This window comes from Phoca vitulina, unplaced genomic scaffold (assembly GCF_004348235.1).
Source record: "Phoca vitulina isolate PV1807 unplaced genomic scaffold, GSC_HSeal_1.0 scaffold3, whole genome shotgun sequence".
In the NCBI taxonomy this organism is placed as follows: Eukaryota; Metazoa; Chordata; class Mammalia; order Carnivora; family Phocidae; genus Phoca; species Phoca vitulina.
In genome coordinates this window covers 41,199,446-41,271,534 of record NW_022589706.1, presented here as the reverse complement: position 1 = coordinate 41,271,534, position 72,089 = coordinate 41,199,446, and positions in this window count along the sequence as shown.

The following is a 72,089-nucleotide window of genomic DNA, read 5'->3' as shown; positions in this document are numbered from 1 at the left end:
CCCCCAGCGTTCCCTCAGTGGCTTGCCTCCCTGGTGTAGCCACTGATGCCCTTTGCTCTCCTTAACCAAGTGCCCTTCCCCAAACTCTGAATGGTATTTCCCTCCCTCCCTCCCAAACTTGTCTCTTATTGGCTGAAGACCCCTGGGGTAGGAGCTTCCTCATCATCCTGCTCCCCACAGCTACAACTGGAGCCAGGCACCTATACCCTAGACATCCTCCCAAAGCCTCCACCATGTCCTAAGGTGCTGACACTGGCAGGATGAGAAGAGGCCTGCCTGCTTCCCTGCTGTGCCAGTGCTTACTAGTTGTGACACCCTGGCCTCCTATCTTACTGGCTTCCAGCTGCCAGGGCTGCCCATGCACCCTGTTCCTCTTTTCCCAACCTGCAACCTGTCCCCACTAATAAATTCCTGTCCACAGGACACCAATTGAAAAAAAAAGAAAACTATACATACATATATATTAGTATATATAATTTTACATATCTATATAAAAAGAGCAAATTTTACATTTCTACACAAGAAGTTTTCTGCTAAAATGTGCATGGCTTATAATAAGATTAAATTGTAAAGACTTCTATTACTAGTTAAGATGTAGAAATTAAATTTCTAAGAGACCATCACTCCCCGCAGAAACAATATGAACAAGCCAGATAAACAACAAAGTCTTCAGGGTGTTGTTTGGTTTTGGTTTGGGTGGAGGTGGTGGTAGTGTTTTTTTTGTTTGTTTACTTTCCTTTCTTTATTTTCTTACCATACTAAGAAAACTAAATTAATGTGTAGCAGGCAGCCTTTAAGGTAGTCACTGATGATGCCCTTGTTACTGATTTTCTCTGAGTGCACATCAGGTCCTCTCTGAGTGCAAAACAGTAGCCCATGAATGCTGTGCTTGGGTTAACGGAGCTAATAAGGGTCCCCTTAGCCACTCCAGACCTTCCCTGGGTACACTGGAGCAGCACTCAAAGTCTGCAGACAGAGTGAAAAGACAGATGGAGATTTTCCAATGCCCAGAAATCTAGGGACAGGGCAGAAGAAAAATCAAACCAGTGATCAAACAAAAAACATCCCCGGAGAGAAAAGTCTGGAAGCCAGGCTGTAAAGCAAAGAGAGACCACTCATGTTTGGGAAAACTGGAGGTACTTTTATAAAATACAAAGGGATTGCTAGAATCTCTCCAGTGCTTAGGGTGCAAGCACTGCTGAAGGAAAGTCTAGACTGTGTCTTCAAAATATTTGAAAATAATAGTGAACTAACTAAATTTGTAACCAAGCCCCCACACAACTCAACCACAGACTATAATAACTCAATCTGCACTTACAACAAACACTAATGGCCTTATAGAATGTAGGGTTTGTGCTGTTCTTGAGGTAAGTATTATCTACTTTAGTCTCTATTTTTGCACACAATGATTGCCATATAACCATAAGTTATGAGAAATTTGAAAGAGCAGATATATGTGATCCATAACCAAAGGTAAAAAAAAAAAAAAAGCGAGCCCACAGGTGGCCAAATATTGAAATTAGACAAAGACATTATTTTTTGTAATAGATACCTTAAAGGATCTAATAGAAAGAGTAAACCACATATACAAAGAGTTGGTGACTTTCCAGCAGAAAATGGAAAGTAAAAAAAAGAAAGAAAGAAAAATGCTAAAAATTAAAAGTATATATAATATTAATCTTAAAGCTGACTTGATACAAAGAAAAAATAATGAACAGAAATGAAACAGACCAAAAGGAGTTCTTTAAATTGAAACACAAAGAAAAACAAATACATAAAAAGTTGAAGCAACACATCTGAGATCTGTGGTATAATATCAAATGGCCTAACATGAAAGATTCTGTGGCTTATCTGGCTTGAAGTTGGATTTCAAGAAGGAAGGGAAAACAATAGAGTAGAGAATTTGTATGGCGGGATAATGACCAAAAAAAAAATTCCTAAAATTAATAAAAGGCTTCAATCCCAAAGCCTAACAGATTCAGTGAAATGCAAAGGAAAATATAAAGAAAACACCAAGGCACATAAACCTGCTGAAAAACCTGAGAAAGAAGGATAATCTTAAGAGCATCCAGAGGAAAATGCATATTTCATATACAGGAAAATACCAGTAGGAATTTTGAATGACTTCTCAGCTGAAACAACAGAGCTCAGAAGATAATGGAATGTTACCCTGAAAGTCCTGCAAAAAGATTAGGCTGTTAAAATATCGCTTTTTTATAATTAGATTGTTAAATCACTGCTTTATTTTCTGATAATTTTTCTTAATTAAAATAATAGGTATTTTACAGTGCAGGGTAATCTTAAGTTTGGGCCTGGTAGAAAGAAGAAATTCATGGAAAATGTGTATGATAATCATGATAATATCTATGTTGTCCTTGAACCTGTGAACTGAGAGTAGGCACTTAAGAGTATCCTGAAGAATTGGGAGGGGTCAGAAAAAAAAATCAAAAACCCCAGGTAAAAAAAGTAAAAGACAAAAATTAATTAATTTTGGGATCCTCCATCCCAACCAGGCGATGGCATCAGTGATTGGTCATAAAGACTCAAGTGCTACCGTAGCTGTGTGGGCTTATGGGTATTCTGCTTTACAGAACTATGATGAGTTAATTCAAGTGCCCTTTACCTTCTGAATTAGGTCATTTATTAAACAAAACAAAGAGAATATTTTCCCAGTGTCTGTGGAAGTCTTTTCAATAACCAACATGACTCTAATCAAAACATTTAGTAGTTGAATCTTACAAGACTCCAGCTCCATTTGGACATTTTGTTTTCTATTTGATTTAGTATTCTAGCATCATTTAATGTAAACATTTTTGAATCTTCTATTTCTTATCTTTACTGAGAAAAATAGTAACTAGCACAGATTGCCTCTATCACTCCCCTCTTCAATGGAGTGTATTGTGCAGTTGTCCTGACCCTTTTCCACCATTGTATGTTCACGAATGAGGGAGACCACGTCTCTTTTTAGAGGACAAAATTATCTTCAGACTTTGATGCAATTTGATAAAACCTTTTGAGTAGAAGAGATGAGTTTTTGCATGTGGAAGGGATGAAATCTTTGGGGGCAAGGAATGTGAAATATTTTTGTCACCGTACAGATGTTGGTAGGCAGTCTCCAAACCTGGCTGCCATATATTTCTTCCCTTTATGCTCATGCCACTCCCTAAGCAACAGGTAGAATTTATTTCACTGTTACTCATTTTTTCCATCCTCCTCATGCTCTGTCTCTGCATGACACTTCCTTCTTTAGTTTCTTATTTTAGTCACTATGGATTATTCACACTAATATTGATTATTTAAAACACTGTATTAAAATATTACCTGTCTTTGTTACTGAGGTGTTTGGAGCTTCTTTAAATTTTGTACCTTTGGTGAGTACATCTCATTTGCCTTGCCCTAGTCCTGCATGGGTGAGAGGGTAGAGAATAGTCAAAAGACATCAAACCTACTAGGATATAAGCTCTATAAAGACAGTTTCAAATATGTTTTGTATATTACCTTATCTGTGATGCCAAAAATACAGGCTAATACATGGAAAATATTGGATAAATCTTTGTTGAATAGAGGAGTCTTAAGAACATGAACTATTTTTCTAATTGGAACGAACAATTGTTGAAATTCTTTAAGAAAGGAGGCGATATGATCTGACCACAAATGAGGGCATTATTTCACAAAACCTTGGCATTTTTCTTTTCTGGAAAATGGATGAGAGGGGAGTGGCCCTCTTATTCCTCTGGGACCACTGGTGTTCTTGCAACTTCTCTGTGATAGTCCCTTTTCTTCCTCTCTTCCCTGAACTAAGGTTTCCCTGCAGGTCAACTTAAATGATCCTTTACCTTAAGTTATCCTGATTCTTCCATCTTGTAAATCTCTGGAAGGTGCTACTTGCTGACATTTGAAAATTAAACACATCACTAGGCTATTAACACACCTTTCTCTAGTGTCATTTTTACAAGACTGCATTTTAAAGAGACTTTGTAAAAGCAATGCATGTGCCTAATTATTAGTAACAAATGCTGTGTATTTAGCAAATTGAAAATGCAATAATTTCTTAGACTTCTAAATGTTAATGAATTAATGAAAAAATCCAAAGTTGAATTCCTTATTGCTCTTTCTATACATTTTATAGAATTCTATTATAGAGTACCAATCAATTGAGAAAGTAATTCGAGTCAGAAATGCTAGCTTATTCATAGGAACATTATTAAATCAATTAACTTACTAATGGCATCTGCCAGTTCATTTTAGGAAAGCCTCAGTAGCAATAAAATTAAAGTACAGTCATAAATTTTTCTTTGTTCCAGGTGTTGCAGGAAGAAAAATACTAAAAATGTTTTCAACTTTGCCTTTAACATTAATCAGATTGGGATAAGAAGCTCAGAAACAAGTTATGCTATCAAATGGGAAATCTATTCTGAAACATTTCCCATTAAGTGAAAATTATTTTTATGTAACCTTTTTTAATTGCTGACAGTGCAATTACCTTTCACACATTTACTCTCTGTTTAGGGTCAAAATGAAGTAAATCCACACTGCTACATTTTACATCATGTTTCTTCTGACTGATTTTTCCTGCATCCGTTTCTCTTCAGTACTGTAAACAGTTCTAGTTACTGTCTCCTAGGAAGATGTAACATAATAGACAATCTTTGAGAACAGTGAGATAAGAACAAATAACCAAACATTCAGATGTATTACCTTAAGGTGTAATCAGTCTGCCCTACGCTAGACAGAAAATGTGAAAGATTTAAGAAAAAGCTAACACGTAGCTAACACTTTTTCTTAGGAAAAGCTGGCATTTTTTTCTGATGAATCAGAGCCTATATTAAGATCACTAGAAAAAAAATATGCATTTCTGTTATAGTTCATGGGAAAATACAGGTTACCTGTGCATTTAAAAACCTAAGGTAAAAGGTGAAAGATTTATGCGATCTGAAGAGAAACCAGAGTATAAAAACCTAAGGTATAGCTTATCATGGACCATTAGAAATAAGGTAATTTCAAGTGTTCACAAAATAACAAGAGAAAAGAAAGAATAAAACCAATTGGTACATGATAAGAAAAATCAAGTTTCATGAAAGAATGTTATTTTCGGATTATATTCAGATAGTCTTAAGTGTAGAAAGAAATCAAAGGTACAGCCTTTTTTCAAGAAAGAGAATTAGCCAAGTTTTTTAAAAATTGTCTTTCTATCCATTTTAGTGAAAGTGTTGTCAGCAACACTGAAGCAAAATTAAGACTAAACATGAACATATCTCAATTCAAAAAATAACTTGCATATATAATTTTTTACCATCCTGGCAATAGCAATAAGCTTAAAAAAAATGTAAAATTTGTGCTTCATACTGAAAGAAAGAAAAAAAAAGGCGATCTCTTTTCAGTTCTCCTGTTGATTATGTAGATGGCACTACAAGTTAATAATATGTCAAAGGTGAAAATTTCACATTTCAAATTGTTATAAAATCTTCTTTTCAATGGGCTTCTATTTCAAAAGGTGTTTTTAATGTTTATAGGATCATAAGAAAAACCACCGGGTCAATTTCATCTGTTATATGTTTAATGATTTATTTCCTTTTCCCAGAGTCTTGTTGTCTAATACGTGGGCTGCTACATCTTAGTGATACGTATTTTGTGCTAACTAGACTTGTAGAATGACCCTGATTCAAATGCCATTCCAGATGATGTTATATGATTGATTAAATTGGTGGCACCGAAATGTTTGAAACAGTGCTAAATTATAAAATATCCTGGTCCTCTAACTTTAATATTCTAGATGATCATGCTTGGGAGGTTTTGAATGTCATTGCTTGAGATATTCCGAATTATTTGAAATGCTTCGGATGAGAGGTATAATAGCTTTGCAGCACTCATGTTCCCATGGCAATCTGTGAGAAAACCAAGCCTTACTCTTTCTGTTAAAGCTAATTTAATCCTTTGAATTAAAGAGCTACGTCCAACCTTATAGCAACAGAGATGTCAGGAAACATGAACTTTGGAACTCTGTATCAGGATATGATTTTAAGCAGAAAAATTTGATAAAATACAATTTGTGTAATTTATTTGATCTCCCATAACCATTCTGTGACAAGGGCATACAAAAATGTCAAGAATAGAAATTTCAATGTTTATTGTCTGCCACAAGCCCAGTGAAGACTATAAACCAAAATGATGAAATACTTTCCTAAGAAATCCAACCACATTTTTCCCAAGTCCCAGAGGTTGCATAATGCATTTCTTTGTTAAAACTCAAATGCTCAAATTAAATATATGTTACTCAGAAAGCAGTGGTCTTTCTCAAAATTCTGAAAATTGATAATAGCCTCTAATCTGGTATATACTATTACCACTATTAGATAAGCTTAAATCCCCTCTAAGACAAATCTCAGGGTATTTCTAGTCATGCTTTGTTTTTGTTTTTGTTTTTGTTTTTTTAATTCACTCATACAGGCAACTTTCACTAAGAACCAAGAAAACCTCAAGCTTTGTGCTAGATTCTGGGAAAGATGAAAAGGTGTAACACCATATTGTCCATGACTCTGAGGATTCAGTAACTAGATGGAGAGAGACAGATGTGCAAACAGCACTGGTCCTATTGTATATAAAATCAAATATTGAAACACTATGTGGTACAAAGTAGAGATAAGAGCTAGATGCTTTGTGAATGCCAAGAAAAGAGTGGTTAATTCTGTTAGATGGAGAAATAGAGGCCCTAAAGTTAGAAGAATATTTGAGCTGGAACTTGGGAGATGAACAGGATTTTATGAATCAGAAAAGGGACAACCATCATTGTCAGCTGGATCTATATACACAGACATAAAAGAACGAGCCTTCCTGTTTTATAAAAGATCATCAGTGATGATAAAGTAGAGGCTATATTTGAAGGAAACTGTTGAGAGGGAAAACTGAAAAAGCAAGCAGGACTAAAAAGGAAAGAACACATATACTAAGTTAAAGGGTTTGCTATTTATTTAATTAATGGTGACTGAATAGAGGTTTTAAGCAGAAAAATTGTATGAAAAAAATCTGTGTTTTTAACAAATTCTCAAAATACTATAGAAAGAAATCTGACATGAGAAGAGATGGTTTGCAAAGAGGGCAGATAAAAGGTGGCCCAAACAATATATAAGATCCTGAATATTAGTGCAATAAAGATAAAGAGAAGAACATGATTCAAATGTCTGTTGGGAAACTGAATGGAGTATGATCCTAGAAACAAAGAAGGAATATACAATATAGGAATTTTAGAAAGTGGGGGAGAGGAAGGATAGTAAGATTAGTTTGGGACAATTTAAGCTGGAAATGTCTTAGAGAAATATAAAAGTTATCCAGTAGACCAGAAGTCAGCTAATATTTTCCATAAAGGACAAATAATAAATATTTTTGGTTTTGTAGGCCATATATATCTCTGCTATTCTATCATGAAAACAGTCATTAGTAATAAGTATATGAAAAGGTATGATTGTGTTCCAATAAAATTTATTTATAAAAACAGGCCCTTTGGCCATTGTTCACTGAACCCTATTGTAAACTGTTGAAAATACCTAACTTTTGCAAAAATGCCATTGTCATAGTTGGGTTCCTGGAAACAGATGCTAAGAAGGGGAAATCTATGGGGGGTTTATTGAGGAAGGCACTATAGAATGACAAAGTAAGTAAGGAATGAAAGCTTGAGCAGAAGTAGAACTTGAACTTGTGGTGTGCTGATAAACAGAAAAAAATAATTTAGCATTTGCTTTTCAGCTGCCATTATAAATTCACTGAATGCAGAATTGGGTATAATTCACACAACTGGCTCTCAGAAGCCATTTGGAGCTGGTTCCAGTACACCATTGAATTGAACTATAATGCAGTTGCAACAGAGGCCTCAGCAGATCCTAGAGTCTGGAGCTCAGACTCTCTCCACACCAAATTGAAGCAAGAGGGCTAGGTCTTTATACCACTACAGTCATTTGAATGTGAGCTGCCTGAGGAAAGGGCAAAAGAACTCCCTTTAGCTAAGAACAATTCCTGGAGAGGAGTTAGCTATGAAGCTCAAGGATGGAGTGCCTTAACCATGAAGATTATTATCTGTAATGAGCATCGTAGTACCCAAAGATTGCCAGATAATATGAGTATGTTTGTGTAAAATTATATTTTATTCAAATATTTCACAATATTTACCTCCCCAAAATAGTAGCAAATATACTAGCAATTGTATCTGTCATAAATCTACCATTTCACAAAATATATTCCAAAAATTGCCATTGATTATTTTGTTAGCCAAATGATCGACTTTATTAGGTAAAACAGTTAGGACATGAATAGATTAAGCAATTTCTATACAATTCGGTACTGTCGATGATAATACCAAAGTTAATTATCACAATTATAGCTTCCATCCTTTGCTTAATTCAGTATGTTTCTTCTCATTAAGAATCAACTTTAACCATAATAAGGGGCAGGAGCTCTGCAGACAGAACCACATTTGAAACAGTGTCCACATCTTACTTTCTAGCCTTGACAAAGTATCTTAACTTCTCTGAGACCTGTTTTCCAAATCTATACACTGAAAATAACATCTGCTTTGTTAATGTTTGATTTGATATGATATGTAATCCATGCATTTTAAACCTTGCCCATCATCATTTTCCATGTGCTCAGTTCATGAATTATATCCCTTCCTCTATCTACTGCCTTATTTTTGTGCCTTCTTTCATAGCCAACCTTCTAGAAACCGGTGTCTCACCAATGATTTTCAAACTTTAATATGCTGGGCAATCTCCTGGATATCTTGTTAAAATGCAGATTCTGATGCAGTAGCTGTGAGGAGCTGCCTGAGATTCCACATTTCTAAAAATCTGTTAAGGGAAGCTGATGCCATTGGTCCACAGACCACTGTTTGAATAGTAAGAATTACTCCTAAGGAGGTAAATGCCACCTCATCCCCAGGACTCCACAGCAGCTAATGAAACCATGACCAGTCGGTTTTACTGCAATTTAGGAGATTTTATCTTATCCCTATGAAACCATATAGTCATGTATTTCCTTATTTCTTTTCTCTTATCCCTTAAAGTGCTTAATCTCTTCATCCTTTAGCACTAAATTTAGACTCAACACCTTTGAGATATATTCCACTCATAGGAACATGGAGAATGTTGTAATATTAAAAGGGGAAACAAAAAGAATCATATCTTTTTTAAACCAGAAAACAATATATATAATTCTTTCTCTATTAAAGCATGATTTCTTTCTTTAATTTTTTCAAGAAAAAAAGTGTGAATAATGATAGTTAGCAAGTGCAATATTAAGTAAATTTAAGACATGGAGATGTTCTATTATCGGAGCAGTTAAAAGCCCATGATGATCTGAAAAAAAAAAAAAAAGGGTGGAGGGGAAATATCCTTACACCATACCAACCAGGGTAGTTACTCTTTTTCTTCTCACATACCTCACATGCTCACACACACACACACACGCACACACACACACAGACACACACACAGTTCAGCTTGAGTTCCAACAATTTTTATACTACCATGAGGACATTAAAAAATGTAAGAATATGAGTAACACAAAGATCAAACTAAATAAGATGAGTAGATCAGTTATTTAAGTATTCACCAAAAAGGATTTGAGGTAAATGTCAAAGTGAAATTTTCAAGTGGGCTATGAATTGGTAGGAGGAAACAAAAAATAGACTGAATTTATGATCTAATTAGACAAGAATGCAGGATCCCGCTGGAACTGAAGTGATCATATGCAACAGGAATAGAAACAGCCTAGCTACAAGCAGAGCAACAGATAACAGACCCATTTTATATTTCAGGAAACTGAGGCATGAACATTTTAAATAACTTACCCAACATTACACAGCAAGTTAAGTGTCAATGTTACCTTCTCATTCAAGTAATCTTATTCTAGAGCCTGCAGTTTTAACTCTTAATTATATCCCAGACACCCTTCTTGGAATTGGGGGTGTACAAAACATGGCAAAACATTTATGAGTCCCTCTGCTCATGAAATTTACAAACCTTATATTTGGATGTGGTTATCTTTCTGCTAAGAATTAAATTAAATATATGAAAGAAGGCTGCTAGAAGTGTAAAAGCTGGGCACATTTTAGTGGCATCTACTCGTCCCAAATTCAGAAACACATTGATAGAATCAGAGTCAACCAGAATCCCTGGATTACAGTTTAAGTGTCCTGTACACATACATATACATATAAACACCCATTCATACAAATGTACAAGGGACACACATACTTAATAAGTAAAGTGTCTTTCCCAAAATCATAAATATTTTTAAAAGATAAGTTTAAGGCTTAATATTTAAAACGGCTACTCAGAACCATTAGTTGTAAGAATGACATTTACGAGACATTACTCTGAGCACTTCATTACTTTGGCCATATCCCGAAGCAATCCTTAATAATTTCTTTAATGGAATGAGCAGATCAGAACTGTAATGAACCTCGTCAACTTTTTTTAATGGATATTTTATTAGTTAAAATAGATATCTTCTTCTCTGTGTTTAAACCTTCTATAAAAATCCCACATCAGTCATATTGGATATTAAAAAATAAAAACAAAAACTAGCTCTCTTCATTTTGATCAACCAGATCTAAATGCATTTTTGAGCTAGTCAAATCTAAGTACATTTTTGAGGACCCAACAGACATAGAATGCAGAGCTAAAATAATTTAAAAATCCCAATATTTTTCTTTCTTCCACCATAGCGCTTGTACACTTGTAATACTTATAAATGTTATATCAATCTCCTTTGGTTCTACTGGATACCAAGTTGCATGATGACATTAGCCCTGGTGGATCCCAGGTCAAAGCATATATAAGGGCATCACTGTGTCCTCATCCAAGAATAGGATCCTGAGCTGACCCTTTTGTCTAAAATGTCTAGAAATTAGTAAATTCACTGTTGTCAATCAAATGATGGGGCAGATTTATAAAGTCAGTAAATTAGACCCATAAGCAATGTGGTAGAATTTTTATAGCCTGGAAACTATTGCAGAAAATGGAACAAAAAGATTTATGGCTATTAGACTGGCACAGACTCTGGTATAGGGTAGCAAAAAAATACTGATGAAGTTTTCAGATTGAAATTATAAAATCTACAAGTAGGCAAGTCCTGGATTTGATTTTCATAGATCTTCTAGCCACACAGAAAAAAAACCAAAATCTCTATTATGCAGTCAGCATCAAAAATGGACCTTCTGAACCACACAGATATTTGTAGGCGGTATGTATGCATTTAAACAAAATCAAATCATACTGTGTGTTAAAAAATTACTATAGACATGTTCTTCTTTATATGACTTTATCTAAGTTTGCAAAATGTATCTTATAAAGCTTCTTTTCTTTTAGATTACTAAAATGTGAGGAGTACAAGCAGAGAGGAAAGGATAGAAAACGCATATTAGTTTGGATTACTAAAATGTGAGGAGTGTAAGCAGAGAAGAAAGGATGGAAAACACATACACAGTTTTGGAGAGCTGACTTTTTCTCCAAACTCTTTACAAGCTCTACTTTTAAAATGCAAGGACATTTTCAAATATAACATAGAATTGTAGTGCAATAAATGCTTGATAAGAACAATTCTCAGTTAATGGTTCAGTCTTAAAGAATTGTGTTTTTACTATAAGCCACTTCAAATCCTTTTAGCAGAAGGTGAAATATAAATGTAGAAGTAAATAAAATAAACAGAAGCACCATAATACTGGTTTATATTCCTAGTTTAAAGTAATAGCAAATTCACTCCTTGCAAGAAAACAAAGAAATCTTACCTACCTAACTTTAACATAATATTGAGTTCCAGCTGCCCCTGCCACTGAACCCTCCTTCCAATATAATGTTTTCTGCCTCCCCTTAACTATGCAAAATGCCAAATAACCAATAAGAAGTTGTATAATAAAAGACGGTGGGAGAATCTAATAACAAACACTATTTCAACTTTAAGTAATAGGAGGAAAGTCAAAGTGTTATTACCCAATGCAAGAGGGCTTGAAATTGGTAGATTAATTAAAATCCACTTTAAATTGAAGACCCTCTCCCCAAAAAAGACACATTTCTAACTTAAATATTTTATCATAACTTAAATATGAAAGTATATATTTGCTAAACTTTTGATACAGGGCCAAAGGTTTTTTTGAATGTAGATTTGATTGGAGCTTAGAATCACCTATCCTAAGTAAACCACACCCAAAATTTAACATCAGTTTACCATTTCTCAAATTCTATCAAAAGCACAGATGCATCAAAATATGAGTAGAATGCTTTTTTGAAAAAATATTTGTATGCCAACCTTTCGGAGTTGACTTACCCACATCTAATTCTACAGCACTTTAAAAAATCTTCTTTCTTTGTTGAGTCATTCCAAAGTATTCAATTCAGTTTTCATGGCAACAGAAATTGTTTTTATTTTTGCACTCAAATTCCATTGATTTATGTAATAGGTAATTGAATTTAGTAATTCAACTTAGTATCAATGAACTGGCATAGTGGGGGAACAGACAAGATTGACTGGTTAAGCCCTGAATTCAAAGGGCAGAATCAGGAGGGGTAGAATACCAGATAGGAACCTACTAGTCGTGCGCACTCACTCAAACATTACTGCAATGAGAGGTCAGGATGCTTTTCCAGAAGGAACTGTTGGTTAATCTGATGAATCAATCATTGGGGCACCTGGGTGGCTCAGTCAGTTAAGCATCTGCCTTCAGCTTGGGTCATGATCTCAGGGTCCTGGGATCAAGCCTCACGTTGGGCCAGGCTCCTGCTAGGCAGGAAGCCTTCTTCTCCCTCTCCTGCTCCCCCTCCTTGTGCACTCTCTCTTTCTCCCCCTCTCTGTCAAATAAATAAATAAAATCTTAAAAAAAAAAAATTCTGTTGAATCAGTAAAGTGCAGATGGCTTCAGAGGACTTCCAATATATTTATGATTAAAATACAGCAGTGTCTGATGAAAGATAGGTTTGGGGTGCAGCTGGGATTCAGGCAGAGGCAGAACCATTGACTGCAAGAGGCATAAGAGGAAAGCTAGAAAGTTTCTGGTGGGGGAAGAGTGGCATGGCCACAGATAGGTCCTGTTAATGTAGTATTACATGTATCCTACCACAAATGAAATTTCCAGACCTTCTAATTCACCTAAGAGAAAATGACTGCCAGCAGTTTCTGGGTTTAATCTCTCTCTCTTTTTTTTTTTTTATCCTGGAAAATTAATTCTAAGACTTAAATATTTTGGTACCACTTTCAAAGTTCCAGGGGAGGACTTTTATTTCTTAAGTGCCCATCTCGGCCCCAAACTATTTGGCTGGCTGCTCTTTGAAAGTATGTACAAGTGGGGAAGATATGTTTAACATGGGAAAAATACTGAGTGTCTACTTCAGATAAACTTTCTCCAGCACTGGAAAAAGGGGAAATCACAAGGTAGACTGAATTTAAATAAAAAGAAATCAAGCTGGTGTCCCAGGCAGCAGGAAAGCCTGAGACCCACAGGCTTAAATAAAAACAAGCAAACAGAAAGGAAAGTAAGGCAGGATCACATTGCAGTTTTTTAGGCCATGTTGGGAATTTTGCCAGATTACTTTGAATAAAATGAATAGCCATTGAAGAGTTTTAGGAAGAGGTATGTCTTTATTTCAGTTAATGTTTTTTAAAAAGATCATCCTGGTTGTGGTTTCCAAATGTCTTCAGTGAAGACTCTCATGACAAAAAGCGATGAGTAACAATGAGAGACAGAGATCTTGTAATTACATTTAAAGCAAAATGGTAAAAATAGCAAACATTATGGCAGGATGTAATATATTTGCAAAAAATATCTTGTCTTTGTGGAATTGTAATCAAATAGAGGGAAAGCAACCCAAATCAGAATTTGTTATATTCATTGGATAACCCTGAAGAGAGATGATTTTTCATAGAGGCAAACCAAGCACTTGTCTGTCAGCAAGTATGCAAAACTCATTCAGAGGATCTCATCTTCAACTCTTGGCTCTACTTTAAAAATTTACCCAAGCAATTTCCACCGCTATGCCAGTCTCTAGCATGTCTACATGCTAGGAGTGCTTGAGGACTGAAGATAGAACTTTCCTTTGACAAACATAGGCTTTTTGACACAGAAGCTGGTATCATGTTCTCTTTTCAAGCATTTGTTTTTGGAGTTTTGCTTACCTGAATGTGAGCTCTGAGACAATCCTGAAGCGTTCTGGGCTTGAATTTCTTCATATATAAAGTAGGGCTATTATTACCTATTTCACAGAGTTATTTTGAAGTCTAAATCTTTAAGTGCTTAGCTTACCTACTGAATAAAAAGCAGCCAATAAATAGCAGTTGTACTTAATTCTGGGATTAAGCTTCTATAGCAAAAGTAGGTGACTTACAATATAAATTAGTAAATAATAACATGATGAGTGGAACTTTTCTGCCTGAACTTCTACCATATTTAACCAATTTACAAACTAAAGTTTAACAGAGAACAAAACCATTATCAGCACATAAAAGCAGGTTTGGGATGAGGTTTAACTAAATGACATAATTCTCTTCTTGGACTGATTTCAAAGGATGGAATAGAGACTCAAGTTATCTCAGAAAAAAGTGGGATGATTTCAGTAACGCTTATAGACGGGACTGGAATAGAAAACCTACTACAAAGTGAGGCCACTGTAGACACAGGCTACTCTCCTGCTCTCTCTGAAACCATATTTGCACAACAGTGTAAATGTACACAACACTACTGAACTACAAATGGTTAAGATGGTTAATTTTATGTTATGTATTATTTTACCACAACTAATTTTTTTAAAAGTCCCCACTATGTTTCTGGACCCTTATAGAATCCCTTACTATGATGAGAACCATGTTATCCACCACAATTGCAGTTTACACATTACCATCTGCCACACATGTTCCGGATCTCTCAAAGACCATCTTCAACAGCTTTTATGTGAAATCCTTTTAGATAATTTAGACTTAATCCCTAAAGCTGAGAAAAAAACAAATACCATATCAATAACACCATAAATAACCTCCTTTTCTCTTTGCCTTGGGTACCACAGGAATCTCCTTATTTCAATTTTTTAGCAAATTTCTCTTACTGGGCCAATCTTGGAAATGGATGCCAGATAAGTCTAAAAGGAGGATGAGTGTTAATAACCTCCCATGCCCGACTGTCTTCATCTGAATTAAGCCAAATGTTATACCATAAGTGGCCAATTCTCCTCCTTACCCTTTGGCAAAGCATCCATCAATATAAAATTTCACGTAACAACTGGGATGAGTCTAAGAAACCACTGTTCTCATTTTATATTCAGATCTTAAATAAATACAATATGTCAATCAAAATGAAATTTTAAAATTCAATTCATGACAGCAGCATAGCATGTTAAAGCCAACAATTTATTAGGAATTTATAATAAAAGATGCTGAACTCTAGGAAACAAACTGAGGGTTGCTGGAAGGGGAGATGGGTGGGGGAAGGGATAACTGGGTGATGGGCATTAAGGAGGGCATGTGATGTAATGAGCACTGGGTGTTATATGCAAATGATGAATCACTAAATTCTACCCTTGAAACTAATAATATAGTATATGTTAACTAAATTGAATTTAAATAAAGAATTAAAAAATTACAATTAGGACTAGACACTATTCTAAACAGTTTAAATGTATTTACTCACTCAATCTTCACAACAAAGCTATGAGCTAGTACTATAATCTGCATTGTGAAAGTGAGGGAAAAGTTCCAGAGACATTAGGAAACTTGCTTAATATGACACATAAATGGTGGACTGCAATTTTTACTTCAGCAAATCAGCTCCAGAACAAGTAATCTTAATCATTACTTGATACTGCTGAATGAAGAAAGTAAGATGCAGAGAGGTGAAATGATTTCTCAAGACCATACAACCATGTAATAGAAGAGCCAGACCTCTTATTCCCAGTCCAGTGACTTTCTTCCCTTCTTCATATCAAAGCAATCAAAGTAACCATTTTGTAATCTCTCAATAAGACAAAGTAGTCCTACTGACTATGATATGACAGTCTTCCCTCCCTGTCATAGTAAGGAAGTGAGAATTTAAAGGGACTTTAGCCATCAGATATTTGACCCCTCTGTCATATTATTCTTCTCCTCTTTATGTTGGTTAAATTAGGTTAAATTACAGCACTTACTTACTGATTTTACTCTGGTTAATTCAAGAGTTTATAATTTGAAGCAAACACCGTGTTTCTTTCTTTTTTCCTTAAATATAACCATTTATTTATTTATTTTTAATATTTTATTTATTTATTTGATTCCGGGGTGAGGGGGAGAAAGCACAAGCAGGCAGAGCCCAGAGGGAGAGGGAGAAGCAGGCTCCCTGCTGAGCAGGAAGCCCAACATGGGGCTTGATCACAGGACCCTAGGATCATAACCTGAGCCAAAGGCAGATACTTAACCTACTGAGCCACCCACGCACCCCTAATTATCACCAGTTAGACAACCTTTAAGTGGTAGAGTTAAAGCACAGATAATATATAATTACAAGTTTAGGGGCCCCTGGGTGAAACAGTCCGTTAAGCATCTGACTCTTGATTTTGGCTCAGGTCGTGGTTTCAGGGTCGTGAGATCGAGCCCCACATCAGAGCTCTGTGCTTGGCATGGAGTCTGCTTGAGATTCTCTCTCCTGCTCCCTCTGCCCCTCTCGCTCAGGCTCTCTCTCAAATAAATAAATAAATCTTTAAAAACATAATTACAATTTTAATAACATTCTAAATTCAGATACACTTCTTTTAATATTATACATTCTTTTCCTGCATGTTGAATGGAAAATGTCATAATGTATTAGTTAGGTGGTCCTGAGATTTGATTAGGTGTGATATTACTGAACTTTTAAACTTTTTCCTCTTCTTTTTGTATGAGATGACATCTTTTGGCTGTTCTTTGACTTAGTAGCTAATACATTAAGTTTTTGAAAAGAGTATTACACAGACATGTATTTAGAATACGATTAGTTAGGAAAAAAAGAAGAGACACAATATAAATATAAGTTACTCATTCATCACTGTCATTTAGTTGGCACAATCACACTGATAATTTGGCCCCTTTCCTTCTCCTAGGCATTAGGAAATGATTTGATCTTATCAAACACAAAAGTGTCACCAAATGAGTATAAGTCATACTGGTCTAAGCGGGTACTATCATCTTGATAATGTATAGAAAACTATTTTGTTTTACTTACATGTAAACATGCCCCCCAAAAAAAATCTTGGCAAAGACTTGGCTTTTATTTTCAAGTAAATGACTGCCTTAAGTCACTTGAAGTATACCAAAACAAAACCAGACCTCTGTTATTTGAAATCAGACCACAACTGTGTTCACGTATCGTATTACAATTTAATCAATAGCCAACAAACTATTCTGAAATGATTGCAAACATTAGAGTTGTCTAAGCAATTCTTACTTTCTCCCAAATTATTCCATTTATTAATAGAGAAAAGGAAGAGAAAAAATAAAAGGAGACTACTTCAAGCTTCCCCCCCCCATTATTATTCTCAAAGGTGAATAGTACAAAGGTGAGGCAATGTAAGCTGGTCATAAAATGTTCGAACGAGAAAAAGAAATCACGGCATGAAGAAGATCATTTTGTCGAGGCTAAAGGGAATAATATAAAATTGTGTTCTCTCAAGGCTGGGGCCAAGGCCCCAATTCTATCACTGTTGGAGAAAATGGTGCAAGTTCAAGAGTCAAACTAGTTTCTACTATAAAAGCAGTAGATTATTCTGTGATTAGTGCTTGAAACTGCTAAGCTTTACCTCTGCCTCTATTGAGCAGTATTCTCAAATAACCTGGTTTCTGATAACTGTCCCTGTCTACCAGGATATGTGAAATTCTCCAATGTTCTACATAAATGGCAACATTTGAGTAAGATAAATATTAAGCAATTTGAGGTAACAAACTGATTCCATTTTGAGGTAACAAATCTGAAATTGCATTTCCTACTACTTTGTTGTTAAGTACGGAGGTGATACAATTAAACCCAATAAGCAGAATATATGCATTTCTTTCTATAACGGTGATTGGCTAGTGTACTTCTACACTTACCCTCACCCTCCTCTTTGAGTATAAGACCAGATTCAGTGGCATCTGGGTGGCTCAGCCAGTTAAGTGTCTGACTCTCAATTTCACCTCAGGTCATGATCTCAGAGTCATGAGATCAAGCCCCACATCAGGCTCCATGCTCAGTTCGGAGTCTACCTGTCCCTCTCCCTCCCCTTTTGCCCCTCCCCTCACACTCATTCTCACTAAAAATGGATAAATAAAATCTTAAAAAAAAAAAAAAAAAGACCAGATCCATATTTGCACAGTTCTTGGCACTGCTTGGAAATTTCATCATGGCCATTGAACAAGTTGATGGTAAGTAGTGGGCACAAGAAAAAAATCCCATCACTCTGGCCCAAATAGATGGATGTTCCAATTAATTAATTTAGCCATATTCAGTTCCTGGCTCATGAGGGGCATCTACAACACTGATACTAGAGTTCAAAATGAAGAGGGCAGCATATAGGCCAGAATATTCAATTTAACTACAGTAATATGCCAGAATTATCTAAACAGAAATAACATTGATAAAATACAGAAATGCTAAAGTGGGAATACAGCTGAGACTGAATCAGGGCATATTCAAAATGGCTTCATTTGGTAGGAAAATATCTTATGGGTTACAACATGTGAACCATTTTATTATACATACACACTTAGGCTTCAATCAATATTGCTTGAACATGATGATGATTATAGCTATATTTATAGTTGATCAATGTTTCAGTGTTCAAGAAGAATTCTAACAAACTTTCTAGCAAAGAAATAATCTGTATCTGCTATCCTGTTTTGCTCCAAAATAAAGAATTTTAAGAAATTAAATATAGTAAATAAATTTTAAAAAAAAACCTCAGGCCTATTTTAATGAATTACAGTACTGAAATTTGGATAGTGGCAATATACTTTTTTTTTAATGTAGAAGACAGGATCCTCAATTGTAGCCCATTGTGGGATTTTGTTTTGTTTTGTCTATCCCTTAGATCACCCTTTAGTTGTTAGATCCATCTGGACCTTGTTCTGATATTTAGTAAGTCAAAGGTAGACAGCAGGGAGGGATTTGAGGAAAGATTCAGGAAATGTTTGGGGACTATAAGGCAGCATGCTTAATACAGTGAGTGGTTATAAAAAGTGAGCAGCTCAATATTCTACATAAGGCCATAAAACTTTTAAATTGTATATATCAAGGCATCAAAGAAATAGTGAGAATATACAAATCATGATAATTCAAGGAGGGTTTTGTAAAGGGATAACACAAAATTGTGGGCAGAGTACAGGAAGACTGTGAAGGATAGCAGTTCCCCATGGCTGGTGAGAGTAGTGCACCATTCTACCCAATGGACTGAAGAAGGAAAGAGTTACCACTGTTTAGAGGCTGAGAAGTCTTTGTGGAAAGATTGTCTCAAGGAGTTGAAATCTTTAGTCAAGGAACTCAGTTAGATCCTGGCTGCACCACAGGGAGGAAGCAAAAGTAATGATGATTCCCACCTCCTTCTCCTCTTCCAATCTATTGCTGAGCTTCCCAATGGCTAAGCCCACTGGAAGCTTGAGGGAGAGAACCCATTAATGTAATCCATATAGATCAATTCCTGAGGCTTTGGTGCAGATGGAGAAGGGTGAGGATTGGGGGGGGGGGGGAACGCATCCAGCATGTATATAGAAACACAAAGTCATCCTTTCAAAACTTACTGACATGTAACTATTTCTTTAGAACCATGCTGGGCGATGTGTTAGTTTTGTCTAAAGAAGAAGACAGAGATACTTAAATGTACCAAGCATCCATTCCATATAAGCTGTGTAAGTAGAGGCTAAACAAACAGGCTTTGGAGTCAAGCTGTCTCAGTCTGAATTACCCATCAACTCTTTAGCTGTTTGACATTGGACAAATTACTTAGCTTCTCTGTATATAAATCTCTTCATCTCTGTAGTAAGAATGTTATAAATCCTAACTCAGAGAAGTATTTGGAGCATTCGACAAGATAATAAATGTAAATTAATAAGCAAAATTAAAAGCAAACCTCAATAGATGATTATCATGATAATTTTGTGACACATTAGTAATAAAAAGAATGGGTAGCAAGGATGAGAGCTATACCAATTTAGACTCTCAAAGCTTTCTCCTGTTGATTTTGTTATAAGTTATTTCAGACTGAAGAGCCATTGCCAGTGAAGAGGCAATGCTGAACTCAGCTAGGTTCATCTAGCTTCTTGAAGACTTGGTACAAATTGGAATTAACAAGAGATTTTTTTAGATGTTTTCTTTCTACAGAACATGATAATGACAAGAATAAGTGAGATCATGAATACGTCTATCTGCTCAGTGTAAGCCTGAGAGTGGCAGAATCTGTAAATGCACCCCTACAATGGTTTTGATTGGAAGACTGTGCTGTCACCCCCTTCTGGAATCAAATGATGCCATTTTTTATATTCTGAAAGGAGCACCACAAGAGGTCAATGCAGAAACAACTTCCCCTCATAAATCTTTGCTCTCTTATGAAGTTAATCAAAAGAAGCCTGGAGAACAGGCGGATTATCTGTGCATGGTTCACTCCATGGGTTATAAGGTTTGTGGGAGAAAAAAAAAATTACCTGCTCACAAACTTCAGGCTATCTAACACCCCTGCTGGCTGTCATGTCCTCCTGAAGATGTAAGCATATTCGTCATTGCATAGAATGCCTGCCAAGTGTGCCTTTATAAGCAAGCATTTTAAAACTATTTAGATTCTCTTACAAGATTTGACTGAAGTATGTTTCTACTACCTTAATTTTCTGACTAGCTTGATTTTGCAATACAATTTAATATTGTAGGATAATTAGTATTTCCACAGCTCTGCTTTGTCTAATGGAGGTCTGCTTTGATAAGATTTCAAAATAACTCTTATTAACCTAGACTAACATGTTCAGAACAGAAAATACAAGATAACTGCAATGATTTGTCCTTCTTATGGCATTGGGATCCCCTATATCTATGCCATAGCACTAATAGATTTTCAGGAAAGCATAACATCTTACTTGGTGCCCTACAATAGTGTCCTGTAAACAGGAAACTTTGGTTTTCAAAATTGTTTATTTTATATCTTAGATTAGTTAAAAGATTAATGTATCGGTTTTTTAGGGTTGCTATAACAAGATACCACAAGCTGGGTGGCTTAAACAACAGAAACTTAAAATACTTCTGGACACTAGGAATCAGAGATCAAAGTGTCTGCAAGCTTGTTTCTTCTAAGAAAGACCTCTCTCCTTGGCTTATAGATAGTCATCTTCTCCGTCTTCACATGGTCTTCCCTCTGAGTGTGTCTGTGTCCTACTCTCCTTTTCTTAAAAGGACAAAGTTCATATTGGAGTAGGGTCCACCCTCACGACTGCATTTAACTTTAATTCCCTCATTAAAGACCCTATATCCCCTCAATAGGCACATTCTGAGGTACTGGGAGTTACGACTTCAACATATAATTTTGTGAGAACAAAATTCAGCCCATAATAGTTAATTACTGTATAAGATGTTTAAAACATACTTCTGAGACAAGAATTGTAAACTTTATGTCAGGATGTTGGGCAGAGTCAAATTCATGACTGATGAAATATAACATACCCAATACTATTTCATTCTTTGCATTGGTTCTTCCCTCTGCTTTCCCAAGGATAATTCCATGATGGCTCACTCACTTTCCTCCCTAAGCCTTTACTTAATGTCTCTTTCTCAGTGAAACATCCCTGATTTATACTTGGACACTGTCCCCAAAACTCTCCATCACACTTTCCTTCTCTGATGTTTCCCAAAACACTTATTGCCTACTAAATATCTTACATTTTACTCATTTTTTATTGTTCTTTACTATTAACTAAAGTTCTGTGAGCATAAACAGTTTTGTTCAATATATTTACAATAGTACCCCTAGTACCTGGCATGTAATAGGAGATTAGTAAATATTTGTTGAGTTAATATAAAATAGTTTCATAAATACCATTGTTTTCTATTAAATAAGAATACAGAGTAATTTATTCTCTCCAATTGAGTCTCCTAAGTACTAGTGATACTTTAATGTTATCTGTATGGTATTTTTGGAGGTATAAACACATCTAAGCTTTGTATTTCCAGATGTCTTTAGCAAGCAAAGAACTTCTTGCCAACATGGTGCTAAAAGTTCCAAGCATACTCACTTCAAACAGATACTGATTTAAAGCACCTCTTCAAGTACCTTGGAGTATAGAAGAATGTGACAATGAGTGTAATTTTTGTGAAGAGCGATATTAAGGTCTACACTGGGGTCAATGAGAGGATGGATGAAATGAGGTTGGTTGAGATAAGAACTTAATTCCAGATTAAAAATTCAGGGATGTTTGATGTACAATGGTGCCATTCTAAATTAATAAACAGAGTAATGGCTTTAGAAATGAAAAAAAATGAATGTAATGTAAACTAAAGAAAGTAAAGATGGAGAAATAAAAACTCTGAAGCAGTAGATATTTATATTAGCTGTCCTGTTTAGGTGGCTTAGGAGATCTGTTGATTTACCTGGAAAGTATTTGAAAAATGAGAAGTTAAATTCAGCCCATGTATTTTTTTCTAGAATTGCTAGTACAATATACTAGTACCCATAGTATGTACTTCATTAAAATTTAACAATATAAAGGTAAATAATTTTCCTTCATGGAAATATATATTTAAATGATAAATGTGATTGGATCATGGTTGATATATAATGAGAGTTCAAATTATAATTGAAGTACTTTGTTTTCACAGAAAGATGAAAGATAGGAGACCTAGCCCTGACCCATTCTAATTATACAATTAAATATAAATTTAAAATAATCACACAGACTACTGTATGGAGAATACTTATAGACATTTGGGGATGTGTATGAGTGGAATCAGGAAAATAGTTAAAAGGCCACTAAGATAGTTTTGTTAAAAATGACAATACCTTTGGACTAAGGTGGTAGCAGGAAGCAGTTGGAATTGGAACTTACGTGATAGGATGTGCTGATGAGTTGGAAGTGGGATGTGAAAGAATGAGAGAAGTGAAGGATAAATGCCTTGCATTTATTCTTTGATCCCCAAAATTGATATATTGTGCCTCATTAAAATTTACATTAATAGCTGGGTATTATTCAATATTCATTTCTCAAATGTTTATTAAGTGGTAACAGACTGTTTCAAATACTGTGCTAGATGGTAGGGCTCAAGTGATAAAAAATAGCAAAAATAACATGGCTCCTATTAGACTATAGTCTGCTGGAGGCTCTCACTAGAAGGTATACTAGTGCATGGTACCATCCTTTGAATACAGGAAGTGTTCCATAAGTTTTAATGGAAGAGATGAACAAATGAGTCAGTCAAGGCTCTACATTGCTAGGTATCTAGACTTTCCAGCATAATTATATTATTTCATTATGGCTAACTTAGATGAATTTTCATCCTCTTCTTTGGAAAAGATTTTTCTAAATCATACATTATTTCTTTGTTCACATTATTATATGAATTAGTTAGAACTAAATAGAACAAGTTTATAGATACTATACATAAATATTCATCCCTACCCCTTAAATATTTCCAATGTTTCCCTTATTCATTTTCCTGTGATACTTGTAATTTCTTTTTGCTATAGATAATATGCTAAACCAAAAATTATTAATGTGTATTTGATGTGTGTTTGGTTCTTTTGTCCAAATTTTCAATATATTTCCGATATTATGTCTATGGATCATCACTACAATGTCACCGTCTTATTGTCTCAAAAGCACCTAAAAAAATTTGATAGTCTGTTGTAATTTACGTAGTTAATTTTATCTACAGAGATATTTTTCAAATTTGCTCCCCATCTGACCAAAAGAAAAAAACAAACAAAAATCAGCCCACCAACCAAACACAAAGGAACCCCACATCAGCACACCATAACAAGGAAAACTATTTGTGGTCAGCTTTATGCCAAGGAAGATCCTAATTTTCCCTTTTCCCTCATCTCTTCATCTCTCCCTCATAATTAACTACAGACTGCAATTCTGTGCACTGGCTTTACCATAACATCCCTACCTTAGCCTTTTAAAAACTCCTTTGTAAACAGGAGGGTGTTTATGAAGTCAGGAAACATAGGAAAATACACATAATGTTATCAAGGACGTCTTCAATTATAAAAATAACCAAACATATTAACTATGTTTCAAGAAATCATGGACATCCTGTAGAAATACAGGGGCACACATTTTTACCACTTGTTTTGTATTATTCCCTAAAGGAGTAAAATCACATTTCCCAGTTATTAGAATAAAACTCTCAAAGAGTCTATACATGTATCTACATAAACTTGAATTTCAAATAGATAAGCACAATTAGGTCAAAGGCTTACTATAATAACCTTAAAACAATATTCAAGAAGAAAGCTAAAGAACATTCCTACAACTTAATAATTAGAAATTGTACATGGCTCTTCCTAATAGTCACTACAGGTCACTTTCTAGACTATGTTATTATCTCTCTGACCTACCATTTTTTATCTTAGTATTAACAAAACTTCGTGTTTTCCTGGTGGTAGTGGCAATAACTTCCTTTGACCATACCTTCCTACTCAGTAATAAGATTAAATAAGAATATATCCCTTTTCTGGGTGGGGGGATGGGTTAGCCTGATGATGGGTATTAAAGAGGGCACATATTGAATGGAGCACTGGGTGTTATACGCAAACAATGAATCATGGAACACTACATCAAAAACTAATGATGTAATGTATGGTGACTAACATAACATAATAAAATAAAATTTAAAAAAGAAAAAAAAGAATATATTCCTTTTCTGTATTCAAATATTACTTTATATAGCTTGTGTAGTGTGCTATTATAAATGTCTCTTTACAAGTCTTTCTATTCAACTTGTTTGTGAATATCTTAAAGGAGAAACCATTTTTTATTCTTATTTAGTCTCTTATTCTTTCATTCAACAAACATTCACTGACAGCCTCCCTCTGTATTTCATTAAAACTAGCATGTCATTGATGGTAAGATATACTGTATTATTTTACCTACAAGTAAGAAAGAAAAATAATCTTTTCAATTGATCTATGATCTGCTATCGATAGTATAATGCATCCTGTTTATAAAGATATTTTAAAAGTTTAGCAATGTGCATTTCAGACTAGATGAAATTTGGTGTGTACAAGAGATTGTTTTAGGTGCCCAATATATATCAGTGGAAAAAAAAAAAGCCAGGTTAACTTCCCTGTCCTCAGGTGATGATATCTGATCAATGACTAAAAGAAATGAGTACCTTTTCTATGTGGATATTTTGTGATTGATCACTCCAGGCAAAAAGAAGAGCTAGTGCAAATACTCTGAGACAGGAGTGCACCTGGCATGTTTGAGGAAAAGCAGGGAAGCCAATGTGATTGCAGTGTGAGCAGGAGAAAAACAGAAATTGAGGTAGGTGATAAAGAAAGGCAGGAGTTGGATCATGTGGAACCTTAATGGGCCATCAGCATAACTAAGGCTTATGAATTGAGTAAAATGGAGATCTTCTGTAGTGTTTTGAGCTGAAAAATATGATCTTATTTGTGTTCTAACAGAATAATTCTTGCTACAAATAAAAAAGAAGGTTATTTTGGCTCAGATGTGAATAGTGGTGAGAGGGAACTTGACTTTGGATATATTTTGAGAGTAAGGCCAACAGAGTTTCCTAACAGATTGGATGCAGAATCATAAGGACAAAAAAGTGAAAGGTGTTTCAAGCATTTTGGCCTGAGTAAATAAAAAGATGCAGCTGTCTTTAACTGAAACAAGAAGGGTGTATAGATAGATAAGAAAACGAAAACCTGAGTACTTGGATACACCAACATTAACAGTGCAGGAGAAGAGGAGAAATCAGCAAAGAAATCTACAAAGGACTGTTCAGTAAAGTAAAAGGAATACCAAAAGTGCTGGCGTCCTGGAGACAGATCCAACCTCAGGACACAGGAGGGTAAACAGGACAGAGTAAGTTCTCAATAACTGTTAAATGAGTAAATTCCTTTTTACCCATTGGCTATTATATGGCTTGTGAAGTCTACTTTCTCATCCAATTAGAGTACAGAGTGATGATATCCATAACTTCTACTATACATGACTCCACCATTAAAACACACAGAGTACAGGTAAGAGATCCATAGCAAGCCCTTCACAGAGATCAATTAGGTATGAGAGGGGGCATTATACATAAATTCATAGAGAAGAGACAAGGAAAGAGAGGAGATATGAAACTCATTCTGTCAAGTGGTGATATTTATGGTCAGTTCTGTTAAGTTTTGCTGGGTGAGAAAGCTGACAGTATTGCTCAAAATGATGTTTGGAGATTTATAAGTAGATTTAAATTATTTTCTTATTCCCTTTCATATTTGTTTTTTTAATAACAAGAGTTGAAATGTATTCATTTAGGCAAAATACTAATCCTCATAATTTTTTGTAATTTTTTTTTACTTTTGGCCATATAAATTCTGGTTCTGGTTATGCCCATGAAGAAGAATTCAAGCAGACTGGTTGAACATTTACCACCCTGATGACAAATGGTGTTTTAGGTATGGCATTTCAATTTGGTGCTGTAGATAGAAATGTAATAAATCAAATATTTATATGCTGTTCATTTTTGACAAAGCCCGTTCAAGAGGGACATAGAAAAAAAACATATTTTATGAGGAAAAAAGCCTAGATAAAAATCCCAGTCATATAATTTACTGCAGTTTACAGTTTACTACTGCTATTAATGGGCATCCTCTATTAGATAGTATATTGAGATAGTATTAGACAAGTTACTAGAAGAGAAGGATTTATGAAATCAGCTAAGAAGAGATAAAACTGAGGTTACGTGGAGACATATAAGTCAGAAATTGAGGAGTAGATAGAAATAGCATTACAAAGTATATTAAGGTCAAGCAGCTCATATTGTGGAATTGAGTGAATCAATCCAGCTGATCTGTAACTGTCAGAATATTCCAGAAACTATTGCAGTGATAGGTTAAAACAAAGCTTTCAAAATATATCATTGTATTTGTCTTATAAAAATAATAAATTATATATGTGTGAGGATGTTTATATCCATATATGATGTAATCTAGTTGAAATGATTTCAATTAAAAGGCTGGAAAATTCAGAGTAACTAAAAATTAGCAACAGTATGGGGTGCCTGGGTGGCTCAGTTGGTTAAGCGACTGCCTTCAGCTCAGGTCATGATCCTGGAGTCCTGGGATCAAGTCCCGCATCGGACTACCTGCTCAGTGGGGAGTCTGCTTCTCCCTCTGACCCTCCCCCCGTCTCATGCTGTCTCTTTCTATCTCATTCTCTCTCTCAAATAAATAAATAAAATCTTTAAAAAAAATAAAAAATAAAAATTAGCAACAGTAAAAGGGTTCTTTATTCAAATTAGGAAAAATTTTAATATTTTTTATATTATTAAGTAATTAGGGTGAGTTATTAGAGATTTGGGGTCAAATACTTCAGAGGTTTGTTTATAACAGTCTTCGTAATGGTTGCCACATCTTCCATCTTCCTGCCCCTTCTATCTATCTAATGAATTGATTTCAATAAAATATGGCTTTAATTGTTATCTCTCTTTGCTATTACTGCTATTCAGAAACATTTAATAACTCCACACAAAGAAATAAATCACAAATACTTTGGCATAGCACTGAAAGCTGACACCATCTGTCTCCATTCTGCAGATGAATCACTTTATTACTCCTCAGTAAGACTCCTTGGATCCAGTAGATAGGTTGGAGCTACTTTGCTCATTACAGCCTCTTGGTTTTGTTATTCCTTAATCTTCTCTTAACCAGAGTTGGCCTCTGCTTCCCACGCTCCACCACTGCTGCCTCATTTCTCCTCATTCCAACTCAAGCCTCCCCTCCTCTCTAATGACCTAGTTACTGCAACCCATAAGTAAAATCTTATCTCTTATAATTGGATACAAATATTTTATTGGGAAGTAATGGTTCCTATGTTTATACATAACAACCACAAAGGCCAAAATATTGTTAGAATGTGAAGAATGTGATGAATAATGATGAACTCATTTATATTTGATGCTAGGAAAACTGATTTAACCACAGTAAATATCTCATAGCCAAAAATATTAGTATAGATATTTAGTCAGTCATTTGAGTAAAATGCGGGATTACAAAAAACGGGTGATTCTAAAAACCTATAAATGCCTTAAACATTTTATTTGAATATAAAGTATTAAATGCACATCCATTCACCAATTATTTTTAATGTAGATCCCAAATCTTGTATTTAAATGTTTAAAGTTCTGCACTGTCTTCATTGCATAAACTACCATCTAATGTGTGCATTTCAGCTTGAGTTTCTTCAAAGATAGCTGGAATTTCAGACAGTTGCTAAGCAATATAATGTAGCATGTCTCCAGATTTTTCTGATTTTCTCCCAAGCTTTTGCGGTTTTCTGCCTATACATCAATTCAGCAGATTTTCTTTTCCTCTCATCTTCATCAAGTCTATCCTAAGCATTCAAGTTCATTTTCACGCAAGCATCAACACTTCATCTTTCACACTCATATTTCATCTGAACAGGCATACTTAAAATTTATAATTGTAATGACAAGTTAACTGGACTAAATAAGTTTAGGAATGAACACAAAGGACTTTTGGTAGATTCAATTCAAACAGTACAAATACACAGGCTTTTGATCCAAGACTTCAGTATGCAATAGGCAATCATCTGCATTATCTGCAGAGTTGATTAACCAAAAAGTCAGTTAAGAATTTTTTTTTGTAAAACAAATACTCAACATACATGAATTGAGCAATTATTAGCTGCACACTGTGACTACAGGTCTGCGGTTGTCAGAATGAAAGACGTGAAAGGTGAGGACAAAGGAATGAATGAGTCTAAGCACCAGCATCAAAGACATTACAGTTTCTCTGAGATCTTGAAAAATAGCACCAAATAAATAGATAAATAAATAAATAAACAAATAAAAGACAGTCCATGGTCTTAAGGCATAAAAAACTGTAAACATAGATGGAAGCTGAGGGAATTGTTCAAGATTTCTTTCTTATCCTTGGCTTAGAACTCTTTCAGTCTGGTTTGTTCCTTTTAACTTCCAACCAGGTGCTTCTTACCAGTGCTGACTTCCTCTTCCACCTCTGCTACCCACCCTGCTGAGGTCCAGTCAAATTAAGGGTGGTGGGAGTAATCAAGACGCCAATTATTACAATGTCTCTAACCCTAAAACAAGTTACAAAAACATGAAAGCAATAAGGCTCAGTATTTTCCCTGAGTTTCCTCACAGGCTGACAAGGAGAACAGGCAAGACAATACAGGCATGAAACCACATGATCTGATATCTACATGGATTTGAATAAAGTTAGTAGGACAAAGTACAGTCCATTGGGATGTGAATACACAGGCTTAATTAATATTTTTGTACATTTATCAAATTATTTAATTCATGATAAACCCTTCCCAAACTTCTTATAGAACCTTCTCCTTACAGCTAGAACATAAGTGACTATGCCTCAAATTATACTTCACTTCCTTTTTTGTAAGTATGTGTTTCCTCTTTTTCTCATCATAAGATCATTGCCATAGAGAGGGAGCCTCATCACCTGAACAGCTAGGATTTCCACTTATTCCATTCTATGGCAGTTGACCCTCTACTCCATTTGGTCCAGCCTAACTATATCTTTTTTTTCCTTTTTTTTTTTCATTAACATATGATGTATTACTTGTTTCAGGTGTACAGGTCTGTGATTCATCAGTCTTACACAATTCACAGCGCTCACCATAGCACATACGCTCCCCAGTGTCCATCACCCAGCGACCCCATCCCTCCCACCCCCCTCCACTCCAGCAGCCCTCAGTTTGTTTCCTGAGACTAAGAGTCTCTTACAGTTTGTCTCCCTCTCTGGTTTCATCTTGTTTCATTTTTCACTCCCTTCCCCTATGATCCTCTTCTTTGTTTCTCAAATTCCACATATCAGTGAGATCATATGATACTTGTCTTTCTCTGATTGACTTATTTCGCTTAGCATAATACCTCCTAGTTCCATCCACATCGTTGCAAATGGCAAGACTTCAATTTTTCATGGCTGCATAATATTCCATTGTGTATATATATATATATATATATATACCACATCTTCTTTATCCATTTTTATGTTGATGGACATCTAGGCTCTTTCCATAGTTTGCTGTTGTGGACATTGCTGCTATAAACATCAGGGTGCATGTGCCCCTTTGGATCACTACATTAGTATCTTTGGGGTAAATACCCAGTAGTGCAATTGGGTCATAGGGTAGCTCTATTTTCAACTTTTTGAGGAACCTCCATACTGTTTTCCAGAGTGACTACACCAGCTTGCATTCCCACCAACAGTGTAGGAGGGTTCCCCTTTCTCCACATCCTCACCAACATCTGTTGTCTCCTGACTTGTTAATTTTAGCCATTCTGACTGGTGTGAGATGGTATCTCATTGAGATTTTTGATTTGGATTTCCCTGATGCCGAGTGATGTTGAGTATTTTTCTTGTGTCTGTTGGCCATTTGGATGTCTTCTTTGCAGAAATGTCTGTTCATGTCTTCTGCCCATTTCTTGATTGGATTATTTGTTCTTTGGGTGTTGAGTTTGATAAGTTCTTTACAGATTTTGGATACTAACCCTTTATCTGATATGTCATTTGCAAATATCTTCTCCCATTCTGTCGGTTGTCTTTTGGTTTTGTTGACTGTTTCCTTTGCTGTGCAAAAGCTTTTTATCTTGATGAAGTCCCAGTACTTCATTTTTGCCCTTGCTTCCCTTGTCTTTGGTGATGTTTCTATGAAGAAGTTGCTGTAGCTGAGGTCAAAGAGGTTGCTGCCTGTGTTCTCTTCAAGGATCTTGATGGATTCCTGCCTCACATTTAGGTCTTTCACCCATTCTGAGTCTATTTTTGTGTGTGGTGTAAAGAAATGGTCCAGTTTCATTCTTCTGCATGTGGCTGTTCAATTTTCCCAACACCATTTGTTGAAGAGACTGTCTTTTTTCCACTGGACATTCTTTCCTGCTTTGTCGAAGATTAGTTGAACATAGAGTTGAGGGTCCATTTCTGGGCTCTCTATTCTGTTCCATTGATGTATGTGTCTGTTTTAATGCCAGTACCATACTGTCTTGATGATGACAGCTTTGTAATAGAGCTTGAAGTCTGAAATTGTGATGTCACCAACTTTGCTTTGCTTTTTCAACATTCCTCTGGCTATTTGGGGTCTTTTCTGGTTCCATACAAATTTTAGGATTATTTGTTCCATTTCTTTGAAAAAAGTGGATGGTATTTTGATGGGGATTGCATTAAATGTGTAGATTGCTCTAGGTAGCATAAACATTTTCACAGTACTTGTTCTTCCAATCCATGAGCATGGAATGTTTTTCCATTTCTTTGTGTCTTCCTCAATTTCTTTCATGAGTATTTTATCATTTTCTGAGTACAGATTCTTTGCCTCTTTGGTTAGATTTATTCCTAGGTATCTTATGGTTTTGGGTGCAATTGTAAATGGGATCGACTCCTTAATTTCTCTTTCTTGTCTTGTTGTTGGTGTATAGAAATGCCACTGATTTCTGTGCATTGATTTTATATCCTGCCACTTCACTGAATTCCTGATGAGTTCTAGCAGTCTTAAGCTCAATAAACTTTTGTGGTCACTTTGTCTGATTTCCACAAGGTGTCAAAGATTAGTATTTTGTGAATTCACTGACTTTATATTTTCTGTTTCTACTAATGTGATGGTTAATTATGGGTAATCTTAACTCGGCCATGGTGTGCTCAGAAATTTAGTCAACATGGGGCGCTTGAGTTGCTCAGTCAGTTAAGTGTCTACCTCAGCTCAGGTCATGATCACAGGGTCCTGGGATTGAGCCCCAAGTTAGGCTCCTGAGGGAGCCTGCTTCTCCCTCTTCCTCTGCCCCTCCACTCATTTTTTCTCTCTCTCTCTCAAATAAATAAATAAATAAAATCTTTAAAAAAAGAAAAAGAAAAAGAAATTTAGTCAAACACTCCTCTGGATGTTTCTGGGAAAGTGTTTTAGATGAGAGTAACATCAAAATAGGTAGACTGAGTAAAACATACTGCCCTCCTTAATGTTGATGGGCCTCATTCAGTCAGTGGAAGGATTTAATATAACAAAAATGAAGGGCCTTTCTCAAAATAAGGAAGATTCTTTTTTGCATGATGGTCTTTGAACTGGAGCACTGGCCTTTTTCCTGCCTTAGGACTTGAAGTGAAACCAGTGTTTTGGAGGTCTAGAGTCTACCAGCATTTGGAGTAGAACTACACCATTGATTCTTCTGGTTCTGAGGCCTTCAGACTCAGACTGGAACTATTACTATCTACTCTCTGTGGTTTCCAGGTTTCCAACTCACTCTGAAGATTTTAAGAGTTGCCAGCTTGCATAACTATGTGAGCTGATACCTTATAATCTCTCTCATATATATATATATACATCCTATTGGTTTCTCTGGAGAACTTTTATGAATACAACTAAAAGCCTTTTTATAATTCTGTTTTCAGAGGAGATATCTCCTCCCCCTTAATTCTTGCTCTGATTAATACTGCTAAGGCAATAAGTTGTCGACTCCTGTTAATCTTAGTCTCTTCAGACCACCAATGTCTGAATTGAAGTGACTGTTTCACTTTGGTTTTCTTTTTACCAATAGTGACTCTCCAAATGCCTACCTCAATTTTATACACTGAAATTTATGACAAGTTCTCATTCTGCCCCGGTGCTTAGTCTAGGTTGCTGGAACAACACATCCTAGCCCTGATAAGCACCCAAACTACTACATATTTGATTTTTAAAATATTACATATTTTGAATTAGAAAAAAAATTTTATGAGGCATATTTACTCTTAAAACATTCTCCTATCCTACAGAAACACACACACACACACACATGCACACAAAACTTTGTAATAATTCAACATCAAGTTAGCAAGGAATCTAAAATATTATGTATATTATAATATGTAAAAATTATGAGTGATTTTATAAAATAAACCATTACTGGAATTATTTAGAATGTTTAGAAATTTGTTTTAAAAACTGAGCATTTTATGCCACAGATGATGTGAGAAGACACAGACATTTTTTATTATTAAAAAAATGACAATCTGTCTACAAAAAAATCTGAAACGGTCACTTGATCCCTTTTATCTGGAATGTTAGGATACCTTACATTAGATGGAAGACCCATTGACTGACTCTCATAGTCAAAGCAGGTGAGAACCAAAACCTCAATACCTCACTGAACTGCTGATATGTGCAGCAGCTAAATAGGATTATAGAAGTTCTGATGAACTAGACAGTAATGAGAACAAGAGTGCAAATCTCTGGGAGATGCTGGGGTTTCCTGCACAGAGAGTTGTCTTCCCCAGCTACAATAGAACTTAATGTTGGTACACCATATATACTGTTCTATCCTAAAATCCCAACTACAAATAAGAGAAAAACAAGGTTTAAAGATTTCATGTCCTTGAATATACTGCAGTTCAGTATCTAACACCTACTTTTATATGGGCCCTGAATATTTTTTTGGTCTCCTGTGTATGTTTGGATCAGCAAGAAGATTCACAAGTCATAACTCAATTTTCCTGGCACCTCTAACTTTGTCTTAGAAAAGGAAATGAAACATCAAAATGCTCAGCTCATGATTAGCACTGAATGAATTTGCCATACCTTATGTTCTCTTTGTGAAGGGAGAAAGTTTACCAGAGTCGATGAAACATGGAGAACACTGCAGGAAAAAACAAAGATTATATTATGAAAAAATAAAGCAATATTTCTAGTATTTATAATTAAAAACAGATGAACCTAACATTTCATGGAATTAAACATGAAAATACAGCTGCTGAGAAGCACAAACAATATCTCTTAAATCCAGGATTTATTTGAATACCCAAGAACCATTTAAATATTATGCCTTATTTTCTCTTATTGGAAGAACCTCTTATGAACATACTTCCTACATCATCTTCAACATGAGATTCAAGAAATAGTCACTGAAAGTCTATTATATGCTAGGTAATGTATTAAGCACTGTGTGTTAAAAGATATATTGAATAGGGTACTAATCTGAATGATGCTAATAGTCCATGCTAAGAGAGACATGCAAACAAAAAAATATTATATACTCTAATAGGCTCAAGTAGGGTTTTCAGGGGTTATGGGATTAAGGAGATTGAAATATTCACTTAGGCATATTAAAGATCACATCCTCAGATCGAGAAGGATCAGTTGGAATTTTCCAGGAAAATAAAGTTAGAACAAACATTTCAAGCAGAAAGAATATTATTTAAATAGGCATGGGGGCATTCAACATCATGACACAGTCAGAAGAATACAAATAGGTTAGCGTGGATAGACTGGTTGATATGATTTACAAAGATTGACAGATGACCTAAGAAAATTGGAGAGGCCAAAATGTGAAGGGGTTCGAATTGCATGGTAAGAATTCTGGCTTTTATCTTGGAAGTACCCACTGAGCATTAAGCAAAGGAGTAATAACATAAACCAGATTAATGTTTCACACTGACTGTAATATTGGCTGTAACATGGAGAATGGATAGGAGATTTAAGTAGGAGACACTAGTTGTTTGATCAGGTGACACCATTCATTTAACCATACTTCCTTACCAACACTTCTTTAATAAGGATTACTACCTTTTGCCAGGCATTTTGCATATATTCACCCATTAAATTCCCTTAAGAGTTGTGTGAGTTAATTATCATCATCCTACTCCTACATAAGGAGAGTGAGGTATATAAAGTAAAATGAGATGTTAAGAAATATATACATAGGAGTAGGAATGATTTTAAGTTCTGGTGTATTTTTTTAGACTCTGGCAAAAATCAAATAGAAAATATTCATATTTATCAGCTTATATGTAAGCCATCTATAATTAATCTGTCTGTGTAAGACCACACTTACAAGGAAAAGCTTCTTAATTTTATTCAGTATAGTTAGAAAGACAACATGTTATCTCTCTTAGTATATTTTATTTCTAATGATGTCATAAAAATAATCTAGTGTGGACATTCAAGTTATATATATATACAAATCACACACATACATATATGTATATATTTGTGAATATTACTGCCCCACCATTACCTGTACCACAACCAGTAACAATCAGATAGAACTTGCAGTGTTCTGTATTACATAAGAATAGTAGAGGTGGGAAAGACTTCAAGAGGGGAGTTCAGTACTTGCTATTTTAAATATAAGCCTAATAACCCTTTCTGACCTTTTGGTAGTGTTTTTGGCCCTTTGAAACACTATTTTTCAAACCTTTGGATTATTAGAAACAAATTTTTATTTAAACTTTGTGAGTCACATTCTGCATTCCTACTTTTTGTCTTATTAAAATATCTAAATCAAAATGTATCCCTTATTCTTATCATTTTCAAAAACTTAGGTGCAAAATGAAATTCTAATACTGCCTTAAAAACTGAGTTCCAAAAAAAATTAACGTGAAATTACTAAGTAATGCACAAATTAACACAAATCAGAGTTCATTACGTGGCATTAGCAGCTAATTTATTGAAATCATTATGTCTGCTGTCAAAGAGAGCCATATGCCAACTCCAGAAATAACAGGCATTCAGAATCAGGGTCATTGCCTTCATACTTGCATATGTGATACATTAATTGATCTCATGTGCATATTAAAATTAAAACCGCATTTTTCTTGAATATTCCCTAAGAATTTTGGATAGCATTATATTATTAAGGCAAATGTTTATTTCTAGATAACTTCTTCTGCATATGTAAATTTACTCATACAAATCATTATTAGTTACATGTTTCCTTATTTTTCTTACATATCAAGCATGATTTTTTCTTCTTTTTAGAAATTTTTTTATGCTTTTATACTTATATCTTTATCCTATATGCAGTGACAAGTCTAATAATTTAACAGCCATTTCTGAGATACATATTTACCTTAAAGTAGAAGGAAATAAATTATTATTATGTGTTAAAAAAATCTTTCCTACTAAATTGTTCTAAAATAAACAAATTAAAGAACATATTTTTTTAGAGTTTCTCTGAAGCATTTTTTTAAGTTTTTATTTAACTTCCTGTTAGTTAACATACAGTGTGATATTAGTTTCATACATACAGTACAGTGATTCAACACTTCCGTACAGTAGCTGGTGCTCATCACAACTGCACTCCTTAATCCCCATCACCTATTTAGCTGATCCCCTCAATTACCTCCCCCCTGGTAACCATCAGTTTGTTCTCTATAGTTAAGAGTCTGTTTCTTGGTTTGCCACTCTCTTTTTTTACCTCTTTGCTTGTTTGTTTCTTAAATTCCACATGAGTGAAATCATATGGTATTTACCTTTCTTTGGTTAATTTATTTCGCTTAACACAATACTCTAGATCCATCCACATAGTTGCACATGGCAAGATTTCATTCTTTATGGCTAAGTAATACTCCATTGTGTGTGTGTGTGCACGCACGTGTGTGTGTGTGTCTGTGTATCACCCCTTCTTTTATCCATTCATCAGTTGATGGACACTTGAACTATTGTAGATAATGCTGCTATAAACATCAGGATGTCTGTACCCTTTGAATTAGTATTTTTGTATTCTTCTGTTGAATACCTAATAGTACAGTTGCTGGATTATAGGGTAGTTCTATTTTTAACTTTTGAGAAACCTCCATTTGTTTTCCACAGTGGCTGCACCAGTTTGCATTCTCACCAACAGTACAAGAGGGTTCCCCTTTCTCCACATCCTCACCAACACGTGTTGTTTCTTGTGTTGTTGATATTAGCCATTCTGACAGGTGTGAGGGATATCTTATTGTAGTTTTGATTTGCATTTCCCTGGTGATCAGTGAATTTGAGCATCTTTTTATGTGTCTGCTGGCCATCTTCTTTGGAGAAATCTCTGTTCATGTCTTCTGCCCAAATTTTAGTTAGATTATTTGTTTTTTGGGTGTTGAGTTTGACAAGTTCTTTATAGATTTTGGATACTAACCCTTTATCAGATATGTCATTTGCAAATATCTTCTCCCATTCTGTAGGTTGCCTTTTGGTTTGGTTGATTGTTTCCTTTGTTGTGCAGAAACCTTTTTTTTTTTTTTTTTTAGGACTACCCATACCTTTATTATATTTTTTTTAATTTTTTTAATTTTATCATGTTATGTTAGTCACCATACAGTACATCATCAGTTTTTGATGGTGGTGATCCATGATCCATTGTTTTCATATAACACCCAGTGCTGCATGCAGTACGTGCCCTCCTTAATACCCATCACCGGGCTAACCAATCTCCCCACCCCCCTACCCTCTAAAACCCTGTTTGTTTCTCAGAGTCCATAGTCTCTCATGGTTCATCTCTTCCTCCGATTCTCCCCCGCTTCATTTTTCCCTTCCTTCTCCTAATGTCCTCCATGCTATTCCTTATGTTCCACAAATAAGTGAAACCATAAGATAATTGACTTTCTCTGCTTGACTTATTTCACTTAGCATAATGTCCTCCAGTCCCATCCACGTTGATGTAAAGGTTGGGTATTCATCCTTTCTGATGGCTGAGTAATATTCCATTGTATATATGGACCACATCTTCTTTATCCATTCATCTGTTGAAGGGCATCTTGGCTCTTTCCACAGTTTGGCTATTTGTGCAGAAAGTTTTTATCTTGATGAAGTCCCAATAGTTCATTTTTGCTTTTGTTTCCCTTGCCTCAGGAGACATATCTAGAAGGAAGTTTTACAGTCCAGGTCAAAAAGGTTACTGCCTGTGTTCTCCTCTGGGATTTTTATGGTTTCATGTCTCACATTTAGGTCTCTCATTCATTTTGAATTTATTTTTCTGCATGGTGTGAGAAAGTGGTCCAGTTTCATTCTTTTGTATGCTGTTGTCCAGTTTTCCCAACATCATTTGTTGAAGAGACAGTCTTTTTTCCATTGGATATTCTTTCCTGCTTTGTCGAAGATTAACTGACCATACAGTTGTGAGTTCATTTCCGGGTTTTTTATTCTGTTCTGTTGATCTATGTTGTGTATTTTTGTGCCAGTATCATACTGTTTTGATTACTACAGCTTTGTAATATAACTTGAAATCCAGAATTGTGATGCCTCCAGCTTTGCTTTTCTTTTTCAAGGTTGCTTTGGCTATTTGGGATCTTTTGTGGTTCTATACACATTTCAGGATTGTTTGTTCTAGCTCTGTGAAAAGTGCTGTTGGTGTTTTGATAGGGATTGCATTAAAAGTATAGATTGCTTTGGGTAGGATAGACATTTTAACAATACTTGTTCTTCCAACCCATAAGCATGAAATATCTTTCCATTTCTTTGTGTCATCTTCAGTTATTTCATCAGTGTTTTCTAGTTTACAGAGTTCAGTTCTTTCACCTCTTTGGTTAGGTTTATTCCTAGGTATCTTAGGGTTTGGGTGAAACTATAAGGTGGGATTGATTCCTTAATTTCCCTTTCTGCTGCTTTGTCATTGTTGTATAGAAATGCAACTGATTTCTGTACATTGATTTTGTATCCTGTGACTTTACTGAATTCGTGTATCAATTCTAGCAATTTTTTGACAGTCTTTCAGGTTCTCTATACATCAGATATGTCATTTGCAAATATCTTCTCCCATTCTGTAGTTCACCTTTTAGTTTTATTGATTGTTTCCTTTGCTGTGCAGAAACTTTTTATCTTGATGAAGATCATATGATCACATGATCTGTATCATATTATCTGTAAATAGTGCAAGTTTTACTTCTCTCTTGCCAATTTGAATGTCTTTTATTCCTTTTTGTTGTCTGATTGCTAGGACTTACAGTACTATGTTAAATATCAGTGGTGAGAGTAATATCATTAGAGAGAAATTTAAAACTAGTGAAATATAAGTTATTCACTTATTGACTTCATTATAAATTTCACACAATTTTTATTCTATAAGATGTAGGACACCCACAATAGATGTCACAAAAAGTCTTAAAACCACACATTACATATAGGACCAACTTGCATACTAAGTTCAGGCAAAAAAAAAAAAAAAATTTGAGGTAACATTATCTTGTGGTGTACAGATTGCAAGGGTCCAATATGTAATTCTCTCTCAAACATATACACAATTGCTGTGAATATGCATGGTCAATATTTCATTATATAGCTAGGTTTTGCCATCTATATTCTGTGATGTTGAATTACATTGATGAGATATGTAATTGTTACAATGTGGAGTATTTGAACTTATATATTTCAATGACAGGAAAGTGGCACTTGTACCACAATACAGCATAGCTCTCTGAAACAAGTTTCAGGGTAGCCTTCAGAAAACCAATGCCTATTTCCCCATTTCTAAAATAAAATAAAAATTTCTAACTTGATATATTACCCTCGTAAGACTGCTGCAGAATGTGTGTATGTGCGTGTTTATGTATCTCTGTGTGTATCTATCTGTTTGGAGGCTGCCTGATATGCAAATTGCATGAGAATTTAGGGAAGAAAATTAAACAATTAAAAGTAGAGATATCTACTCACATGAAAAAGTATTTCTCCGACACATAGGAGATAAAACTTTGAAATAAACCTATACATTTTGGGGGGAAAATCTTCAGGAATTAAAGTTATTTTTAATAAAAAATAGAAAAGATTGGGTACAATTTCATTGAGTTTGAACCTAGACATAGAAATTAATTATTGAACAGCATCTTATAAAAAATAAATAATCTTAAGATTACATAAATACACAGATGGCATTAGATTGATTGATAAAGATGTAGACAAATAGGTACTCTTTAATGAAGAAGCAATCTTTTTTCTAAAAGATTTTATTTATTTATTTGAGAGAGAGAGAGGACACAAGTGAGGGAAGAAGGGTGGAGGTAGAGGGAGAAGCAGATTCCCCACTGAGCAAGGAGTCCGATGTGGGGTTCAATCCCAGAACCTGAGCTGAAGGCAGTCACTTAACCAATTGAGCATCCAGGTGCCCCAGAAGCAATCTTCTTAACTGTAGAAAGACAGATACATATATTGGAAAGTACACACAACCCTGTGTTAGGAAGCTGGAATTCAAAGAGGAATTTATTTAGTCAGAGTATCAATTTAGTATAAAATAATGCAGTTAGACTTAACAGTCTCTAAGTTCCTCCCCAGTTACTTAATTCTATGAATAAAGTCCACTCTATCTATAATGAGAACTGAAAATTCATGACTGGAGTCTTAAGTGATCATATGAGATTCATAAACTTATGTTTGGATAAGTTACATAGAAAATCAAAGGGTTGCCCATCCCTTTCTTTCATCTACTTTCTTGCTTCTTCCTCCAACATGATCATTCATTAATCAAATAGGACAAAATCCTATTCACTGATTGGGCCACACTGCTAATAAGGAATCATGCTCACAGATGTGGCCCCTTTCTTCTGCTTATTCTCATGTGTTAAGATAAGGAAGCTGAGCCAGGGACCCTTGAAGCCTGTTCAACTTTTCTCTGTTCTTCTTATTAAAGACCACTCAAATGCTTGACAGTTTTCACCATGTGGGATTTTGGTGAACATTTGAGAAAGAGATAAGAACTGCATGAAAATTCTGCTTCCTGTTGGTCTTTAGGTAATAAATGTCATGTTCTCCAATCCATCTTTGACCAGTAAGCCCTTGTGATAGCCAGCAATGCTGTAGCCAAAGAGAAGTGTTATTTCATTTCCTATGTACTACTCTTTCTGGTAGGTCAAATCCTCATGGCTGGAAGTGACTCTCAAGAAAGGATTCAAAAATATTTTGCTCCGTAATCCTGCAACATATTCCTTTTAACAAAGCCTCCTCTTAACTCATTACACACTGTGTAGATCTTGCTTCATGTGGCCAGCAGACCAACCCAGTCACCACCCTGTGACTTCAGGGCTTAGCAGGGGAACCAACCTGGTGCAATCACAGTGTACCTAGCAATATTCATTTGTTCATGGTAGGCATGTGAGTCAAGGTAGGTCAGGGTCCTTCCCAATAAGCAAGAGCTCTCTTCCAGGGCCACGAAGGGCCACATAAGGTAAATGTAACTCTGGGAATTGGTTGTCAAGTTCACTTTCTACATCAGATGAGACTCTATCCAAAGTTGAGAGTTGAACATACGAGAGTCGTTCAGAGAGAGTAAATGTCTTGGAAACATTGGGTCACTTAGAATCCCCAGAAGCATACTGGGGTCTATACCTCTTCTTTTGATTAAGTAAAGTACATCAATATCACTTTAGTATACATTTATTTTTTTATTTAAGTTAGTTCAAATTGTGTTTTTGTAACTTGTGTCCAAAAGAATCATACTGCATCTTCTGAAAATTTAAATCAATATTTCCCCATAATTTAAAAGTTTTTTGGAAAATATTTATCAGCCATTTATCTACTTTTTGTCTTTGAAAATAAATGTTATTTAAAGATTTTTGGTTTTCAGATCTACAAAAATGTTTTTTCTTTGAATTCTTTCTCACTCTTTTAGTTTGTCTTTGGTGACTTGTGTAAATACTGTAGAAAGGAGAACTTAACTCTTTAATATATACATAAATATGGGAATATATCTTTGGTATTGACTTTAAATAAGTGTATTGCTTTTCTTTATGAAATAACATTTAAAAAATTCTTACGGCCTTCGAGTTCTAGTTATCAGAGTCAGAAATTCCATTAAATTCTTCTCTATCTCAAAAATCCATAGAGTGTTCAGTGAAGAAATATGGAAGTGAATAAATCCGCAGACCTTCACAGAATGGCAGCAGAGAAACATCAGCAGTCAAAAGATCAGAATGAATTTCTGGAAGACAGAAGACTGATGGGAGCACCTTGATGGATATATTAGAATAAAAGGAACGATTGCTCAGTATATTCAACAGAAAAAGCTGCAGTGGAACTAGCAGCAATTTTGCACAGTGCAGCTCCCTAGAGTTAGGAGCTAAGGAAGAAAGGGTATGGGAGAAAAGGCAGAAATCGTGATGACTGATGGAGAATCAAACTGAAAGACATGTGCATGTTCCGGCCACCCCCATCCCTGTGCATTAGGAAGTGACATTTGCATCAATTCCAGATATAGATTGAGTGATATGTTGAGGGAGAGCCATGGCTCCCAGACTGAGAATTTGTTCACATTAATCAGACTGGCCTTGTTTTGGTATTTGAATGTGTCTGAATTCTTACCTATATGCCTGCTTCATACTTGTGACCCGGAAATATCACAATAAAATCTCAAAATATCTCACACACACACACACACACACAACACACACACACACACACTGCATACATCTCTTTCATTCAAGGAACAGGCTTATTACAACAGAGGTAACCCCTGCCAGCCACAGAGGTAATCTATGTGACCAACTAAGAATCTGTTGATCTCTTAGAAATTCAATAGTTCTAAAAAAAAAAGTAAATTTGAACAAATGAGACAACTAATCCTGAAGGAAAAGCAGTAATATTCAGATTAGAGAATAGAGTACAAACAATAAACCACTTCTAATTAATATGTCCAGTTTAGATAAGATATTGTTTCAATGAGGAGCGCCTGGGTGGCTCAGTTGTTAAGCGTCTGCCTTCAGCTCAGGTAATGATCCTGGGGTCCTGGGATGCAGCCCCGCATCGGGCGTTGGGCTCCCTGATCAGCAGGGAGCCTGCTTCTCCCTGTCCCACTCCCCCCTGCTTGTGTTCTCTCCCTTGCTATATCTCTCTCTCTGTCAAATAAATAAATAAAATCTTTTTAAAAAAAGATATTGTTTCAATAAAATATAAACAGCTTGTTATAAATTGGAGTAATAGTTATCTAAAATTTAAAATATGGTTACTGAGAATTGAATCCAATAAAGTGTTTGAATTGGAAGGTTAGAAATTACTTCAGAACATAGAACTAAAATGCCAAATAGATAAAAATGGTATAGAAGATATTGGCAATCCATATTTCCATATTCCTCCATTGGAAGAATCATGAAATATTTAAACCAGAAAGAATGAAAAAAATGGAAGGAAAGAAATTATCAAAGAAATAAAAGAAAAGAAATTTTCCAGAGGTAAAGAGAAAGACATAGGTCTTCAGATTGGACATACTCAGTATCAAGAAGATTGGTTCTTTTATGCCCACACTTACCCAGAGATCTTACATAAAATATATCTGAGAAAAAAATAAGGAAAATTCTCTGTAAATTTCCAGGGGAAAAATAGCTAATCCTTTATAAGAAAATAAGAATAACAATAAACTTTAGATTTCTCACAGCCTCATTGGAATCTAGATGACAATATATTCCATCTACAGAGAATGGGCAAAATAAGATGCAGAAAGTTTACTTTCCATGAATTCTTTCTGGGAAAAAAAAATTAATATGTACTGCAAGAAAGAAAAGTCCCTCAAGCAAGTGTCAGACATGGGCTCCAGAAATTAGTAGAGAAGACATTCCTATAGCAGCAACCACTCAGCATACCTAAGGAGAAGTCACTATCAGAGCATTCAAGAAACCATTAACAGATTGACCTTACTGATTTGAAAAAGGCCTATAGTTCCTGGGACCAAACAACAAAACGTAAGCAGAAAAACCAAGAGAAAATACAGAGCTCTAAATAAGGAAGACAGTGCAAAGCAAATGCAACATGTGAGATGCTTTTGAATGATGAATAAAAAAAGAGCATGCTTTGAACTCTTGGGGTTTTCCTCTTTTAGTTGCAAAAGTTCTGAAATAAATGATACTGACATAATTTTAATATGGCAAACACTGTATCTCAGCCTTAAGTTTTCAGGGTCAACCCGTACTGAAATCATGGAACTCTGTCAAGAGAGTTTTAAGCATATTATTTAAAATTATATAAATAATCAATAGAACCAAGATTTATTATAAAACATGGAAGAAAAGGGGAGGAGAAAGGAGTTTAATTGAAGTTAATCTTTAATAAATGGAAGCAGATAATGCTTACAGTTGATCAATCAGGAAATTGTGGCATAAGCCTACAATTTACATAATATAGATGATCAAAGAAATACTAAAATCAGAAACAGTCCAAAATTGTATACACTAGAAATGGGAGATGGACATGTGTCTTAGAGACAGATATTCAACAGTACATCCTTCAGAAAGTTTTGGAAATGTATTACCTTTGTATGTCCCAATTTTACAATAATAAAAATAAAAATGAATAGTTACAGAGAGCTTGTTTTCAAATATTTTTTTTAAAAGATGAAATAATTTCTTCTTGCCATATTAGTCTTTTTTTCAACATATGTAGGTTACATGGAAAAATTGTAATAGGGGGCTAAATTTAAATTAATTGAAATATACCCTATTAGAAAATTCAGTTACGAAAGTATTTTGACTTTTAACTTTTATCTTTTGCATTTATAAAAATAAAATTAAGAAATAAGCCATTAAAGGTAATGTTAAAAATTGCAATGATAAATTCAATTTAAACTGTGAGGTCATTGTACATTTAGTGTGGGTCTTTGGGTTTTCTTTATCAACATCAATGTTAAGTGTGAATTTCAATTTGAAGTGATAGCCATGAAACATATAAAAGCTTTTCATCGAAAAAGAGAAGCTTTTTAGATAGTTTGGGATGATTTTCAAAAAGGATTTTAAAAATGATTTTCTTCTTAACCACAATATTTTTTCCCTAATCATTCTATGCTATCAACTATTATTTATGTGTTCGTCCCTTAATCAGAAACTTGTTCCGATTAGGTCTATCAGCTTGACTATTTTACCAGGTGGCTTGACAATTATCAGAGTCTGTTGCCAGGGGGAAAAAAAAGAAAGAGAGAGAGAGGGAGGAATTGGAAGAGGAAGTGCATTATTACCTGTTTCAGTAATTGAATTCCAGAAGAGCCTGAGCTCAGGAAACATGAGTAAAACCTGAGATTTTTAGAAGGCCTTCCAAAACTAGTTGACCCCATATTGTTATTGTTGTGGTGTTGCTGAGTCTAACACATATATCAAAGATCGTCTACGGTACACTGCCCTAGCATTAAAGCTGCTCCCTCCACATTAGAAAATTTGCATAGGAGTCTTAGAAATCAACTTGAGTGACAACTGACTTTGAGTAAAATTTCTGGCATATTGGTTAAAAATGTGGGCTCAATTGAACTGCTAATCCTATTGCTCACTAACTATAATTTCTCTGTGCCTCTACATCCTCATCTATAAGATAAAGAATATTACACTTACAGCTTGGTGATATGATGAGGAATAAATAGATGATGCATGAAACACCCTTGAAACAGTGTCTGACTCGGCTGATGTTTACTGTAATTTTTATCTGCTCATTACAGAAACTCATAAAAAGAAGATTCACAAAGTTTCACTGGATTTTACAGCAATTTCTGTTCAATTCAGAGCATGGCCCTGTGTGATTGTCCTAATCTCTACTCCCTTGTGTGGTTGGACATACAGAAAAGATTTCTTGAAAGTCATTATGGAAGGATGGTGGAGGAAGTAGAGCTGGGGTACTGTATGAGATGTGGTGAGTCTCAGAGTTTTAAGGTTTACAGCCCAGACAGGGAATCATAAAGTCCATTTATGGCTAGCCCTCCTGACAGCACTTTATCTATGAACTAGGATGATTTTCCTGACCTGCCTACAACTTTCTTTCTTAACTTCCTCTGATATTTTCAGATCTGGTATCTTGGCTTGCAATATAGTGGCGAGAAGTGAGAAGCACATGGTTTTCCAAGTTGTTATTTTACTTCAGTTTTAGCCTTTCCTTTCCTCTACACTTTCATCAGTTCACATGTACCCATACCTACACACACACACACACACACACACACATACACACACACTTCAAAACCCCACATACTCATATAAATATATACACACACAGGCTGATAGCCAGAAATTCTATGCTAATCTTATAAACTTCTTGTATTAGTTTTCTATTGCTGCTGTAACAAATTATCATAAACTTGATGTTTCGAACAACAGAAATTTATTATGTTACAGTTATAGAAACCATAAGTCCAAAATTAATTTCATAGTCTGAAATTAACATACTGCCAGAACTGTGCTCCCTTATGAAAGCTTAAGGGAGAATCCTTTTCTTGCCTCTTCTTCTTCCACCTTCTAGCTTCTGCTGGTATCTTTGGTTCATCAATCCAATCTCTGATTCTGTGGATACATTGCCTTCTCTTCTTTCTGAATTATTCTTCCTCTACCTTGTAAGGATGCTTGTGACTGCACTTAAAGTCTACCTAGATAATCCAGGATGATTTCCCCATCTCATGATCCTGAACTTAATCAGATCTGAAAATTCTTTCCTATATAAGATAACATTTACAGGCTCCAGAAATTAGGACATAAATATCTTCTGGGGCCATTATTCTGCCCACCACATTTCTCTTTTTGAACCCTCTTGATATAAATGGCAACGTTTTCTTCCCAATCACAAAAACTGGAAGCTCCACTATAATCTCTACTTCTCCGTTCTCCTCTAACATTGACATCTCACAATATAACAAGCCCTCCTTCCCACCAGTGACTCTAAAATTTACAATATTCTCTCCATGTGCACTGTCACTGCTATAAAGATGTGAATTAGTCTCATCTGTATTATTTCAGTAACCAAATGAATCTTCCTGCCTACAAGTCCTTCCTCTTGTGTCCATCTTCCGCATGGTTTCCAAAATATTTTAAAAACAAACATCATCATGTTCTTGCCCAACTTAAAAATCTGTCAGTGGTTCTTCACTGTTGTCAGAATGTATTTAAACCACATTAATGATACCATCATCCACTTCTTATCTCTACTTGCTCCTTGACCATTAGTTATGTATAAAATGTGTGCCCAGTGCTACTGAGCATGCCATTTCTGTCATCTGAAGAGCCCTTCTCCTTGGTACATTTGAACTTCCTTCTTAGTCTTTGGGGTTTACATTGTATATCTCCAAGATTTCTTCTGTGATTGTTTTTCTGAATCGTTTAGGTAGTATCTCTCAAATATTCTTTAGCTCTTCATTTCTCTTAATAGAGCACGACATTACTACTACTCTCTCAGAATTTTAACTACTCATTTATAATCTTTCTATATTATTAGATTGTTGTATTTTAAGGAATTTTCTTTTCTTAGTGCCAAGCAAAGTGTCATTATAGAATAGGAACTCAATAAACATTATGTGAATCAGTAAGGATATGCTGGGGTGCTCAATAGCTGTACATCACAGGACATGTGCCCAAATATCCCACTCAACATACTGAACTTCAGGGCAGATAAAATGAACATAATTGCCATTTACATGAATAGGAGGTTATAATGAAATAATAAATTATACTAATGTATCAATGGCTTCATAAAACAAATCCTATGTCTTATTTATGCAAAATATGATGAGGTTCAATAACTTTCCAGGGCAGTTTTTTACTAAGTGGTGTCTTGGGAAATCTGCCTACTTTTTATATTATGATTTCTTCAACACAAAGCATGGCTTTGAAAATATAGAAGGTTGCAGAAGAATTTTACACAGCCTCATCCGTAAGGTGACACCCAGCCTTTCTACTCACATCTATGCACTACAATGAGTCATATGACTTACCCAACTACATCTAGACTGGGGAGGATAGTCTTCCAGGTGTCCAGATAGGAGACGTCAACCAGATAAGCCTGAAGTGACTATTATATATGCTCTTCAATTAGCTTCTGAAGAGTTCCAAATCAATGGCCAGACTTTATCCTATTTATATCTCACTCTCTTCTTTTTCCTCTTCAAAGTAATTAGCCCATTATAGACAGGAACAGAAGTCAGTAGCAAGTACATCCATTACCAAATCAAACGGTTGAAAACAGTTGTGGCTGATAGGTCTTAAAGTCATCATTTTTTTTTTACTCTAGCAAACCATTCTGTAATTTGAAAGTATATTCAAATAATTATACATGTTTTAACAAATGCTTACTCAAACAAACCTTCTGTCCTTCTATTAAATGAGATTTTTGTTTCTTTTTTTCTTAAAAATTATCTCTCAGTTGTAACTATTATCTAATGAACATGAGTTGGATCTTTTGTGTCTGTGGTTGATGCTAAATGATTTAATGAAATAATCAAAACTCTAGCTCTCTACAAGAATGTATTCAGAAGATTTTCTTGGCAAGATGACTAATCGAATCTAAAATTTTAATGGTGAATTTAATAAGATAAGGAATGTATGTGGTCTATGGATGCAATTCAGAGCAGCTTCATATCAGCAATGCAGAACCTCATCTACCAGGACTCTTGCTAAAAGGAGTTGACATATTTTCCACAGTCCTTAACAAGTAAGAAAGAGGCCATTTGTTTTAAAATATTCAAGGGTACATGACACAGGAAATATTTTCTCCATCTTATTTTTTTTCTGCATAATAAACTATAAACTTGAACAAGGGTCTCATTCTCATTGTATCACATAAATATGCTAGAAAAGAACAATATATATGACATTTGGATATATTCTATGTCAACAAGACATTTTCCTCCTGGATGTGTTATAAGAACAGAAAGTTCAACTTGGTCTAAATAAATGAGCTACAAACTTCTATAAAGGCAAACAAACAACAAGAAAATAAAAAATAAACATAAAATAGTAACTAAACAAAAATCCATGGCCATAAATGCTATTTTTTTAAAAAAGTAGTTTTCTACTGTTCATTCCACTAGAAATTTTATTTTATTCATTCACGTATGTATCCATTCAACAAATATGTACCTAAATATTTAATCTATTTGGATTCCACAAAATGGGTGATTTAAAAGTGAATGAGAAAAGGTCTTGCTCTCAGGAAACTTGCAGATTCTAGTATGGGAGATCTATGTTTTGAGTGTTTGTGTGTATCACTCTTCTAGAACCTATGATATAGACACATGAAAAAGTATCTGAATACATCCAGAGTTTAGAGAATTTTTTTAAGTTTTTTTTTTAGAGTAAGAAAGAGAACACAGGTGCACAAGTGGGGTGTGGAGGGGCAGAGGAAGAGGGGAGAGGCAGGGGAGGGGCAGAGTGAGAGGAAGAGAGAGAGAATCTGAAGCAGGCTCTACATCCAGTGTGGAGCCCTACACGGAGCTTGATGTCACAACCCTGAGATCATGATCTGAGCAGAAATTAAAAGTCAGATGTTTAACCAACTGAGCCACCCAGGCATCCCGGAAAGAATTTTTTTTTAATTTTTTTTTTTTTTTTTTTTTTTTTTGGTAATCTCTACACCCAACGTGGGTCTTGATCTCATGAACCCAAGATCAAGAGTTACATGCTCTTCTGACTGAGCCAGCCAGGTGCTAGAGAAATTTTTAAAACAGGATGCCTGGGATGAATATAAGTCTTAAAATGAAATCACATCTGAGAGAAAAGAGGTGTTGATTAAATTTCACATTAAAGTGTAAATGATCTAGTCCCACATTGACGGATTTATGGAGAAGACCTGGGAGAAAATCCCAGTACAGGGTCAGTGGCATGAAGATTAGTGGCAAAGGAGAGAAATACCAGGGAAAGTTACAGAGAGAGGAAGTTGCCTGGGATAAAAAGTATCTCCTGTTTCACTGTTTCCCTTAGGTAGCCCTAATGCAAAAAATGGAAGATAGGTTATAAAATGGTAGTCTAAATATAATATTGGCAAAGGTGATTACAAAATAGGCAGCAAATTAGCAAAGACACCATAAAGGACACCTAATTTATGAACAGGTAGAAATACAAAGTTAACAATGAATCAGAATTTTCAAACTTGGTCTACAATTCTGGCATTATAGAGAAAAGAGATAGTAAATATTGGCTTCTCCTCTTTTTTTCACTGATACCAAACAAATCCTAGGAAACATTAATTGATATTTATCTGTGGTATTTTTCTTTCATTTTCTATCCCATTCCTATTCTATTCCCCTTCCCTCATTACTCCATATATTAACCCAATATTTATAGAGTGCCTACCAGGCGCCAAGCACTGATGATAGATACAACAGTGCCCAGAATTGACAAAGCCCTTCCCCTTGTGCACAGTACATTCCAGGGAGGAGACAGACAATAAACAAATATATAAGCAATATACCAAGTCAGGTGATAAATATAACGAATGAAAGTACAGCAGAGAGGAGGAGGGCAGTGAGTATGAGAATGGCAGTAGATTTTGCTGTTTTGTAGGAATACATAGTGAAAGCCTCTGTGGTTAGGTGACATTTTCACAAAACTGAAGGAACCGATGGAGCTACCTGGCAAAGTGCCTAAAAGAAGAGGCAGAAAAGTGATTTGGATTTTCTGTGTTCACTGAACCGAACCACCAAGAGGGCAGAGTTACTGGAGCTAAATGAACAAGGGGGCTGGTGGTTGGGGTTGAATATAGTGAAAAAGTTCCTTTCACACAAGAAGTACAGGAAGAGTTCTTATAGGGCTACACACTCCATTGAACATCTCTCCTAGTTTTAATCTGAGTGAGGTAGAGATCTGTGACAGAATAGTGATATGAACTGATTGTTATTTTTTTTAAATCCCCCAGTTACTTATTTATGTAGAGAGTGGACTATGGGGGCGAGAGTGGAGGCATGGAGGAGGTAATGGCAATAACCCAGCTAAGAGAGAATGGTGGCCCAGACCAACGGTCACAGTGAAAGTACAGATTCTGGATTGTTTTAAAATATGGAACATAAGAATTTCTGCTAGATTGGTCATGGGGTTTTTAATATCCCACCAATCTTCCTTATTTGCACACATATCCTATGATCCTCCATTGAAATTCCTATTGCTTCAGTCATCTAATTTAAATTAGCAAGAAAGGGAAGGTTATTGTATATTATTGATCGTTTCCTTTCAACTCATTCAGGGGTACTTATGGCAAAAAAGAAAGAGAACGAATATCAGTTTGACTAATCTGAAATTCATAGGCTCTTGCGAAGTGCATTAAAATGAAGAAGAATATCGTGGTAATGTTGGGAGCATATTAAAATGGTAAGGAGTGTGAGAACCATTTGTATGAACAAGTCAATTAATAGACCAGTGTGTATAGGTCAGTTACAGATGCCTCTATAATCATGTGCCATCAGAAAATTTACAATAAGGCCTAACAAAAGACATTAAAGAAAAGAGGTTAAGTGAATAGACTTTAAAAACAGATGGCCTGCGTTCTAATTCTGGCTCTGCAATTGCCTAGCTTTGTGACCTTAGCAAAATAACCTCTTTATACATAAGTTTTCTTGTCTAGAGAACTGGGGTGAGGAGAATAATGACAATTACCTCATACAGTTGTTGTAAGCAGTCAATGAATTAACAAATCACATTTATAATAGTGCCTGACAAATAATAAGTACTCATTAAATATGAGTAAGTATTCATTAAGTGATACTCACTAAGTGATTAAGTGACATGGTTATAAATATAGACACACACATACATATACACTAAAGCTTCAGTCCAAGTTTAGATCATATTTTCTATTCACTAAATATCTTTAATAACATGGTGATTTGTGTAACAACTTACATGGCATTTTTTGGATGCTAATAAGCCACTTGAGGGAAGTTTAATCCCTGAAATGCCAAGAAATTTAATAGTGTTACCACCATAATATTTAATGAGAAAAAAAGTCATTCAAAATTCTTCCCATAAATAAAGCAATACATATTGATCTGAACACTAATACTGTACATCTTCTCTTGTCCAGCACTGTGTTAGGTCCTACTAATAAAAACTTGAATCAGAGACGTATCACTAACACAAACAGTATGTTCTTAGGATTTGAAATAGTCTTCCTTTGGATTAAACTATTTCTGTTTTGTTTTGTACTATTTGAGGAAAATGACCATATCTCTTCTTTAAAAAAAAAAAAAAAACTACCCAAAATTCCACAAAGCACAGCCATGACTATGAAATCAGAGCAAAATATATTTAAGGCTGTGTTCTTGATTGTTTGAACATCACTTGTAACATGCCAGTATAAGAACATTCTAAATTGTTCTGCAGTGGAAAAATCAGCATTTTAGTGATTTGCAATTTAATTTTGATGAACAACTTTCAGAGTTAAGGAATATTGGTTTCTCTGTCATAATCAGTTCTAAATATAAAAGTGCTCTAATTTAATGGTGTAGATTATGGAGATTTTTTAATCCTCAGTAGCAGAATCTGCCTTCTATTTATGTAGAGTCCTCCCCCTCTCTCCCATATCCTCACAACACTGGGGACTGAAGAATTGGGCCAATTGTCTGCACCTGTTCATCATTTGCACCTGTGTCCCTGGTAACTCCAGGAAAGGTGGTTCCAGTGGGAACCAGTTGGAGTAACTGTAATGATTTGGGTACAGAAGAAAACACTACCACTGGTATATTTTCATTGTCTTTTAAAAATTCTGTTGACATTTTTACCCCTGAACAGTGTTCATTATGGTGGCAAAAGTGTACCAGGCCATTTGTTTTATAGCATAAGAGATTTATTCTACTTTAAAGGCGTTCATCAAAGCATTGTCTTTGGCAACTGAAAATATGTCATGCAGAATTGCACTCTGTTATCACATGACATTAATCTAAAATCTGAGGTTACCCTGAGGTGAAGAAATAAATTGAAATTGGGAGTGTTGAACATGGCACATAGAGTGATGCTCTACACCGAACTGATAATAAATCTATTTGGGACATTGTTAGTCTTTTAAAATAGGGAAGAGTTTTATTGACTTTAAAACAAGAGTCAGGGAAGATCAGATTTTAACATATTTGGTAATTTTGGAGCAAGAGAAAAGGAGATGACAGAAGCAAAAATAGATATTTTCTCCAAATTGTATAACTTTAGAAATATTTACGTTATGAGAACCATTCACTATATCTTTCCCAAATGGGTAATGTAAGAGCAAATCTAGAGTTATTATGGTTACTGTGGCAGGTCCAAATAACAATTATATTTATAATAGTTATAACACTTTCTCACCTATTGCATTTAAAATATACACATATGATGGGAAATTACTAAGAATGATATGGGCTTTTGGTTTTATTATATCAATATTTTCTGTTAATTAGTTGATGAATTAGAAACCATTAAAATTGATGTTGCTTATTTAAGAAGAGTTTGGGATATTTTTGAAAACATGGTTCAGTCATTATTAAAATAGATTAGAAAATATTCTTAGACTCAAACCCTGAGTTAAAAGTCGCATCCTTAAGATTTGTTACCTTTAATTATTTTTAACTCCTTAAGTGCTTTCACCTGCAAGTGTATATTATTTAGTCCTGCTTTGTTATGTTGGTATGCTTTCCTTAAGTCTTATCCCTGAATTTCTTCTACTTAGCTAATTGTTTAAAAATAAAAACTAATAAATGCAAAATTTATTAGCTTCACTTGGTTCCCTAGGCATCCTTATTAACAGTAAAGTGTAGATAGGCCAGTGCAAAGCTCTTTACACATATTCATTAAACAATATGTGACCTGGGGTGCCTGGGTGGCACAGTCCAGTCAGTTAAGTGTTGGCCTATTGGTTTTGGCTCAGGCCCTGATCCCAGGGTCCTGAGATCCAGCCCTGGGTAGGGCTCCACGCTCAGAGTTTCTCTCTCCTTTTCCCTCTGCCCCTCCCCCCTCACTTTTTAAAACAGATAAATAAATCTTTAAAAAATAAACAAACAACATAGGACCTGATCAAAGTAGGTTGTCTTATTATCACAATTCCTGAAAACTCTGCTTCTATTGCAACACTTATTCAAATTCAAATTCTACTGATTAATAAAAACCACCTCCAAAGTAAGGATAAGAAACAGCTTCCTGCATTTATCCATAATTAGTATATCAAAATTAAATTTCTTTTTTTTTAAGATTTTATTTATTTATTTGACAGAGAGAGAGAGAGAGCACAAGTAGGCAGAGCAGCAGAGAGAGAGGGACAAGTAGGTTCTCCACTGAGCAGGGAGCCTGATGCAGGGCTCGATCCCAGGACCCTGGGATCATGACCAGAGCCGAGAACAGCTGCTTAACTGACTGAGCCACCCAGGTGCCCCCAAAATTAAATTTCTAGAATTCCCAATTGGGGGAATTTTTACAATTATTATGAAGTTATGTTATTTGGAAGGAGGACAACAGAAAAAACAGAAATGAAGAAACAAGAATGAATGGAGAAATTATTAGATAGTAGACTCTCAAAATAATTTTAAATTCATTGCTAAAGACATATATACATGTAATTTACATATACATGTAAGTACATACATATACATCTAAATATACATATATATTCTACCAAATAAATAACATTTTATGCTTTATAAATTAATTTCACTTTCATTATCTAATTTGATTTAAACATTTGAACACTGATAAACTTATTTTTTACTAGTAAGCTATATTAAAAAGAATAAAAATAAGAATTTTTTAAAACATGTCTGAAATTCCAATGGCCCATTATTAGTTTGATTTTATCAATTAAAAAGATATATTCATTGAATATTTATTCAATCCAAGTATGACCTAAACTATAAAATATCTTTCCTATTCTCTAATGAGAATATTTAAAGGTAGGGAACTCATAAAATACGCACATATACACACACATACACGGATTAATTTTAAATAAAAAGTCAGAGTTGGGACTTTATTCTACATGAAATGGAAGTCAGTGAGGAATTTTAAGAAATTGAGTGTCATGTAATGTATTAAGTTTTTTAAAAAATCATTCTGGTCGTTTTATGTTTATATTAAATAACCTGATTGTACTCTAACCTATTTTTTATCAACTACATTTAATACTAATGTTGTTTTCACTTTGTGCTTTCTATATTCCTTTTCTGTCTATTCCTATCACAATATCTGTTACTTCAATAATTTGTCTATGTCTAGCACGGTGCCATAGATTTATGGAGGTATTTAATGACCTTTAAAAGTCATGCTTATCACATTTTCAAAGGATGCCTTTACCTACAAAACCCCCAAAGTGGCCTGACCATTAAGAAAGAGCCAATTGGAACTCATTGGTAATGTGAAAAAGTCTGAAAATGAGCCTGTAACATTGGATTTCAAAATAATGAATGGGCTGAGAGATAGAGCACAGTTAGGAAAGAGGTCTTGAGTGTTAAGTAAGCACACTTCAAAGTTAAAAGAAAATAATAGTAATAATTTTGATTATATAACCTTTTTTATCTACAAAGAGCTTTTGTATTAACTCATTTTATCCTGGCAACCTCTTTATGAGATATTTTCTCTCTATTTTAAAATCAGGGAAGGGAAGCAAAAAAGGCTAAGTGGCTGGCTGCCTGTGTCATAAGACTTGTAAGTGACTGAGCAAGGCCTTGAACCTAGGTCATCTGATAACAACTCCAGGACTATTTCCATCACTCCACATAGTGTTCCACAGCTAAGACCTGGAAAATTAAATGTCTCAGATGGATGGGAACTCTTAAGGAGCGATCTCAATGAGGGGTTGAAGAGAAGTTTATCATGATTACTTGTGAGATTTTTTTAACTGTTCACAAACACACACACACACACACACACAGACTCAACTAATGCTATCTCTGCAGACTATATTATTCATAGTTTGGGGTATTGTCATAGTGAGCCACTGATATTGATGGAAATGACTATAAAAAGGTGTAAAGATATTTAAGAACTGAAATTGTTGAAAATCAATGATCCAATTATTTCATTCTAAAAAATAATCTTGAGTAATTTCTATCTGAAAGTAAGAATAAATGTGGTCAAATAAATTAATATAAATGCCAAGCTGGTCACTGAGTAGATTAGGTATGAAATAAGCTTGTGTAGAAGATGAATAAAAGTCATACTAAAGGATAAAAACAACAGGATTTTGTTGGATCTGAGAGAAGAGTGTCAGAAAGATTTAGACTTAGAATATATTGAGACACATAAAATGAAACAACAAACAAAGGAGATTTTAACAAAGAAATAAAACTTCATTTTTAATTATAAAAGAAAACATATTCATTAGTTAAAAAGTTGAAAAAATACAAAGAACTGAAGAAATTAAAAATTATCAAGAACCTCATAACCCAGAGATAAGCACTACTAACATTATAGAACATTCTCTCATATTGTGTATACATTGTTTAAATATATTTATTGTTTTTCAGAGAGGCTGAACATGTTTTATACTCTTACCATACATATTCATTAATACTTCTGCTAACAATAATAATAATTTTTCCTGTGGACTTCCTCTCTACAAAGACATGCTACTAAGTGCTTATGTGCATTATCTTATTTAATTCTTTTCTAATTGAAATATAATATTATATTGAAATATTTTTGAATTACATACAACATTATGTAAGTTTAAGGTATATAATATGTTGATTTGATACATTTATATATTGCAATATGAGCACCACTGTAGAGTTAGCTAACACCTCTATCACATCACATAATCATCATTTAATTCTTTTAAATGACTCAGTGCCCTTTTTCTATTTTCAGAATAATAGTGCTTCTTGAAACTTTACTTGTCTTAACTCGTTTTAGCTTAACAATATAACCCTTTTCCTGGCATATCTAAAAGGATTTTTAATGCTAATTCTAAAGAAACATAATTAACAGACCTTTGCACATGATTGACATTTAGGGAGGAGTGTTAACAGATGACACAGAAAAGCAGACAAAAGGGTAGGTTTATTCTGTGAATCTTCAGGAAAATTATTGAATTTTGTTTACGTAAAAATATTTTAAAAGCTATAATTTAACATAAAATTATGAAACCACTTTTACTACTATTAGTATAATTTTTAGTTATTAATATCTAAAAGTGAGATTTCAGATTTTTTTTTAGAGAGAGAGAGAGAGAGCACACAAGGGGGGGCAGGGGCAGAGGAAGAGGGAGAGAGAGAATCTTATGCAGGCTCCATGCCCAGTAGAGCCCAATGCAGGGCTCGATCTCACAACCCTGAGATCATGACCTGAGCCGAGATCAAGAGTCAGATGCTTAACCAACTGAGCCACCCACGTGGCCCTCAGATTTCAGATTATTAAAAGAAAAAATATTCAGGCACTTCAAGTGGTCTAGTAACAGAATGAAAACCTCGATGAACTCCTTCCATCAATGGAAATGTCCACAGACAGCCCAAAATGTTATGAGCATTTATGTGTGTATTGATGTTTGTGTGTATAAGGGTGGATACCTATATCATTGGTTCATTCAATTAAATTTTACACTTTCATTGAAAGTCTAATATATGTAAGATCCTATAACAGGTATTTGGTGGAAAACATTGATGAACAGTATTACCTTGTAGTCTAATAGAGGTGATAAAATATACAATCAAAAATATAATATTAAGTATGAACACCAACTGTGTGGGGAAATATTTCTTTTAGATAACACAATCAAGTGAAATTCCATGAAAGAATAAACATTAGAACTACTGATGGATGGGAGGGTTTTAAATGTGTTAGTGGGAAAGGCCGAGGTAGTATTATAGATAGATGGAAAGATGGGAAATAAATTACATAATTTAATATAGGTGAATAAATACAGTAAGCTAAATTCTAGAAGCAGCCATGGGAAGAAAAATGGGAGATTAAACCTCAGTTAGGTTTAGTTCAATCTAAGAAGCTTGAGGAGTGAAAATTATATCACAAGAGACTGACATGTTTCTATTATTTGAGATGCTTACTCTTGAAAAAATAAAAAGGAGAAATATTAGAAAGATTTTGAAAAAAGCCAATGAAAAACCAATGACAAAACCAATGAAACAGTGTGAGAGCTGTTGCCTACATGATGAAGAACTGAATGGCTAAATGGAGAGTGGTATGTAAAAAAAGAAGTAATAATGCTGAGAATCTAAACATGTCAATGCTATTAACAGAAACATAATATTAGAAAGAAGAGCAAATTGACTGTGGTATATATTTGGGTTGATTTGGAACTTATGTGACACAGATTACAGGTAGCTTGCCCTTAGATATTTCTATCAAAATGGCAAGAATATGTAAGTATATGCAGCAAGGGCTATTTGTTCCTTTGGATAAAAAGTAGTTAGGGGTGTGGGTAACTTTTGTCAATTGTGCTTAGTTCTGTGTTTCAGCTTCTGCTGAAATAATTAACTTGACAGAAAATATTTCCATCTTATACATGCTGATTCTTCCTCACCATGTGGACACAACCATAAAATGTAATTCCCTGCATATTACAATTTCTGGCATACTGCCAACTACTAAAAGGAAAACTATGAAAGAGGAGAATTACCAAACTTATATACACATGATGTTCAACAAAAGAATTTAATCACAAGTGAGCTAGTCCTATAATTAAAAACATGTATTTTTGAACTTGCAGTTAACTCAATCATATACTATAAGCAAACAGTATCACAGATTTTTAAAGGTTTTCTCAACCAACATAAGGGGAGATATCGATCCTCTAGGCCCTGAGTTAATTAGTAGTTTACTTTGATTGACAATGATGAGCATTAATTACCATATTTTGTTTTCCTCATGTGTGGTAGGTAGTCTCTAAGATGGTACACAATGATCCCTGCCTCCTTGTATTCACATCCATATGTAATACCCTACACTTGAATGTAGGTTGGACACAGTGACTTTCAACAAATAAAATACAAAAAAAAAAAAAAAATAGATTATTCATTTTTGAAATTAGATTACAAAAAGACATATTTCCATGTGATTGTCTCTCTTGCTCTGAGAAAAGCCAACTTCCATGTTGTAACTAAACAAGAAAGTAAAAGAGGTTTGCCAACAACCAATGAGAAGCTGAAAATTTCAGTCCAAGAGCCCATGAAAAATTGAGTCTTTTCAAAGATGACTTGAGTGAGCTTAGAAGTGAATGTTCTCTCATTCAAGCTTTCAGGTGAGACCACAGCTCCAGCTGATACCTTGATTGCAGCCTTATGAGAGAGCTTGGGGCCAAAGCATCCAGCTTACACAAGCCTGATTCCTGACTCATAGGAAATCAAATTTAATGTTTATTGCTTTACCTACTAGATTTGGGGAGGATGGGTTTCACAGCAATAGATAACTAACACATTGGGGAATGTTTAAAGGTGAGCTTCTTCTATTCTGTGAAATAAATAATTCATAAACCAAGCATGTAAATGTCATCCTGGCACTGAGCAAAATAAAGATATGTGATTATCTCATACTTCCACTGCATCTACTTTTTGTAATTTATATAAATTACCTCTTGGGAATGGAACCAGTCAAATCTTGCTATGTCATATAACAAGTACTAGTTTATCAAGACATTTTCCCCTAGGAGACTTAGTCTGCTTCATAAGATGGAGAATCTCTGGACACAGTCAGATTTTTCTGAGGATCTGGAGACATAAAACACATTTACATTGTAGAGGTTTTAACAACATAGACACAAACATTATTCATTATGTTTCTTAAAAGTTCTAAGCTGTCTCTCTTCCTTCAGGTTTCATACTCTTACCATGTTAATTCAACTTCTTTCTCCTGTGTTGACCCACTCTGCTCATTTTCATCTTTTTTTTTACCCACCCTAAAATTATTCTTCATTTATTCTTAGAAACAATTTGTTTTGATTACTTGCTTCCTGCAAATTTATGCCTTCATTTTCTTATTCTCCATCCACAGGTTTCCTATAAATGAATTTTTCCAAAGGAGAAAAATTTCTCCCAGATTACTAATTCTAGTGACAAGCTGTTAAGATAATATTTGGTTTTTGCCCTGGAACATTGGATTTGAGGCATCAATTAGCAACTAACTTATCAGTTTATATTTTAGCAAAGATTGGTGACATAAGATAAAATCATCCTCCAGGGAGAGGCCATCTTCAAGAGAAGCTAACTTTTTTAGTTTAGCAATGGTGAAAGGAGACCTACTGAAGGGCCCCTGACCAAACTGTTCACAATCAGGTTTTTTTTTCTCCCCAGCTTGACATTAAAAATAAATTTTCTAGAAACAACTTAGAATGCTATCTCACAGTATAGTACCACTCAGTGGGTAAATCACTTCCAAATTGACACTGGAAATTTTATTGCAAATTAGGAAGAAAGAAATATTTTGAATCTATGTGAGCCAGAGGGATGAACTCAAGCTAAGGTATTTTGTAAAATAATGTGATAAAATCATCTTTAAAAAAAATAACATTTTTGGCTTTTAGCCTGATGAAGTAAAAGATCAGATTTTTTCCTCCTTCCTAAAACAACCAAAACTGTACAAAATATATAACACAATAGTTTGTAAGACAAATGTACATCAGGAAACAAAGGACAGTAATCACTGAGACCAGGAAACAAACAAGGTGATCCCTGTGATTTCCCACAGCTTACTTCCTTAAAGGGTTTCCAGCCAAAACGCAGGCAAAGGGAACCCAGGTAGAGCCCAGCAGATTACCTGAGTCAGAATGAAAGAGATGAGAGGCTGGGGAGACTGAGGCAACCAGGCTTTGCAGGACAGAGTACTGGAGAGGAAAAAATTGTATGGAAAGAAAACTTGAGAGATCTGCAGAAAATTTCCCTTGAGTATTTCTCTGAGTACTGATTACTGCATGTGTATGAGGAACTCACCTGAGGCTAGGAAAAGAACCACCTGAAAGGTCTAGTGGTAAGTGTTCAGTACTCACATAAGACCAGATACAGTGCTTCTTCTCACCAGCCAGAACAGACAACCTAACCTCAAGATTCATGGGACATAAAATAGCCTTCTGTAGTTAGTGGGGAATAAATAGTCTAGACTGGGCACTGCTCTGGTCCCACCTATTACATCTTAATAGGAAGACCTGAATGGGTCAAACTGCTTCCAAGTAATTTTATTATGTCTTAGTATAATGCTTAACAATATAGAAATACAACAATATTTAGCACAAAAAGCAGTTAAAATCCACAATGTCTTAAATCTAGTAAATTACTGGGCATTAGAAAGAAGCAGGGGAATCTGATGCATAGTGAAGAAACAAGTTCGTCAATCTTAAATTACATTGGATTGATAACGATCTTTGAATTAGCAGAAAAGAACACTAAAGCAGTTACTATAACTATGTTGCATAACTTCAAATGCTAAGTAAACACACAAAATATGTAAAAAAAAAAAGGATCCAAATAGAAATTCTAGAAATGAGGGTACCTGGGTGGTTCAGTTGGTTAAGCGTCAGCCTTCAGCTCAGGTCATGATCCCAGGGTCCTGAGATCGAACCCTGCTTCAGGCTCCCTGCTCAGCAGGGAGTCTGCTTCTCCCTCTCCCTCTGACCCTCCCTCCAGCTTGTGCTTTCTCTCTCTCTCTCTCTCAAATGAATAAATAAGAATTTAAAAAAAATAAAATAAAAGAAAGAAAGAGCAAAGAATAAGTGAACTGTGGGGAAACTTGAAGCATCTCAATATACAGAGAACAGAAGCCATTAAGAAGAGAATATAGAAGGGACAAGGTAAAAAAAAATAATGGAAGGGAAAATGACTGGACATTTTCCAAATTTGATTAAAGCTATAAATTTCTTGTAGGTCACTGAGCTCCAAGCATAAGAAAAATAAAGAAAACTATAAAACCAGTGATAAAGATAAAACCTTAAATTCACTCGGTGTAGAAAACAAGAGAAGAACTAAGATAAGATGACGGAAGATTTCTCATTGGAAAAAATGCAAGTTAGAGGGCAGTATAGCAATATCTTTAGAGCACTGAAAGAAAAATTTAACCCAGAATCTATACCAAGAGAAAATACCTTTAAAAAAAGAAGGTGAGGGGCGCCTGGGTGGCTCAGTCGTTAAGCATCTGCCTTCGGCTCAGGTCATGATCCCAGGGTCCTGGGATCAAGCCCAGCATTGGGCTCCCTGCTCCATGGGAAGCCTGCTTCTCCTTCTCCCACTCCCCCTGCTTGTGTTCCCTCTCTCATTGTGTCTTTCTCTGTCAAATAAATAAATAAAATCTGTAAAAAAAAAAAAAAAAAAGGTGAAATAAGGAGTATTTCAAATATACACAAAAAATTCATCACCATACTTCAAGAAATATTAAAGAAATTATTCAAGAAGAGGAAAAGTATACCAAATAGAGATATGGATCTACACACAAAAAAACGAAGACCACAAAAAATGGTAAATGTTTGGGTAAGTGTGTAAAGTATTTTCTTATTACTTAAATCTCTTTTAAAAATAATTGGCTGCTTAAATAAAAATATTCATGTGGTGCACAGTTTATAAAAAACATGAAAATAAAATATATAACAATAACAGAAAGATCAGGAAGGGAAATGTGTAAATTTATTACTACAGTATAAGGTTATATGCTACTCATGAATGGTATAATATCACTTAAATTAAACTATGATAAGTGAAAAATATATATTATAAACCATAAAGGAACCACTAAAATAATCAGTGACAGCTAATAAGCCACAAAGGAAAGAAAATGAAATCATTAAAAAAATTAATCCAAAATGAGGCAGAAAGAGAGTAAGAAGGAAACAAAAAACAGCAAGAAGATAGCCTGCAACCTAGTCATATAAATAAGCAAAGTAAATGTAAATGACCAAACACAAATAAAAACCGGAGATATATGCTGCCCACCAGAAATAAACTTTGAAAACACAAATAAGTTAAAAGTAAAAGGTTGGAAAAACTGTATGTTAACACTAACCAAAAGAAATCTAGAGTGGCTATATTATTATTAGACCAAATAGATTTCAGAACAAAGACTACTGCCAGGAATAAAGAAGGTCATTTCGTAAAGAGGATATAACAGGCCGTTTATGTACATAATAACAGAACTTCAAAACACATGAAGCAAAAACTTATATAATTGCCAGGAGAAATAGACACTTCAATCATCCTTTTTCAATAATTAACACAACAGGTAGACAAATTAGTAAGTAAGGATATGTAAGATTTGAGTAAGAGTATCAAATTGTCTTAATTGACATTACTAGAACATTCTATCTAACAATAACAGAATACACTTTATTTTCAATTACACACACATAAGCATATTATGGGCCCTAATACCAGTCTTAACAAGTTTAAAAAGGTTCAATGTATATTCTCTGAATATAAGGAATTAAATATACAATATACAATGTATATTCTCTGAATATAAGGAATTAAACTAGAAATCAGAAAATTAGATCTCTGGAAATTCCTCAGATACTGCTAAGTAATCCATAGATCAAAGAAGGAATTATAATTAAAATTAAAAAGTATTTTTAACTAAATAAAAATGACAACATATCAAAATTTGTGAGATGACACAAAAGCAATGCTTAGAGAAAAATTTATAGCACTAAATGACATTATAGAAAAGAAGAAAGATATCAAATCAATAACCTCAGCTTCTACCTTGAGAAGCTAAAAAAAGAAGAGCAAATTAAACCCAAAGTAAATAAGTGAAAGGAAATAATTTTAAAAATGGAAATCAATGAAATAGAAAAGAAAAAAAAGAAAAATTAATAAAATGAAAATCTTATTTGAGACAATAAACAGAATTAATAAACCTCTACTGAAACTGATTGGAAAGAAAAAGACACAAATTACAAATATTAGGAAGAGAAAGAAATGTCTTTAACACAGATTCCCCAGATATTGAAAGGATAACAAGGCAATGTTGTGAACAAACTTATGCCAAAAAATTTGACAACATAGATGTACCAATTCTTTAAGAAACATTATCACAAATTCTGCTCGGGAAGAACAGATAACCTGAATAGGTTTAGATCTATTGAAAACATGGAATTTATAGATTCAAACCTTCTAAAAAAGAAAACTCTAGGTCCAGATGGTTTCACTAATAAATGTGATCAAGAGAGCATTTAGAGAAAACTACAATACCAATACGACACAACCTATTTCAGAAAATTGAAAAGAAAAGAATACTTTAAAATTCAATCTATAAAGCCAGAAGTACTCTGATACCAAAAGTAGACAGAGATAAAAATAAAAGAAAACTATGGATCAATCTCTTATGAACAATGATGCAAAAACACAAACAAAAAATATCATGACCAGTTGGGATTTATCCTATAAATGCAAGGTTATCTTAACATTTGAAAATCAATGCATGTATTTTCTCACATTAAAAACTGAAAAAAGGAAAATGCTAGAAACATAATCAACAGAAAGATGTTTAACAAATTCTAACATTTCTTCTTGATTAAAAAAAATATATATAGCAAACTAGGAAACTGGCGAAAGACATCACAAAAACCTATAGCTATTACCTTACAAAATGATGAAATATCAGATGCTTTGTCCTGAAGATCAGGAACCAAAAACAATATATCTTATATACTATATATAGAGTAAGTTCTATTCAATATTATACAGAAAGTAATAACCAGTAAGTTAAAGGAAAATGAGTAACAAAATAATAATAACAAAAGACACCCAGATCAGAAAAATAGAAGTAAAAATGTCTTTATGCACAGACAACATGATTTTCTATGTAGAAAATCCACTGGAATTTACTAAAAAATAAATATTGACCAGAAAAATAAGAGAATTTATCAAAGTTGCAGAATGCATTAACATACAAAAATCAATTATGTTTTTATAAACTAGCAATGAACAATTGGAAACTAAAACTTTTAAAACTGTATCATTTACAAGAGCATTAAAAATATAAAAATGCTAAGGGATAAATTTGACAAAATACATAAGTACTCAACATTGAAAACGAAAAATACTAAAAGCTAAAACATACTTTGTCCTTGGATTGGAAGACTCAATATTGTTAAGACGTCAATTCTCCCTATATTGATCTTTAGATTCAGTGTAGCCACAAAGTCCTATCAGGCTTTTTTTGTAGAAATTCACAAACTAATTTTCAAATTTATATAAAAATGATAAAATCTAGAATAACCAAAGTAATTTAAAAAAAAAGTTGGAATAATCATGCTACCTGACTTCAAGCTTTACAATAAAACTACAGTGATCAAGACAGTGTAATATAGTTGATCCTTGAACAATGTGGGGGTTAAGGGTACTGATTCCCCAAGCAGTCAAAAATCCACATGTAATTTTTTACTCCCCCAAGACTTAACTACTATTGACCAAAAGCCTTACACATATTTTATATGTTATAATTATACACTGTATACTGTATTCTTACAATAAAGTAAGCTAAAGAAAAGAAAATGTGGTTAAGAATATCGTAAGGAAGAGAAAACACATTTATAGTACTACAGTACTATAATATATTTAATGAAAAATTCTGCTTAAAAATATTATCATAGGATAGACAAATGAATCATGTGAACAAAATAGGGAGTCTAGGAATAGAGCACATGTACATGGACAACAGTTTTTCAACAAAGATGCAAAGGCAATATGGTGGGAAAAGGATGGTGTTTTCACCAAATTATGCTGGAACAACTGGATATTCATATGCAAAAAAAATCTTTGTACACAAAGGACATTAAAAAATTAACTCAAATGGATTAATTTTAAACATAAAATATAAAACTACAAAAATTTTTAAAGAAAACTTAAGAGAAGATTTTTATTACTTTTGGTTAGCAAAAGATTTTCTTAGAAATGACCCAAAAAGTACCACCCATAAAAGAACAAATTGACAAAGTAGACTCCATTAAAATTAAGAACTTCTGCTAAAAAGATATTGTTAAGATAAGGGAAAGAAAAGCCATAGATTAGGATATTGTATATTAATACAATATTAAAGACTTGTATCCAGAATATATAAGGAATTCTCAAAACTCAATAATACCAAATCAAAGCATCCAAAATAAAAATAAATGAAAGATTTAAACAGATACTTCACAACGAAGACATGGATGGCAAGCTCATGAAAAGATGCTCATCATCATTAGCCATTAGGGAAATGCAAATTAAAACCATAAGGAGATACTATCAAACACCTATTTTACAATGACTAAAGTTAAAAAGTCCATCTATACCAATTGTTGGAGAGGACTTAGAACTTTCATACATCCCCGGTAGGAGTATAAAATTGTACAACCATTTCAGAAAAGAGTTTAGCAATTTTTTAAAAAGTTAAACACACATAGATCATATGATCCAACCATTATACTGCTGGGTGTTTAGCCAATAGAAAGCATACGACCTTACAAATACTTTTCCACAAGTATTGATAGCAGCTTCATGTGTGATATTCAAAAACTGGAAACAATCCAGATGTCTATCAACAGGTAAATATATAAACTCTGTTATATTCTATAGCACAATACTTCTCAGCAATTAAAAGAGAATGAACTCTTCATACACACTAAAACTGGGTGAATCTCAAAATAACTATGCTGAGTAAAAAAGGAAGACTAAAGTGCACGTTGTATGAATTTATTTATTTATGTGAAATTCTACAAAGTTCAAATTAATATATAATGAAAGAAAGCAGGTTAGAGGTTGCTTCCAGAGTAGGAGTGGGGAGGGCAAGACTATGGCATTAAAAATGGGAACAAGGAAATTAGGATAATGAATGATATTAATTTTCTTCATTGTGGTGATTCTTTTAGGTTTGTATACATTTGTCAAAACGAATCGAATTGTACATTTTAAATATGTGTAGTTTATTTTATGTCAATTATATTTTGATTAAAAAATTCTTTTTAAGACCATTTTGCTATTTAGAATTATAAAGCATTATTTTTCCAAAAGATTTCATATTAGTGTATTGTAGAAAATAATATTAAAATCAAAAGTATGTAGTAGAACTGTCAGGAGATAGAAATAAAATTATTGTAAACAAACCAGAATAGTTATGTTTGAGTTATCCAGTGCAAATTTAGCAGAATTCAGGAGTTTGTGGACCTTATAAATATTAACTTAATATTTGAAAAATAAAATGAACAAGCAAATTGATTATGAAACAGGCATTTATTAAAGTGTTTATACTACATGCATTATTGTTTTGTCTTACGTTGAATTATGAAGTTCTCAGCTATGGGGAAAAAATATTTTATGACTTCCCTTCAACTTGAGTCAGGTTTCAGCCTGGAGCAAATTTCTGTGAAGATGATAGAAATGATGAGAAGTCATTAAATGCCGCAGATCAAACATTGCCACTACAGTGTAACCCAGAATGGCAAGGCAACAACAGTTTAGGAGACTTAAAAGAAATTCTGAACTTACTCCCCAGAAGCCATTACATTAGTGAAGTTTATCTCAGTCTTGAAATTTGCATAAGTCATGAGCTGAATTGAATTTACTACTGAGGCATCAGCCTCAACTACTGCAGTGTCATCTCGTTCCCCTTCTAAATCACCTTATTCTACTCAAAGATAAAAGGCCGCTTTCATTTCTGCAGGGGACAGATTAAACATTAGCAGGCAGAAGCAATTGCTTTTCCCTTCAACATCACCTCTAGCCTTTTTACTTACAACACCCACTCCAGGGATTTCCTGCTGGCTGAAGAAGAGGCAAATAATATTTGTGCCTCTGCACGTATTTGTGCCTCTGCACGGCACGGTTGATCCCATGCTGCAAAACTGAGTTCTTACCAAACAATGAGTGAGGTCTTACCAGATGAGAGGTAGAGCCATAGAATAGAGCTTTGAGAAGCTCATAAATCTTAATTCAGCTTCCCCAGAAGTCTCTTCCTGTTGCTTAGAATAACTCATAAGCTATAAGTACAGACTTCATAGAAGACTACTTCAGCAGTATCTGACATCAGTATAGGACATCAGTCCTCTAACTGTTGACCAAGACAGCCTTAATCTTCACCTCTGCTTCATCAAACTTTAGATAGATATCCCACTGACTGCAGAACCTTGACCTCCCTTTTCTTAGAGCACTTACTTTAGAAAATTTGCAATTATCAATTCTTTTTCTACCCCTTTGAGATGTAAATATTCTCCCAGAAAGGTGATGATCAAGAAAACAGGGCCACTATCTCCCAGTCTCTATGGGAAGTTAGGAGCCTAACTTTGACAAGTCAATCAGCAAACAGAGATGGCCTAGTCACACTGAACGTATCTCCTCACTAATGTCCTCAAGTACTCTTCTGCTCGCCCCAATGCTTAAAAACTTTTCTGCTTTTGTGTCAGTGGAGTTGAATTTAATCTCTCTCCCTTATTACAGTAGTCTTAAATAAATTGTTCCTTGCCTGTTTAACTCCATTTGACACAATTTTCTTTGACACTGCCCTTGAGAAACCACTCCTCTCTGGCAACCATTAGGGTACAAAGAGATAGGATATAATTTTTAGCAAAGTAACAAACATTTCTTAAATTTCAAAATTAAATTATGAATTACTAAAGGTTGAGTCGTTCTGAATTGGCTCCCTGTTATGACCTGGTTAACATGAGGGGTTACAGAAATCCCAGCTTTACTACTCAAATGTTTCTTCTGTTGTGATTCTAGTTGCCTGCACTCCTTATCTATTAAACAATATTCACTGGTAGTAGACACTAAAACCCATTTTGTCTTAGAATATTTTGTCTTTACCTGTTATTAGATATCTTTATGATTTTGATTTCCTCCTGGCCTACTGATCTGAAGATGAGGGAGGAAAGCCAAAGGAAACACCCCATGGGAAACTACAGTGAATCCTTAATTCTATAGGGCTAGTAATTGAAGTATCACAAATCTATGGGCAGACAGAAGGAACTCAGTACAAACAACTCTAAGTTAAAAATCGCAAAAACAAACTACTTTCCCCAGGTTTTCCTGATAGTGTTTTCCCCATTCTCCGTCAGAGTGTGAACCTTTTCCATGGGTGGAGGGAATTGAAAATAGGACTGGCTGCTGTCATAATAGAGTAAGCTAAGAGTTTTATAGTGGTCTCCTTTATGAACCTGGTTCAGAATGACCATTTTGGAGCTTGGCCTCAAAAGACCAAGTTGGCTTATAAAAATTCCAGACCAGCAGTTTCTTCTGTAAAGTTATTCTAGGACCCAAAAGGCCATGACTACTGTGAAAACGCGGTTCTCGTCCTGTGATAAAATCTATTGACTGTAAGACTTAAATTTATAACAAATTAGTTAACATATTATAGGGATATTGATTTTTTTCTGCTCTCAATTACCAATTGTTAACATTTAGCCCTGTGTCTTCTTTGATGGGTTGCTATTATTTTCTGTACCAAACTGTCTCTTCAGATGAGTTCTTGCGGATATCTTCAGACTAGCATTGTGCTTAGCCTGTCCAACTAAACTTTAAAAGTTTTAGAGTTCTTATTGCTTATGTTGTTATTCTTTATCTCTCAAGTCTTAGTACCTATAAGCCCCGTGTAATGTGGCCATGCGGTATAGAGGGGCTGCAAGTATATTTACATACATGGTCTCCTACAAGGAAACTCAAAACCATTCTCTTGTATTCTTTCTTGTTTACTATGAAAAATAAAATTGCAACTGTGGAGTAGGACCAAAAAAGCCTGCAACTTTAGGATTATTGCTCACAACCTTACTGTATTTATTGTAACTCCTTGTGAGTTACAACAGGAATAAATGTGTACCTAAAAATAGTAAAGTGTTATTTACAGCCCTGGAAAAAATAATGTGGGAAGATGACTAAAATGACCACCTGCAAATATTGACATTATTAATATTCATGGTAATTACAAAATTTTTGAAGTCTTCTAGAAAACAGCATCTGGATTTACACGTTTTAACCCTGCGAAATGCATTCCATAGTACTAGGCATAAGTGAACTAAGGAAATAGTAGACATTATGGTTTTTGAAGTTGCTATTCAATGGGGAGATAGGATAAGAGAAAATGTAAATGTGTAGAGAACCATATGTATAGAGAGCCAATATTCCTTAATGCTTTAAGAGTTATCAAAGCATTTTAACACCCCATCACCATATTTGGTTTCCAAGAAGCTTATATAAGAAATAGAATAGATTTAACTTTTTTTAATTTTATGGCAAGGACTTGAGACCTCGGAGAAAGTCAAATGATTTGTCCAAAGTTACACGACTTATAAATTCTTCTTTTTCTTGTTTCACTTTTGCTTGTACTTTATTTTATTTTTTACACCCCAGCCTGATTATAGTTTTTAAAATTAAAGGAATACAAGAGGCTGATGAGTTTCTGGGGAAGACATATTTTGAAGGTCTTTAATCTTGCACTTTTTAATTAAACATGTGTGGGTCATTGTGGTATTCATTTTACTTGAATTCTCAACAATTCAGCAGAGTTCACCATTCCTTTATCCCAGTAATACTCTGCTCCCTGCTGTCATGAAATTTCTTTCCTTATTTCCTCTTATGTACTTGGTCAGACCATGTTGGTGTCTTTTGCTTCCTTAGCAAGACTTTACATGTTGATATCCCTCAGGTCTCAGCTCTCTCTCCTTTCTACATAGTCATACCAACAGACATATAATACCATGTGCAACTCCCAAATATCTATTTCTGGACAAGACTTTTTCCTGGATCTGCTAACCTTAATGAGTTATAAGCACTGTTTTAGACTGAAGCAGACAATGCAACTTTCACTTTGCCAGTTGCTGCTAACCGAGTGTGGGGAAATTAACTTCTCTATATCTCAGTAAATTCATTTGTACAGTGGGGAATATAACAAAACCACCTCAGAAGTTCAATTACATGAAGTTTATCAGAGCCTAGACATCTCCACTGGCATATCTCATAGGCATCTCAGAGTTAATCTACCCAAAATGACTCCTGCTGTTCCTCTGTAAATCCTATCTCATAGCCATATAACTGCTCATCCCATTGCTTTTACTATTGTATTCTCTCCTTCCACTCATTTATCCAATGAACAGCAAGCCCTTATTAAAAACAAATAATATCATGCCACTCCCACACTTAAAGCTTTGCAGCAGTTTTATTTCACTAAGAATACTACTAAAACCCTGTATCATTATCTGCAAGAACCTGTGTAACCAATCTCTTCCTCATCTCTCCATCGTTATCTTGAGCCACTCTCTTCTTCATTCACAGTGCTCTAGTCACAATGGTCTTCCAACAATTCTCAGTACTTAATAAGCTCTTTCACATCGTCTGTCCTTTATACTTCCTATCCCTTTTGGTTGAATGTGTTTCCCCTGGCTTTAAGCAAGGAAGCTTCCTTCTCATTCTTAAAGTCTTTGTTATTATTTCAGAGAGTTATTTCTCTGACAATCCTATTCACTACCCCACAGTTAAATTGTTTTTAAACACAACACCACACACTATTTTCTCCTTCAGAGCATATATAACTGTTATTATTTTATTTCTTGATTTTGTTTATTCATTTTTCAAAAATTTTGAGTTCTTACTATGTTGTTTTGTTCTAGGTTCCAAGGGTAGAGCAATGCATGTTCTCATGAGTCTTACTTTCTAGAAGGAGAGATAGAAAATAATCAAGTAAATACTCTGAAGGGAAATATAGCAGAGTAAGAGAACGTAGAGTTAGGAGAAGTTTTGACTGGATGACGAGGATGGGATTTTCTGAAGAAAAGATACTCAAGCTTAGACTTGAATGACATAAAGAAAAAGTTTAGAAGCTATAAGGAAAAGCACCCCATGACATGGATTGAGCAGATTAAGAGAATCAGTGATAGTCAGCCAGGTACAGAAGCAGCATGCTCACTGAAACTGAGTGTAACTTGCCCAAGATAATATTCTAGAAACTGGCAGGATTTTCAGGGAGAGATACAGATAAGTTTTTTTGTCTGTTTGTTGCAGAAAGGTTAGAGAGCAACTGGTGAGTACTTTTTGTATTAATCAGTAACTTCCTTTGTGTTTTGACTTCAAGTCTCTGACACAGGATTCTCACTAAATGGAACCTCACAGTTAATTGCCACAACTTCCTAAGATAGATACCAAAAGATTTTTATTCTAATTATTTATGGCTTTGCTTTCCTTCCAGAGTGAGTCATATCTTCTTGCTTTCATCCCTGCATTTAGAACACTCTCCAACCTCTGATTATGCTCAGCTTTAGGCCAATCACATGGTTTTCCCTTAAGAAACTTGCCAGGCATTTAATATGAACCATCTTAGTCTGAAAGGCACGTATATGAAAGGTTTTTAAAATTATTATTACTCTAAACACATGACAAATATTAATTGATATTTTATAGCCAAAGTAGTAGGGAGAGGAGATGAATGATATTTTTATTAAAGTTGGATGTTGGGAAAAAGCTTGCTATTTCAGGAATTTTTTATTGAAGGTAATCTTCCAAACATTTCAAGAAACACTAGCTAAGAATATACTATTTAAAACTATGTATTATGTTTAACAATTTTGGAAAAGAAGCTTAGGATGTATAAATGCAAGCACTGACTTATTTAGAA